Genomic DNA, 66,160 nt, shown 5'->3' with positions numbered 1-66,160 from the left:
AGGCTGTGTAGAAGACACCGCTAGAGACGCTATTATGTAATTGTGACGACCTGAGAAAATATGAAGTTCAGAAGCACTGCACCTCTGTTCTTATCGCTTTCCCTTTGTCTGTCTTTGACACTCTTTCTCGACACCTTTCTCCCCATCTTCTCTTTCTTCCTCTCTCTGTTTTTATAATCACTCATATAATCACCAGATGTGCAATGAAGTACATATTGAACTTGTATACAATTATAATATTTGCAATACATGTATGGATAACGCTTGGATAATGAACTTCTGGTCCCGCTTTAAATGACGTTCAGCTTATAAAGGCTTCACAAAGCCTTCATAATGCCTTCATAAGCACTACATAAATGTGTTACAAAGCATCTATAACCATATGTAACACTTTTTAAAGGGTTAATAAATGTGGCATAACTGTGTGACATAACCACAAATGTCAAATGTGACATTACCCACTATGTTTAATATGATATAAACATGTGCTTTATAAAGGGTGACATGCTGTGCTGAAGGATGGCATACGCTCTGAAGTGAAGTCATGTTAGTCACATTACACCTAATCTCGTTCCGAGACACTTCCACCCAAATGCACAATAGGTTTGGTGGACCAACGCATCAAACTTGGCCTTCTAGGTTAGGGATAGGTTTAAAATCAAAATTTAAGAAGATAAATTATGGAAATGGAAATTGTTTAGCTATAATTATGACTTTGTGGCAGTGTTAACTAGTAACAACCAGGGGGAAGGTTTTTGCTAGCAAAGGACATAGCCTGATGACAAATACTTTACTCAGTATGGTCAATCCCATAGACACTCCCACTAAGGCCAACTTTGAATGGTTGATACCCAGGCTTATACAGTGCCTTGCAAAAGTATTCACCCCCCTTGGCGTTTTTCCTATTTTGTTGCATTACAACCTGTCATTTAAATGGATTTTTATTTGGATTTCATGTAATGGACATACTCAAAATAGTCCAAATTGGTGAAGTGAAAAAAAAAAATTACTTGTTTCAAAATTTTCAAAAAAATAAATAACGGAAAAGTGGTGCGTGCATATGTATTCACCCCCTTTGCTATGAAGCCCCTAAATAAGATCTAGTGTAACCAATTACCTTCAGAAGTCACATAATTTGTTAAATAAAGTCCACCTGTGTGCAATCTAAGTGTCACATGATCTGTCACATGATCTCAGTATATATACACCTGTTCTGAAAGGCCCCAGAGTCTGCAACACCAGTAAGCAAGAGGCACCACCAAGCAAGCGGCACCATGAAGACCAAGGAGCTCTCCAAACAGGTCAGGGACAAAGTTGTGGATAAGTACAGATCAGGGATGTGTTATAAAAAAATATCTGAAACTTTGAACATCCCACGGAGCACCATTAAAATCCATTATAAAAAAATTGAAAGAATATGGCACCATAACAAACCTGCCAAGAGAGGGCCGCCCACCAAAACTCACAGACCAGGTAAGGAGGGCATTAATCAGAGAGGCAACAAAGAGACCAAAGATAACCCTGAAGGAGCTGCAAAGCGCCACAGTGGAGATTGGAGTATCTGTCCATAGGACCACTTTAAGTCGTACAGTCCACAGAGCTGGGCTTTACGGAAGAGTGGCCAGAAAAAAGCCATTGCTTAAAGAAAAAAATAAGCAAACACGTTTGGTGTTCGCCAAAAGGCATGTAGGAGACTCCCCAAACATATGGAAGAAGGTACTCTGGTCAGATGAGACTAAAATTGAGCTTTTTGGCCATCAAGGAAAAAGCTATGTCTGGCGCAAACCCAACACCTCTCACCACCCCGAGAACACCTTCCCGATGTTTTTCATCGGCAGGGACTGGGGAACTGATCAGAATTGAAGGAATGATGGATGGTGCTAAATACAGGGACATTTTGAGGGAAACCTGTTTCAGTCTTCCAGAGCTTTGAGACTGGGACGGAGGTTCACCTTCCAGCAGGACAATGACCCTAAGCATACTGCTAAAGCAACACTCGAGTGGTTTAAGGGGAAACATTTAAATGTCTTGGAATGGCCTAGTCAAAGCCCAGACCTCAATCCAATTGAGAATCTGTGGTATGACTTAAAGATTGCTGTACACCAGCTGAACCCGTCCAACTTGAAGGAGCTGGAGCAGTTTTGTCTTGTAGAATGGGCAAAAATCCCAGTGGCTAGATGTGCCAAGCTTATAGCGACCTACCTCAAGAGACTTGCAGCTGTAATTGCTGCAAAAGGTGGCTCTACAAAGTATTGACTTTGGGGGGGGTGAATAGTTATGCACGCTCAGTTTTTTTGTCTTATTGCTTGTTTGTTTAAGAAACATTTTTTTTTTTTGCATCTTCAAAGTGGTAGGCATGTTGTGTAAATCAAATGATACAAACCCCACAAAAATCCATTTTAATTCCAGGTTGTAAGGCAACAAAATAGAAAAAAATGCCAAGGCGGGTGAATACTTTCACAAGCCACTGTATGTGCTGGTGCATAAATAGCCTGGGGACAACGTTACACCAAGAAACAGTTACCTTGATGAAAGCCACCCAACATAAAGAAATTGAAAGTGGCTTTTTTCTGGAACCAAGTTACATGTTCCTCAGTACCAGGGGCGCAACTTTGGTTTTAGAAGTGGCGGGGGACATAATAATAATAATTATTATTATTATTTAATTATTATTATTTAATCCAGTCGGACAAACACTCCAAACAGCCTAGCCGACCGCTCGGAGGCATCTGCATAGTCCTAAAGCACACTGTTGCCTCGTTTTGTATCACATTCCAATGATAAAACTGGGGGGGACGTCCCCCCCGTCCCCAGTGAAAGTTGTGCCCCTGCTCAGTACACAAACACACACACAAATACACTGTATAACTAACCATAACGTGCGGTGCTGGGCCCAGTCTGGTCTTTGACACATTCACCCACTCCCCCGCTGAAAGATCAGCCACAAAAGGTTGGCACCATTGTAATAGGTAGTAATCAAGCCCTGGTCTCCAGCATGGGAATAGAAGAGGAATACCTGCTGCAATAGTCTCAGGTTGGACAACCTCAAATCATCTTGGTTCTGACACACACACACACACAAACGCAAGCTTTGCAGGTCCATCAACCCATTTAAATACCTCTCACACCCAACAGTAATCTGTGGATAATGAGAGAACCTTCAAAAATCAGCAGAACATTAATAACCTATTTATGGACACTTTATGTAGTGTCCTGTATTACGTAGTTTGAAGTTAGACACCTTCGATCATTCATAACACATCCATAAAAACGTTATATCGCATGATGTTGTACTTACTTTAAAGTCAGACCCCTTTGGTCATTTTAACACACACATAAATTCCTTGTATCATATGACACTGTACTTACTATAAAGTCAGACACCTTTGGTCATTCATAACATAAATAAAGGCTTAATGATGCAAACACAAATGTATTAACAATTAGGGAATTATCACTAACAGCTAAAACAAATAAACTAGAGTCGATTGACGCACTGACGCACAATCTAAGTAACATAATACAAAAATCCCCATCAAAATCTGTCAGTTTAAGCTAGAGATATCTGTTTTTGCATTGGATGAGTCTCAATCCAACACATCCACCGATGTCGCACTTCCGCATCTGTGTGAAAAGGTGGCAGAGCTAGAGCGGGGTTTGTCAGACCAAAATCAGTCTCCGTTCTTCTCTACGGCCACCCACAAGTGTCAGGGGACTCATCTGAAGTCGCTACAGTTGACTTGCCAACTTCCGTTTGGGCTACAAACTAAGGATGGTGTTCTCCGTTTTGCTCTACGACCCCCACAATTTGCTCTAGACCCCCACAAGTGTCACGAGACTCATCTGAAGGTAACCGGTACCGGTTTTAAAAAATGAATGGAAGTATGAAGGTAGTTTTGTGCCTACCCAAAAAAAAGGGTTAAAGTGGAACTGACAGCGTTTTAACTACTTTGCAGATATGAAACAAACAGACAATCAAAATATCAGTCAAAAATATAAAATTCCCAGTTTATGCTACAAAACCAACTTTATAAGAGGTTTTAAAAATAGGTATATTTGACTCAACATTCCATGACATACACTAACACATTGTTGGCAGAATAGATGGATGCAGTTTAATGCATGATTAATATATTCACCAATACATTTCTTGGTAGTCCAAAAAATATTGCTATCAGGTTGTAAATCACAGCTGGACTGGTACATTGTTTGTTGCCTCCATTCGGGATGCACTGTTTCAGTTTCAATGACTCAATATTTTTGACAAAAACAGACAAGTGCAACTATGGCTGGGAATGTTAATACAATCAAACTAGCAATGGCAATGATCAGAAGTCAGTCATAACGTGGCTAATAGGCTAGCGTATCTATTTATGTAGCAAGCTAAAAACTTGGAGCCTAACGTTAGCTAGCTAGCTGCTAGGAGGATGTCATGTCATTGGAGGAGTGGGTGACTGACTGACCTTCTCCCCTCATATCGTTTTTCGATGATTGAGTAGGCTGCATAGATTTCATGACTAGAAGCTCAAAAGACGAAAACGCATAAAAAAAATTATTTGGGGGGGAATTGACATTTGCTATCGTAAATGTTAGCAACACCCCCGCCTTTGCGGGATGCGCGGGGATATGGTCACTAGTGTAACCAGGATAAGAGGCCTCATTTAACACAGTAAATTCATCAGGCTTAAGCCATGTTTCAGTCAGGCCAATCATATCAAGATTATGATCAGTGATTAGTTCATTAACCATAACTGCCTTGTAAGTGAGGGATCTAACATTACGTAGCCCTATTTTGAGATGTGAGATATCACAATCTCTTTCAATAATGACAGGAATGGAGGAAGTCTTTATTCCAGTGAGATTGCTAAGGCAAACACCACCATGTTTAGTTTTGCTCAACCTAGATCGAGGTACAGACAAGGTCTCAATGGGGATAGCTGAGCTGACTACACTGAGCTGGCAGGCTGGCTAATAGCCTGCTTCCTGGCCTGCACCCTCTCTCATTGTGGAGCTAGAGGAGTTAGAGCCCTGTCTATGTTGGTAGATAAGATGAGAGCTCCCCTCCAGCTAGGATGGAGTCCATCACTCCTCAGCAGGCCAGGCTTGGTCCTGTTTGTGTGTGAGTCCCAGAAAGAGGGCCAATTATCTACAAATTCTTTCTTTTGGGAGGGGCAGAAAACAGTTTTCAACCAGTGATTGAGTTGTGAGACTCCGCTGAAGAGCTCATCACTCCCACTAACTGGGAGGGGGCCATAGACAATTACTTGATGCCGACACATCTTTCTAGCTAATTTACACGCTGAAGCTATGTTGCTCTTGGTGACCTCTGACTGTTTCATCCTAACATCGTAGATAACGACGTGGATAACAATATCCCTATACTCTCTACACTCGCCAGTATTTGCATTAGCCAGCACCATCTTCAGATTAGCCTTTACGTCGGTAGCCCTGCCCCCTGGTAAACACTGTATGATCGCTGGATGAATCCTTTTAAGTCTAATATTGCGTGTAATGGAGTCGCCAATGACTAGGGTTTTCAATTTGTCAGAGCTAAATGGTGGGAGGCTTCAGTGGCTCAGACCCCGTAACGAGTGGAGGAGAGACCTGAGAAGGCTCGGCCTCTAACTCCAACTTGTTGCTTAATGGGGAGAGCAGGTTGAAAGTTTCTGTCGGCTGAATGAGCGACACCGGTTGAGCATGCCGACAGCATTTCTTTCCAGAAGCCTTGAGAAAATTGTCCGGCTGCGGGGACAGTGTGAGGGGATTTATACTACCATCTGCACTTACTGGTGGCACATACAGTGAGGGAATTAAGTATTTGATCCCCTGCTGATTTTGTACGTTTGCCCATTGACAAAGACATGATCAGTCTATAATTTAATGGTAGGTTTATTTGGACATTGAGAGACAGAATAACAAACAAAAAAATCCAGAAAAACGCATGTCAAAAATGTTATAAATTGATTTGCATTTTAATGATGGAAATAAGTATTCTGAAAACAAGTGTGGCATATCAAGATTAAACAGCATGATCATTACACAGGTGCACCTTGTGCTGGGGACAATACAAGTCGACTTTAAAATGCGCAGCTTTGTCACACAACACAATGCCACATGTTTTGAGGGAGCGTGCAATTGGCATGCTGACTGCATGAATGTCCACCAGAGCTGTTGCCAGAGAATTTAATGTTAATTTCTCTACCATAAACTGCCTCCAACGTCATTTTAGAGAATTTGGCGGTACATCCAACTGGCCTCACAACCACAGACCACGTGCTGAGGAGTATTTCTGTCTGTAATAAAGCCATTTTGTGTGGAAAAAGTAATTCTGATTGGCTGGGCCTGGCTCCCCAGTGGGTGAGCCTTGCTCACAAGTGGGTGAAATCAGTAATGTGAAAATCCATAGATTAGGGCCTAATGAATTTATTATTGTTGCATGTTGCATTTATATTTTTGTTCTGTATAGTTAAATAATGTGTTCTAGTCTACCGCAGTTACAATGTGTAACCATTGATGTCCCAGGACCAGGAATCACTGTTGAAGTGTATAATTGTAATACATACAGTTGAAGTCGGAAGTTTACATACACTTAGGTTGGAGCCATTAAAACTTTTTTTAACCACTCCACAAAAGTCTTGTTAACAAACAATAGTTTTGGCAAGTCGGTTAGGACATCTACTTTGTGCATGACACAAGTAATTTTTCAAACAATTGTTTCATTTATAATTCACTGTATCTCAATTCCGGTGGGTCAGAAGTTTACATACACTAAGTTGACTGTGCCTTTAAACAGCTCTTAGAAAATGATGTCATGGCTTTAGAAGCTTCTGATAGGCTAATTGACATCATTTGAGTCAATTGGAGGTGTACCTGTGGATGTATTTCAAGGCCTAAACACCATGGGACCACGCAGCCGTCATACCGCTCAGGAAGGACAAGCGTTCTGTCTCCTAGAGATGAACGTACTTTGGTGCGAAAAGTGCAAATCAATCCCAGAACAACAGCAAAGGACCTTGTGAAGATGCTGGAGGAAACAGGTACAAAAGTATCTACATCCACAGTAAAACGAGTCCTATATCGACAATCTGAAAGGCCGCTCAGCAAGGAAGAAACCACTGTTCCAAAACCGCCATAAAAAAGCCAGACTACAGTTTGCAACTGCACATGGCGACAAAGATCGTACTTTTTGGAGAAATGTCCTCTGGACTGATGAAACAAAAATAGAACTGTTTGGCCATAATGACCATCGTTATGTTTGGAGGAAAAAGGGGGTTGCTTGCAAGCAGAAGAAAACCATCCCAACCGTGAAGCACGGGGGTGGCAGCATCATGCTGTGGGGGTGCTTTGCTGCAGGAGGGACTGGTGCACTTCACAAAATAGATGGCATCATGAGGAAGGAAAATTATGTGGATATATTGAAGCAACATCTCAAGACATCAGTCAGGAAGTTAAAGCTTGGTCGCAAATGGGTCTCCCAAATGGACAATGACCCCAAGCAGACTTCCAAAGTTGTGTTAAAATGGCATAAGGACAGCAAAGTCAAGGTATTGGAGTGGCCATCACAAAGCCCTGACCTCAATCCTATAGAACATTTGTGGGCAGAACTGAAAAAGCGTGTGCGAGCAAGTAGGCCTACAAACCTGACTCAGTTACACCAGCTCTGTCAGGAGGAATGGGCCAAAATTCACCCAACTTATTGTGGGAAGCTTGTGGAAGGCTACCCTAAACATTTGACCCAAGTTAAACAATTTAAAGGCAATGCTACCAAATACTAATTGAGTGTATGTAAACTTCTGACCCATTGGGAATGTGATGAAAGAAATAAAAGCTTAAATAAATCACAATCTCTACTATTATCCTGACATTTCACATTCTTAAAATAAAGTGGTGATCCTAACTGACCTAAGACAGGGAATTTTTACTAGGATTAAATGTCAGGAATTGTGAAAAACTGAATTTAAATGTATTTGGCTAAGGTGTATGTAAACTTCCGACTTCAACTTTATAGAACCAAATCATACACAGCCTCTGCTCAACAAACTCAAACTCGAGAATGAATCGTTTGTGGTTCTGCAGTTCGCGAACGATATTGTGCTTATCACCCTCATGGCAGTCAAGCAATGCTTTCCGCCAAGAGTCGTTCAGAATCTAGTCCAGTTGAACTAGACCTCGTTTCAAATGTATCAAGAAATAATTGTATTTGTATGCCTATCAATCACCAAATGTACATTGTTTAAAGCATACTTTTACAAGTGTCAGTCACAAATGATAGCTCCAATAAGCCCCCTATGGTGAACGAGAGGCCTGTAGACTCTTTTGAGGTTTCAGTTCCTTGTTTGCCAGTAGGGGGTCCTGAGTGCTCTGGGCATTACTGACTCAAATGAATGAAATTAGTTGAAAGATTTGTTATTTTGATTGAACGAGTCGAAAAGATCAGTCAGTAAAACGAGCCGAACTTTACATCACTAACACACACACACACACACACACGCTAAAAGCATTTGAAAGATTTGAACCTGGGTCTGGTGAGAATGTGCAGCAACTTTGGGGATAATAAACTTTGAGGCACACATGGTGTAAATTGAACTTGAAATTAATAACAATAACACTGATAGTGAGCCAAGTTAAAAAATCGCAATTTCCAACACCCAGATAGATTGCACATATTATCAATGGGGAAAAAAATAGCAAATAAAAATGTTAGAGGTTATAGCCTATTACAGTGAAATAATTATATCCATCTTTCATCCTTAATTAACATTTCCAACAGTGAGTGATCTTAACGATAGCCAAGCATTACATTCAACTAATATTGCTACTGTAACCATTTCCTTCAGCAAACATTCAAACAACTTCTGACAGTAAGTATATACAGTGGCTTCAGAAAGTATTCATACCCCTTGACTTAGTCCACATTTTGTTGTGTTGCAGCCTGAATTAAACATGGATTTTAAAAAAATCTCACCTATCTACACACAATACCCCATAATGACAAAGTGAAAACATGTTTTTAGAATTTTTTGCAAATGTATTGAAAATTAAATACAGAAATATCTCATTTACATAAGAATTCACACCCGAGTCAACACGTTAGAATCAACTTTGGCAGCGATTACAGCTGTGAGTCTTCTGGATAAGTCTTTAAGAGCTTTACACACCTGGATTTTACAATATTTGCACATTATTCCTTTTAAATTTCTTCAAGATCTGTCAAGTTGGTTGTTGATCATTGCTAGACAGCCATTTTAAAGTTGCCAAAATATTAAAGCAGATTTAAGTCAACACTAACTAGGCCACTCAGTAACATTCAATGTCGTCATCGTAAGCAACTCCAGTGTATATTTGATTTGGCCTTGTGTTTTAGGTTATTGTCCTGCTGAAACGTGAATTTGTCTCCCAGTGCCTGTTGGAAAGCAGACTGAATCAGGTTTTCACCACCATGCTTGGAAATATGAAGAGTGGTACTCAGTGATGTGTTGTGTTGGATTTGCCCCAAACATAACGCTTTGTATTCTGGACATAAAATTCATTTCTTTGCCACATTTTTTGCAGTTTTACTTTTGTGCCTTATTGCAAACAGGATACAGGTTTTGGAATAGTTTTATTCTGTACTGGTTTCCTTTTTTTCACTCTGTCATTTAGGTTAGTATTGTGGAGTAACTACAATGTTATTGATCCATCCTCAGATTTCTCCTATCACAGACATTTAACTCTGTAACTGTTTTAACGTTACCATTTGGCCTCATGGTGAATTCCCTGAGCGGTTTCCTTCCTCTCCGGCAACTGAGTTAGGAAGGATGCCTGTACCTTTGTAGTGACTGGGTGTATTGATACGCCATCCAAAGTGTAATGAATAACTTCACCATGCTCAAAGGAATATTCAATGTCTGCTTTTTAAATGTATACCTATCTACCAACAGGTGCCCTTTGCGGGGCATTGGAAAACCTCCCTGGTCTTTGTGGTTGAATCTGTGTTTGAAATTCACTGCTCGCCTGAGGGACCTTACAGATAATAGTGTGGGGTACAGAGATGAGGTAGTCTTTCAAAAATCATGTTAAACACTATTAGTACGCAGAGAGTGAGTCCATGTAACATATGACTTGTTAAGCAAATTCTTACTACTGAACTTATTTAGGCTTGCCATAACAAAGGGGTTGAATACTTGACTCAAGACATTTCAGCTTTTCATTTTTTATTAACTTGTAAACATTTCTAAAAACATCATTCCACTTTGACATTATGGGGTATTGTGTGTAGGCCAGTGACACAAAATCTCAATTGAATCAATTTTAAATTCAGGCTTTAACACAACGAAATGTGGAAAAGGTCAAGCGGTGTGAATACTTTCTGAAGGCACTTTATAGTAGGTGGCCAGACACAGACACACACACCCACACTGTTGTTCTCACAGAACAATTAACTGTAACAGCAAGGTGATATCTGAAACTCATGAATGGTATGTAACACATTGAATAGAGTAGGCTACAATATGGAGAACTCATGCTTGGTAATAATAAATGTATATACGACTTGCATACTTTGCACAAAGTTCAATTATATTCGACTCAATCCATTGGCTTCATTTCTGCCATTCAGTGTCTTGAAGTCAATACAACAGGCTATGCTAGCTGAGGTTCATAGCTAGCCTGCTAGCTAATATTGACATATTTAACATTGACATATAAAAGTGATATGTTATTTTATGAAACCAACCAGGGACACCAACGATTTCTGCCACTTTCTTCCACGCTGCATTTTTGTTTGTGTATCTATAAATAAAAAGGGTCACATCATAGAGTTCTGGGGACCCCATCACGGCAATAACCGATTTCGCATCCATTGTTCTTATTGTAGCAAGCTATGGACACATGTGGACAACAGAACTTTAATGGAACTAAAGTTTATTATTTTGACAGAACGAAGGACATTCTAGCAAGACCCCTACACCAACCCCTGTGATTGGCCATCGCCCAGCATTCACCTCTGGTGATTTGCATAGAGGGATAGTAGGCGTGTATGTGTGAGAGAGGATGGAGAGAGAGAGAGAGAGAACTCAGTGGTTGTCAGCGGTGAAGCTAGAGTAGAGTGGTTGACTAGATGGATAAGAGAGAGAGAGATCCAGTCTCGCTTTAGTCACCAGGAAGAGGACGGAGTGGAGTGGAGTTGCCAGCCCTAGTAGCAGCACAGGGAGAATTCTCAGAAATAAAATATCAACCATCCCTTCCATCTCAGCATCTGACCTTTGAAGTGTGTGTGTGACGTGTTGTCTCTGCTCTCCAAAGATATGGTGTCACACAAACAGTCGGACAACCCGAGAGATGCTCTTTTCTATTACATTGCTATGCAAGTGGGCTTGAGAAGTACAGGTACAGTGCCTTCAGAAAGTATTCACACCCCTGAATGGCACACAAGTATTTATGGTTTTGAAGTAGTAGTGGTAGTGACGGCATTAGTAGTAGTGACGCAGTAGTAATGTTAGTAGTAGGGTTTTCAAAGGCTATGTGTTAGTTATAGTGACCTATTTTGGGGTGGTGTGTAGGTGTGGAGTTATTATAGTGGGCTAGTATAGTAGGCTAAGTGAGTACTATATCATCATAAGCAATATGTGTTTTTAAGCTCAAAATGTTCATTTGAACATTCAACATTTTTTGTGGCAGTGATTTCAGTTTTGAATGTTGAAGTCTGCATTCCGCCATTGAAATGAATGGGGATACAACCAGCTTTATAGTTTATAAAGTATGAATGGTAGCAAAAACCTGTGTTGAAGCCATCTAAATTGAGCCAGTCAGCACATGTCAACGTTGGGGTGGTGTTTGTAGCTGTGGTCAGTAGTTGTGTGGTTGTGGTCTGTAGTTGTGGTCAGTAGTTGTGTGGTTGTGGTCTGTAGTTGTGGTCAGTAGTAGTGTGGTTGTGGTCAGCAGTTGTGTGGTTGTCATTAGTTCTGGTCAGTAGTTGTGTGCAGTAGTTGTGGTCAGTAGCTAAGTGGTTGTGGTCAGTAGTTATGGTCAGTAGTTGTGGTTAATAGGTGTGTGGTTGGGGTTAATAGTTGTGGTCAGTAGTTGTGGTCTGTATACAAGTACACTACTCCAGACTGGTCTGCACGTTATAAAGTTTAAACTAGTTTAAAGACTAGTTGTGACTGGAATTTTTCCCAATGAAGTCTATGGCACCTGAAATGCATTGGGATTCATGCAAATCTGGTTGTAGTAGTAGTAGTTTCAAAACGTTAATTTTTTTTACAAGCAACAGTACTGGTCTTCACATTTTTAAGTTGTTTTGCTGTTGAGTAGCTTTAACAGTTTATGAGGGGTGGCAAATCTAAATATTTCCCATTGAGGTCTATGGAGCTTTTATGAACATTTAAAACTGTTATAGATCCAAAAGTACAAATGGTTTCAAAAAGCTGTATACAAGCAACCTATTCCAGACAAACGTTTTAAAGTTTGAATGCCATTTCTAGCTTAAACGGTGGAAGACTAGTTACGACCAACATTTTTTTCATTTAAAGTCTATGGCAATTGAAATGCATTGGGATGTATGCAAATATGGTTGTAGTGTGAAAAGTATTAGTAGTATCAACCTCACCAGTGGCAGTCTGGACATTTTAAAGTTGTTTTGGTGTTGATAGCTTATACAGCTTTGGCGCTACAAGAGGCAGAATAATAATAATAAAAAAATAATCAACCGTTTCTGAAGTTGTGCTTTGCTTTCAGCAAGCACACCTTTTTAAACAATTTTCAACTGCTACTGGTAACATTTACCATCAATGTCAACTTTATAATAGTAAATTCAAACATTGCTGTTTAAAAAAAAGTTAAAGGTGATACAATATATGAACTCTGTAAACAGTATATGGATAAGGTAAGAAAACAATCTATGCTTTGGTTTCTTATGCCTGGCCATTATGCTGCATAATTACCATATCAATAACACTAGGGGCAGGTCAAAACTTTGCCATCTCAAACTTTTCTCCACCTCTCAATACTGTTTTCGCATGACTGGTATACTTTGAAAGAGTGTGATTATATACATTTGCATATATTCTGTTTCTGAACGAATACATTCAAATGATAACACCTCAACGGCCAATTAAAAAACATTAAATCATCTTCATCTCCCTGTCAATGATTTGAATTATTACTATATCAAGAGACGTCAAGAACGTCAAGATTGCAATGATCACACAAAAAACAGAATATAAAAAGATAAATGTATGGTTTATTGTATGAATTACCAGTATTCTTTTCATCAAAACGCTCCTGCATTCAGCCAGTTTTGTTTGTTTATTCAAAGTAAAAATCCACAGGTAAGCAACACACATGTTCCTGCTAGTGGGCAGGAGTAGGGGACACAGTCAGTTAGTTCAGAGGTGTTGCTGCTGCATTCATTCTGTTCTGTCAAGGATCCGAGTACCATGTCTCTGCTTTCCCCACTTTTCCCATTGTCTTCTGACTACCCGCCTGAGGCACAAATACAAACCAATCCCTCACCCCACATCCCCGGGTCCCTTTCAATTGGATTACTCTGAGCAATATTAATTCAGCCAAAAAATATATATTTTACAATACGGTATTGAGTGTGACGTTTTTTTCCAACAAAACCAGTTGGACTGAAGCTCAAATTCATGCTAAAAGCTTTGCCTTAGCCTCTTCCCCATCGCTTAGTCTATACCAATCCCATCACTTCAAATCCCCAAGAGGGGAACTCGACAAGAAACCTATAGATAAGTGCCAACGGTCTGGTTTGTAATTGGTCCCGAGGCTGGGACCAAGCAACCGGCCACTATGACGATGACATCATCAGTGACATCACGTGCTGGTGTCGGACATCGAGGTCTCGAGCATCATGTCACTCTCGTACATGTCGCATTCCAGGGGCAGCGAGCTCCGCAGGGGCGTGTCCAACGAGGCCTTGTCCTGATTGGACGGCGGCGTCTCTAGGGCCATGATGCCGCTCTCCTCGAGAAGTACCGTGGTTCGAGCGTCGCTGGGTTCCGTCGACGTGTTCAGCATCTTCATCAACGCCGGCGTGCTCAGCGTCCCGCGGACTTTGTCTTTTATGTCCGTGCCTGAAAAGACACATATTACTATTAAATACTTTATATACACACACACTACATGACCAAAAGTATGTGGACACCTGCTCTCATTCCAAAATCATGGGCTTTAATATGGAGTTGGTCCCCCGTCCCCGTCCCTGCTAGAACGGCCTCCACTCTTCTGGGAAGGCTTTCCACTAGATGTTGGAACATTGCTGCGGGGACTTGCGGAGCATTAGTGAGGTCCGGCACTGATGTTGGGCGATTAGGCCTGGCTCGCAGTAATTTATCTCAAAGGTGGTAGATGGGGTTGAGGTCAGGGCTCTGTGCAGGCCAGTCAAGTTCTTCCACACCGATCTCAACAAACCGTTTCTGTATGGACCTCACGTGCACAGGGTAATTGGCATGCTTAAACAGGAAAGGGCCTTCCCCAAACTGTTGGCACAAAGTTGGAAGCACAAAATTGTCTAGAATGTCATTGTATGCTGTAGCGTTAATATTTCCCTTCACTGGAACTAAGGGGCCTAGCCCGAACAATGAAAAACAGCCCCAGAACATTATTCCTCATCCACCAAACTTTACAGTTGGCACTATGCATTCGGGCAGGTAGCGTTCTCCTGGCATGTGCCAAATACAGATTTGTCCGTCGGACTGCCAGATGGTGAAGCGTGATTCATCACTCCAGAGAACGCGTTTCCACTGCTCCAATGGTGGCTAGCTTTACACCACTCCAGCCGAACTTGGCATTGGCATGGTGATCTTAGGATTGTGTGCGGCTGTTCGGCCATGGAAACCCATTTCACAAAGCTCCCGACGAACAGTTCTTGTGCTGACGTTGCTTCCAGAGGAAGTTTGTAACTCGTTAGTGAGTGTTGCAACCGAGGACAGACGATTTTTACGCGCTACACGCTTCAGCACTCGGTTGTCCCGTTCTGTGAGCTTGTGCAGCCTACATCTTTGCGGCTGAGCCGTTGTTGCTCCTAGATGTTTCCACTTCACAATAACATCACTTACAGTTGACCGGGGCAGCTCAAGCAGGGCAGAAATTTGACGAACTGACTTCTTGGAAAGGTGGCATCCTATTGCCACGTTGAAAGCCAATGTTTGTCTATGGAGATTGCATGGCTGGGTGGCTGAAATAGCCGAATCCACTAATTTGAAGGGGTGTCCACATACCTTTGTATATATAGTGTATCATCATAAATACCACCTTATTCTTATAGTCTGTCTGTGAAGAACTCCCTGCGCCCTCAGTCACGAGCTGGGGTGTGACGTCACGCCGGTGCGAGTCTACATGCGCAACTCTAGTGAAAGCAGACAATTACCATTTCCGCTGTCTAGTATCAAGCCGGCTTGACACCATAACAACGTCAGGACCGGTGGTCTACTAGTTTCCCGCTGTTCTTTTAGCATGTTAAGAAATCCAGCGCTAACCAGAACGTTAAGTTCTGCCTGTTCGTTGCAATCCACCCATAATGTTTAACATTGTATTAATGTATACATTCCAGACTAATTATTATGCATATTCCCATTGTACAGCTGTCATTATGGTGTTATTAACTCATTGTATGATTTATTTGATAGAAACTACACACTCATCTAACTACTATTCATCATTGGTAGGCCGACATTATAAATAATAATTTATTCTTAACTGACTTGCCTAGTTAAAAAAAGGTTAAATAAAAATAAATAATTATTCTGGTTTATTGGAATTAAACATTTGACAGTGAATCACTGACTTGCAGGGTCTTTCTAACAGACGACAGAGGGGCTCGAGTCGCACTCCCAGTGCATAACGCACATAGTATCCAACACTCTCTCAGGCAATATTATTTCTTAACACATAATTCACCAGCAAGTCACACGCTAGCAACGAGACTCGGAAAAAGCAAAACAGAAAAGCAAAATCAACAGTAGTTAAATGCCTTGTAGGTCTGATGTTTACTGGCAAAAACATAACAAATACAGTGCCTTCGGAAACTATTCAGACCCCTTGACTTTTTCCACCTTTTGTTACGTTACAGCCTTATTCTAAAATTGATTTTATAAAACATTTTCCTCAGCAATCTACACACAACACCCCAGAATACTTTTAAGGGCTCAGAACAGGAAAGCACGGCTGGCCCTTAAAAGTACACGGAGAGCTAACATTAATGACATGCATGTCAGTCTCTCCGGGCTCAGAGTGGAAGAGAGATTGACTTCATCACTGCTTGTTGTTGTAAGAGGTGTTGACAAGCAGAATGTACCGAGCTGTCTGTTTAAACTACTATCACACAGCTCGGAAAACCATGCATACCCCACAAGACATGCCCCCAGAGGTCTCTTCACAGTCCCCAAGTCCAGAACAGACTAAGGGAGGCGCACAGTACTACTTAGAGCCATGACTACATGGAACTCTATTCCACATCAGGTAACTGATGCAAGCAGTAGAATCAGATTTAAAAAAAATAAAACTGGTAAAAATACACCTTATGGAACAACAGGGACTGTGAAGAGACACACACAAGGGTATAGACACACGCATACGCACACATTGCGATATTGTTGAATGGTGGTATTAAACATTTTGTATTGTAGATACAGTGGGGGAAAAAAGTATTTAGTCAGCCACCAATTGTGCAAGTTCTCCAACTTAAAAAGATGAGAGGCCTGTAATTTACATCATAGGTACATGTCAACTATGACAGACAAAATGAAAAAAAAAACATCCAGAAAATCACATTGTAGGATTTTTTATGAATTTATTTGCAAATTATGGTGGAAAATAAGTATTTGGTCAATAACAAAAGTTTCTCAATACTTTGTTATATACCCTTCGTTGGCAATGACACAGGTCAAACGTTTTCTGTAAGTCTTCACAAGGTTTTCACACACTGTTGCTGGTATTTTGGCCCATTCCTCCATGCAGATCTCCTCTAGAGCAGTGATGTTTTTGGGCTGTCGCTGGGCAACACGGACTTTCAACTCCCTCCAAAGATTTTCTATGGGGTTGAGATCTTGAGACTGGCTAGGCCACTCCGGGACCTTGAAATGCTTCTTACGAAGCCACTCCTTCGTTGCCCGGGCAGTGTGTTTGGGATCATTGTCATGCTGAAAGACCCAGCCACGTTTCATCTTCAATGCCCTTGCTGATGGAAGGAGGTTTTCACTCAAAATCTCTCGATACATGGCCCCATTCATTCTTTCCTTTACACGGATCAGTCGTCATGGTCCCTTTGCAGAAAAACAGCCCCAAAGCATGATGTTTCCACCCCCATGCTTCACAGTAGGTATGGTGTTCTTTGGATGCAACTCAGCATTCTTTGTCCTCCAAACACGATGAGTTGAGTTTTTACCAAAAAGTTCTATTTTGGTTTCATCTGACATTCTCCCAATCCTCTTCTGGATCATTCAAATGCACTCTAGCAAACTTCAGACGGGCCTGGACATGTACTGGCTTAAGCAGGGGGACACATCTGACACTGCAGGATTTGAGTCCCTGGCGGCGTAGTGTGTTACTGATGGTAGGCTTTGTTACTTTGGTCCCAGCTCTCTGCAGGTCATTCACTAGGTCCCCCCGTGTGGTTCTGGGATTTTTGCTCACCGTTCTTGTGATCATTTTGACCCCACAGGGTGAGATCTTGCGTGGAGCCCCAGATCGAGGGAGCTTATCAGTGGTCTTGTATGTCTTCCATTTCCTAATAATTGCTCCCACAGTTGATTTCTTCAAACCAAGCTGCTTATCTATTGCAGATTCAGTCTTCCCAGCCTGGTGCAGGTCTACAATTTTGTTTCTGGTGTCCTTTGACAGCTCTTTGGTCTTGGCCATAGTGGAGTTTGGAGTGTGACTGAGGTTGGGACAGGTGTCTTTTATACTGATAACAAGTTCAAACAGGTGCCATTAATACAGGTAACGAGTGGAGGACAGAGGAGCCTCTTAAAGAAGAAGTTACAGGTCTGTGAGAGCCAGAAATCTTGCTTGTTTGTAGGTGACCAAATACTTATTTTCCACCATAATTTGCAAATAAATTCATTAAAAATCCTACAATGTGATTTTCTGGATTTTTTGTCATAGTTGACGTGTACCTATGATGAAAATTACAGGCCTCTCATCTTTTTAAGTGGGAGAACTTGCACAACTGGTGGCTGACTAAATACTTTTTTCCCCCACTGTAGGTAGTGGTGTAATAATGTCATATGATGTCCTGCTTTATATACATTTTGTTTTATATGTAATGTAAGTGCTTTAATATGTTTGGACCCCAGGAAGAGTAGCTGCTGCCTTGGCAGGAACTAATGGGGATCTCTAATAAATACAAAAATACAAATGACAAAGCGAAAACAGGTTTTCAAATGTATAAAGAATAAGAAACATAAATATCTTATTTACATAAGTATTCAGACCCTTTGCTATGAGACTCGAAATTGAGCTCAGGTGCATCCTGTTTCCATTGATCATCCTTGAGATGTTTCTACAACTTGTCCACATGTGGTAAATTAAATTGATTGGACATGATTTGGAAAGGCACACACCTGTCTATATAAGGTCCCACAGTTGACAGTGCATGTCAGAGCAAAAACCAAGCCATGAGGTGGAAGGAATTGTCCATAGAGCTCCGAGACAGGAGTGTGTCGAGGCTCAGATCCGGGGAAGGGTACCCAAAAATGTATTCAGCATTGAAGGTCCCCAAGAACACAGCGGCCTCCATCATTCTTAAATGTACGAAGTTTGGAACCACCAAGACTCTTCCTAGAGCTGGCCGCCCAGCCAAACTGAGCAATCGGGGGAGAAGGGCCTTGGTCAGGGAGGTGACCAAGAACCCAATGGTCACTCTGACAGAGCTCCAGAGTTCCTCTGTGGAGATGGGAGAACCTTCCAGAAGGACAACCATCTCTGCAGCACTACACCAATCAGGCCATTATGGTAGAGCGGACAGCTGTAAACCACTCTTCAGTAAAACACACGACAGCCTGCTTGGAGTTTGCCAAAAGGCACCTAAAGACTCTCAGACCATGAGAAACAAGATTCTATGGTCTGATGAAACCAAGATTGAAGTCTTTGCCAAGCGTCACGTCTGGAGGAAACCTGGCACCATCCCTACGGTGAAGCATGGTGGTGGCAGCATCATGCTGTGGGGATGTTTTTCAGCGGCAGGGACTGGGAGACTAGTCAGGATCGAGGCAAAGATGAACGGAGCAAAGTACAGAGAGATCCTTGATGAAACCCTGCTCCAGAGCGATCAGGACCTCAGACTGGGGCGAAGGTTCAATTTCCAACAGGACAACGACCCTAAGCACACAGCCAAGACAACACAGGAGTGGCTTTGGGACAAGTCTCTGAATGTCGTTGAGTGGCCCAGCCAGAGCCCGAACTTGAACCCGATCTAACATCTCTGGAGAGACCTGAAGATAGCTGTGCAGCAACGCTCCCCATCCAACCTGAGAGCTTGAGAGGATCTGCAGAGAATGGGAGAAACTCCCCAAATACAGGCGTGCCAAGCTTGTAGCGTCATACCCAAGAAGACTTGAGGCTGTAATCACTGCAAAAGGTGCTTCAACAAAGTACTGAGTAAAGGGTCTGATTACTTATGTAAAATGTGATATTTCAATTATTTTTTATTTTATTTTTTTTAACTGTTTTTGCTTTGAGGAAAAATAACAATTTAATCAATTTAAGAATAAGGCTGTAACATAACAAAAATGTGGAAAAAGTCAAGGGGTCTGAATACTTTCCGAATGCACTGTATATCCAAATGTTTTTCGCAAATGTGTTTTAGCATGGGTTGCAAAGGAAGTCGTTTTACCTATGTAGGAAGTTTTACCTATGTAGGCATCCGTATCTCCAATGTACATCTCAATGCAGTGGCCGAGCATCGTCACAGAAAACGTGTCATCTCGCTTAAGACCGAGTGCCTGTCAGAATCAGAAGCAAAACTCATCAATTGCTGTAAAAACATTAAAATGCAATATTTATTCAACGTGTCACACAGGATCTGTGTCTATGGATTTAAAATGTAAATAAGGGGACAATTAAAAAAAATATATATATATAAAAAAAAAAAAGAATACTGTACCGTATGAAAGTAGTCAATGGCGCTCTCGAAGTCTCCCATGAGGCTGTGCACATATCCGATGGCGGAATAGGTCGACGAGTGCTGGGGGATGAGAACCAGGGCCTGGCGGTGATACTCCAATGCCTGGTCATACTTCCTATTGGAGGATAGAACAAAACAACCAAATCGGACAGTTCCCTAATGACCATTTACATTTTAGTCATTTAGCATACGCTCTTATCCAGAGCAACTTACAATTAGTGAGTGCATACATTTTCCAGAGCCAAATCTAGAGTTCTGCCTGGGCTGGGTGTGTTCAGAGAGCCAAAAAAAAAGGATCTAACCAAACAACTCCTTCCCTATCAGACCTAGGTGAAAATAGTATTTGTTTTATTTTGTTTTTTATATTGTTCCATGGTTGCCATGGCGTCTAGTGGCAGCCTTAGTAATTTACTCTTACAAACGTATCCTTAAAGCAGCAATCAGAAGTTGAAACAATAAATATGCTGAGGGATAGGGCTGGAGAAATGTAAGAATCAGCAGGTAGGCTACATTTTATTAATTCAGAAGTCCAAAAATGGATGACGCACCTGCAGATTGCCCCTTTAATTATTTGTTTTAAGTGGTTTTTATGTGCATTGTTTTTAAAAAAAACGTTTTGCCTTTTTTGATAGCTAATCAAGTATTGAACACAGAATTCTAGATTTTTCATCAACAACGTTAAATTAGTTAACATATTTGACTACCGGTACTTTTCCAATCAACTAGCTAAAAGTTTGGATTCAAATACAAGGTCAGATCCTCCTAGGATCCTAGGTCGGCAGGTAGCCTAGCGGATAGAATGTTGGGCTAGTAACTGAAAGGCCGCTGGTTTGAATACCCAAGCCGACAAGGTAACAATTCTGTCAATGTGCCCTTGAGCAAGGCACTTAACCCCTAATTTTCTCCAGGGGCGCCGTACTACTATGGCTGACCTTGTAAAACAACACATTTCACTGCACCTATCCAGCGTGTTATTATAATAAAAAAATGGTTTAGCCTCATCTCATGTCTTTTTTACTCATCTCGTCTCCCATCTACCAAAGGCTGGACCAACTATCATTCACTACACCGAAGGATTCCTCAGAAGTTTGGAACGTATGAAAAAAGAACCTGTGCAGCAAACTGAAGAACAGCCTATACGGGATCCTCCGGAAAAAATGCAAACGGCAAGGACAATGGGGCGGCAGACTAATGAACAAACCTAAATCAATTGTGTACACTGGCCAGTTGAATACAACACTGTCCATCATGCACACCGGAGGTGGATGATAAAGGACACTGGCCAGTTCTGCATGCTGCTCCTCAGGCAACTTCCAAAGTAATTCAATTGGGGCTTTTAAATGCAAGATCCATCAACAACAAAGGCTTACTACTGAATGACATCATTGCTGATAGAGGTCTAGACTTTCTCTGCTTCACAGACTTGGCATCAGCCCAATGAGCACATACAGTGCCTTCAGAAAGTATTCACACCCCTTTGACTTTTTCCACATTTTGTTGTGTTACAGCCTGAATTTAAAAATGATTAAATTGAGATTGTGTCACTGGCCTACACACAATACCCCATCATGTAAAAGTGAAATTATGGTTTTTGACATTTTAACAAATTAATTAAAAATGAAAAACTGAAATGTCTTGAGTCACTAAGTATTCAACCCCTTTGTCATGGCAAGCCTAAATAAGTTCAGGAGTAAGAATTTGCTTAACAAGTCACATAATAAGTTGCATGTATTCACTGTGTGTGCAATAGTGTTTAACATGATTTCTGAATGACTACCTCATCTCTGTACCCCACACACACAATAATATGTAAGTTCCCCCAGTCGAGCTGTGAATTTTAAACACAGATTCAACCACAAAGACCAGGGAGGTTTTCCAATGCCTCGCAAAGAAGAGCACCTATTGGTAGATTTTTTTTTTTTTTTGGAATATCCCTTTGAGCATGGTGAAGTTATAAATTACACTTTGGATAGTGTATCCTAAACCCATTCACTACAAAGATACAGGTGTCTTTTCTAACTCAGTTGCCGGAGAGGAAGGAAACCATCCAGGGATCTCACCATGAGGCCAATGGTGACTTTAAGAGTTTAATGACTGTTAGGAGAAAACTGAGGATGGAACAACATCATTGTAGTTACTCCACAACACTAACCTAAATGACAGAGTGAAAAGAAGTAATCCAGTACAGAATACAAATATTCCAAAACATGCATCCTGTTTGCAATAAGGCACTAAAACAAAACTGCAAAAAATGTGGCAAAGAAATGAACAATGCCCTGAATACAAAGCGTTATGTTTGGGGCAAATCTAACATCACAGAGTACCACTAATTCACATTGTCAAGCATGGTTGTGGCTGCATCGTGTTATGGATATGCTTGTCATCGGCAAGGGAGTTTATTTTGGCTAAAAATAAATGGAATAGGAGGCAAAACCCTAGAGAAAAACCTGGTTCAGTCTGCTTTCCAACAGGCACTGGGAGACAAATTCACCTTTCAGCAGAACAATAACCTAAAACACAAGGCCAAATATACACTGGAGATGCTTACCAAGACGACATTTAATGTTCCTGAGTGGCCTAGCTACAGTTTATACTTAAAATTGGCTTAAAAATCTACGGCAAGACGTGAAAATGGTTGTCTAGCAATGATCAACAACCAATTTTAAAAAGCTTGAAGAATTTTGAAAATAGTAATACAAAATTAAAATTAAATATAAATTAAAAAACAGCAAATGTTGCACAATCCAGGTGTGGAAAGCTCTTAGAGACTTACCCAGAAAGACTCACAGCTGTAATCGCTGCCAAAGGTGATTCTAACATGTATTGACTCAGGGGGTTGAATACTTCTGTAATCAAGATATATTAGAGTTATATTTTACAAATGTTATTTTATATTTATCTTCCCCTTTGACAGAGTATTTTGTGTAGGGTCGTTCATAAATTACAATGAAATCCATTTAATTCCCACTTTGTAACAACAAAATGTGGAAAAGGGGTGTGAATATTTTCTGAAGGCACCGTATTCCTCAACCAATGCACTCCATCTGGCTACACCTACCTGGACTGTCCTAGAACATCTGGACGGTGTGGCAGATTGGCTGTAATCTGCAGGACTGACTGCACTGTGAAGTATACTCCAGTACCAGCTGTTTAATCTTTGAATGCATGGCTTACAAAACCACTGGCTCTGAATCAGTACTGGCTGTGCTGATTGAAAATCGGCCTCCTAAGCTCAACTGACTTTCTTGCTGAACAATCTGAGCTACTAACAGTCCTGAGCCCCTTGTGTCCAGCTATGCTAGTGCTTCGTGATTTCAACATGCATGTCAACTCCCCTGACTACAGTCTATCTACTGGTCTGGCTGATGTCCTGGACAACTTTGGACTCCAGCAGTATGTGGATATTGTCACCCACAACAAAGGCCAGACCTGGTCTGTACCACAGGCGTGGATCTGGCCAAATTGGAAGGAAATGTGTCAGGGCTGTCCCGACCATAAACTCATCACCTTCACCCAAGCTATTCCTCTACCTATTCGGCCCAAGAAACACTCCATTCAGTTTAGGAATCCATCTCCTACCTGCCAGTTACTGACTCTGTGGCTCAATACAAGTTTCTCCTTTGAAAACCTGCCTGGTGTCTTTCTCCAAATCGTCTCCCTGGTACACTGAGGACCTACGCTCACTCTAAGCAACTGGCTGTCGCCGAGAACGACAGTATAAGAAAACTGGGATAACTGTACATGCGCAGATGTATGAGCAACATCAACAAGAATACAAAACAGGCCACAAATGCAGCTCAGACATCCTACTACTCCCAACTGATCAGCAACAGCAGTGGTAACTCCCGGGTGTTGTTCTCTACTGAAAGCAAGCTCCTTCAACCTGTGAACAACTGCTACCTCAACATCCCCAGAACAGTGCAATCAATACCTGTCCTTCTTACAAAGCAAACTTGAAAATATCAATAAAACCATCCTGTCCTCTCCAGCCCCGGTAGTTGAGCTACCCAGTCCTACATTCCCTGAGTAAAGGTTCTCCATGTTCACCACTGTCATTGCAGCTGACAAATGAGGCCCACCACTTGCTTACTTGACCCTATCCCCACCTCCCTCTTCAGGACCTGCTTACTTGCTCTAGTGCTTTTCTTCACAGAAATCATCAACAACTCAGTCATCACTGGATGTGTCCCCCCTCAGTTCAAACTGGCCACAGTTATTTATTTATTTATATTTATATATATATATATATATATATATATATATATATATATATATATATATACACTCTACCAGTCAAACGTTTGGACACACCTACTCAATCAAGGGTTTTAATGTTTTTTTTTTTTTAATGATTTACATTGTAGAATAATAGTGATGACATCAAAACTATGAAATAACATATGGAATCATGTAGTAACCAAAAAAAGTGTTAAATCAAAATATATTTGAGATTCTTCAAATAGCCACCCTTTGCCTTGATGACAGCTTTGCACACTCTTGGCATTCTCTCAACCAGCTTCATGAGGTAGTTACCTGGAATGCATTTCAATTAACAGGTGTGCCTTCTTAAAAGTTAATTTGTGGAATTTCTTACCTTCTTAATGCGTTTGAGCTAACAAGCTGTGTTGTGACAAGGTGGGAAGGGGGGGGGGGGAGGGGGTATACAGAAGATAGCCCTATTTGGTAAAAGACCAAGTTCATATCATGGCAAGAACAGCTCAAATAAGCAAAGAAAACAACAGACCATCATTACTTTAAGACATGAAGGTCAGTCAATCTGGAACATTTCAAGTTTCTTCAAGTGCAGTCGCAAAAACCATCAAGCGCTAAGATGAAACTGGCTCTCATGAGGACCGCCACAGGAATGGAAGACCCAGAGTTACCTCTGCTGCAGAGGATAAGTTCATTAGAGTTACCAGATTCAGAAATTGCAGCTAAAATAAATGTTTCACAGAGTTCAAGTCACAGACACATCTCAATATCAACTGTTCAGAGGGGACTTTGTGAATCAGGCCTTCATGGTCGAATTGCTGCAAAGAAACCACTACTAAAGGACACCAATAATAAGAAGACCTACTTGGGACAAGAAACACGAGCAATGGACATTAGACCGGAGGAAATGTGTCCTTTGGTCTGGATTCCAAATTTGAGTTTTTTAGCTGTGTCTTTGTGAGACGCGGTGTGGGTGAAAGGATGATCTCTGCATGTATATATTTCCCACCGTAAAGCATGGAGGAGGAGGTGTTATGGTGTGGGGGTGATTTGCTTGTGACACCGTTTGTGATTTATTTAGTATTCATGGGACACTTAACCAGCATGGCTACCAAAGCATTCTGCAGCGATACGCCATCCCATCTGGTTTGGGCTTAGTGGGACTGTCATCTGTTTTTCAACAGGACAATGACCCAACTCACCTCCAGGCTGTGTAAGGGCTATTTTATCAAGAAGGAGAGTGATGGAGTGCTGCATCCGATGACCTGGCCTCCACAATCCCCCAACCTCAACCCAATTGAGACGGTTTGGGATGAGTCAGACGGCAGAGAGAAGGAAAAGCAGCCAACAAGTGCTCAGCATATGTGGGAACTCCTTCAAGACTGTTGGAAAAGCATTCCAGGTGAAGCTGGTTGAGAAAATGCCAAGTGTGCAAAGCTGTCAATCAAGGCAAAGGGTGGCTATTTGAAGCATCTCAAATATAAAATATATTTTGATTTGTTTAAAACTTTTTTGGTTACTACATGATTCCATGTGTTATTTCATAGTTTTGATGTTTTCACTATTATTCTACATTGTAAAAAATAGTAAAAATAAAGAAAAACCCTTGAATGAGTAGGCGTGTCCAAACTTTTGACTGGTACTGTGTGTGTGTGTGCATGCATACATACATACTACCAGTCAAAAGTTTGGACACACCTACTCATTCAAGGGTTTTTCTTCATCTTTACAATTTTTTACATTGTAGAATAATAGTGAAGACCTCAAAACTATGAAATAACACATATGGAATCATGTAGTAACCAAAAAAAGTGTTAAACAAATCAAAATATATTTTATATTTGAAATTCTTCAAATAGCCACCCTTTGCCTTGATGACAGCTTTGCCCAATACTTTTCTATGAAGAAAAAGCCCTGCACTCCACTCCTGGTCTGCTGCCTGCAGGACATCAAATGCATGGATGCAGTTGAGTTTCTTACAGTTAAACTGCAAAAAGACAGATTGGCACTCGCACCATCATAAACAACATCAGCAGCTACAGCCTCAATATTGATGGTGTCAAGGTCCTCTCCTCCAGTGTGGTTCGCAACCTGGGTGTGATATTTGACAGTAAGCTCTTGTTTGAGGCCCACATCAAGAGTTTGACCAAAGTCTCATTTTCCATCTATGGAACATTGCCAGGTTATGACCTATGCTATCACAACCTGCAGCTGAGTGACTCATCCTTTATTTCATCCCGTCTGGACTATTGTAACACCCTGTTTGTTGGTGCATCATCCAAGTGCCTACAATACAGTGCATTCGGAAAGTATTCAGACCCCTTCCCTTTTTCCACTTACGTTACAGCCTTATTCTAAAATGGATATTTTTTTTTATCCTCAATCTACACACAATACCCCATATAATGACAAAGCGAAAAAACAGAAATACCTTAATTACATAAGTATTCAGAACCTTTGCTATGAAACTCAAAATTGAGCTCAGGTGCATTCTGTTTCCATTGATCTCCCTTGAGATGTTTCTACAACTTGATTGGAGTCCACCTGTGGTAAATTCAATTGATTGGACATGATTTGGAAAGGCACACACCTGTCTATATAAGGTCCCACAGTCGACAGTGCATGTCAGAGCAAAAACCAAGCCATGAGCTGGAAGGAATTGTCCGTAGAGCTCCGAGACAGGATTGTGTCGCGGCACAGATCTGGGGAAGGGTACCAAAACATTTCTGCAGCATTGAAAGTCCCCAAGAACACAGTGGCCTCCATCATTCTTAATTGGAAGAAGTTTGGAACCACCAAGACTTCCTAGAGCTGGCCGCCCGGCCAAACTGAGCAATCGGGGGAGAAGGGCCTTGGTCAGGGAGGTGACCAAGAACACGGCGGTCACTCTGACAGCGCTCCTCTGTGGAGATGGGAGAACCTTCCAGAAGGACAACTATCTCTGCAGCACTCCACCAAGCAGGCATTTACGGTAGTGGCCAGATGGAAGCCACTCTTCAGTAAAAGGCACATGACAGCCCGCTTGGAGTTTGCCAAAAGGCACCTAAAGACTCTCAGACCATGAGAAACAAGATTGAACTCTTTGGCCTGAAGGCCAAGCATCACATCTGGAGGAAACCTGGCACCAGCTCTACGGTGAAGCATGGTGGTAGCAGCATCATGCTGTGGGGATGTTTTTCAGAGGCAGGGACTGGGAGACTAGTCAGGATCGAGGGAATGATGAACAGAGAAAGTACAGAGAGATCCTTGATGAAAACCTGCTCCAGAGCGATCAGGAACTCAGACTGGGGTGAAGTTTCACTTTCCAACGACCCTAAGCACACAGCCAAGACAACGCAGGAGTGGCTTCGGGACAAGTCTCTGAATGTCCTTGAGTGGCCCAGCCAGAGCCGGACTTGAACACTATTGATCATCTCTGGAGAGACCTGAAAATAGCTGTGTAGCGACGCTCCCCATCCAACCTGACAGAGCTTGAGACGATCTGCAGAGAAGAATGGGTGAAACTCCCCAAATACAGGTGTGCCAAGCTTGTAGCGTCATACCCAAGCAGAAGCGAGGCTGTAATTGGTGCTTCAACAAAGTACAGAGTAGAGGGTCTGAATACTTATGTAAATGTGATATTTCAGTTTTTCTTTTGTTGCATACATTTCTAAAAACCTGTTTTTGCTGTCATTATGGGGTATTGTATGTAGATTGATGAGGATTCTTTTTCATTTTTTGCACGTGTCCTCACCCACACCTCCCTCCACGAGCACATCACTCCAGTGCTGTTCAACCTCTACTGACTCCCCATATGCTCACGCATCGACTACAAAATCCTGGTTCACGCCTACCAAGTTCTGCATATCTCCGGACCCAATGACCTGTCTGACCTCATTCTACCCTCCTGCCCAACACGCACCCTTCGCTACTCCAGGTCGGTCTCCCTTTTTAGCAGACTAAAAACTATGGGTGACAGGGCTTTCAGTTGCGTGGCTCCGCGGCTGTGGAACACACGTCCAGACACTACTAGGGCTGCAGAGTCTCTGTCCTCGTTAAAGGCACAGCTCAAGACTGTGCTGTTCAGAAAAGCTTTCAAGGCCCTCCGCTAATTCTGTTCTCATGAAACCACCCGCGGGCCAAATCGCAGGCCTTCAGTTGGGGAACCCTGCAGTAAGTCCTCTCATCACCTCAGACTCTCCACCTGAAATACCACTCAGGAAAATGTTTGGATCCCTGTCCTTTAACGATGCTTTATAAAGGTACCTGGGAGATAACAGAGGAACGCCTGCCTGCCTACCTACCTAACCCTGAACCCATAAATGAGATGAGAACAAGGATAACACAGATGATGTCATAGGAGAGAGATCCAGAGACACTGCACATGCCAGTCAGAACTTCCATTCTGTTCAGTTCCATCCCCTCAAAGGGGTACGTCACAAGCCGACTAGAAATATTCTGGATTAGTTTAGGCTAGCTAGCTTCAGTTAGCTCCACATTCCAGCTCAGGCTTCATCCAGGTCACAAAAGGTGGATATTTATCCATCACCTTCCACATATCAAACCAGGCTTGTAACTGCGTGTGCACGTGGCACGTGGAAAGCCCAGCAAGTCCAACAGTTGCCATAGTTATTTACCTGGCTAAAAAGGTGATGCCACCTTTGTGACAACAGTTATCCCAAGTTGAATTCAGAATAAACCAAAGTGAGCTCGCAACTCCTTCATCCTGCTTCGTGACATACCCCTCTGGTGTCCTGATGAGTAAACACTTGCCGGGAGGATCTTTATACTCACTTCAGTTTCCGACAAACGTGACCCAGGTTGTTCAGGAGTGGTTCCCACTTGTCCACTGTTACCTGAAAGAAAACACAACTTTTACAAAAAGAGGAATGTTTGCATTGAAAATAAACACACAGCAACTAAACTGGCTGCCAGATCTTAAGTTCAAACACATTTAAGATTGAGTATGATACAGTACACGTGGGGCTAGATTTCCTCGATTCAAATGAGCAGCTACCTCATTCCCAATTGCTTTGATCTTGTCAATTGCGTCCAGGAACAACTTCTCGGCTGTTTTCCAGCTGAAAAGAGCAGAATTTAACACATTTCAGCAAAATCAAATCCCACACATGAACAAATAAGAAAATAAGGCACAAGTACCCTTTCCCACACACTATCATGCCAACCCCAACCATACTGTGACAGCACAGATTTTTCCTTTAGAAATGGTCCTTTCCGGCACAGTTCCAGCAACTATGATGAACGCGTGGCAATGTACAGCTAAACCTCAATAAAGAGACAGAATCCACAAATTATAGTCACGACCCAAACCGAATCATTCATGGCCCACCTGTGGGTTTTAAACCCATCGTAAGGAAAATGCTCTTCTTACCAATTTGCTGATGGCTATGATAAGAGCCCTCAAGCGTGTATGTATGCATGTGGGGGTATTGCAGAGTGTGTTATACACTGAGTGTACAAAACACTCACTGTATTTCCATGACAGTCTGACCAGTTGAATCCAGGTGAGAGCTATGATCCTTTTTATGTCACTTGTTAAATCCACTTAAAAATCAGTGTAGATGAAGGGGAGGAGACAGGTTAAAAAATGATTTTTAAGCCATGAAACAATTTAGACATGGATTGTGTGTGTGTGCCATTCAGAGGGTGAATGGGCAAGACAAAATATTGAAGGTGTCTTTGAACAGGATATGGTAGTAGGTGCCATGGGCACCGGTTTGAGTGTGTCAAGAACTGCAACACAGCTGGGTTTTTCACGCTCAACAGATTCCCGTGTGTATCAAGAATGGTCCAAAGGACATCCAGCCAACTTGACACAGCTGTGGAAAGCATTGGAGTCAACATGGGCCAGCATCCCTGTGGCGTGCTTTCGACACCTTGTAGAGTCCATGCCCAACAATTGAGGCTGTTCTGAAGGTAAAAAGGGGTGCAACTCAATACTAGGAAGGTGTTCCTAATGCTTTGTACACTCAGTGTAGCATGTGTGCACATGCGTGCTATATATCCTCTTGGGTGCACGTGTGTGAGTATGCACGTGTACGTTTTCCCACCGTGTGGGTGTTTTCCCCCAGTGTGTGCATGTGTATGCATACACATTATCTCAGTATGTGTGTGTGTGTGACTCACTCTCCGTTCTGAAAGGCCACAACGGCCACCTCGTGCATGACAAAGGGGTCTTCTGGTGCTATGCTCAGGGCCTGGCTGAAGAAGCGCTCGGCCAGTTTAGAGTTGTTTGTAAGGCCGTACTCCAGCCCTATGTACAACATAGGGAGATGGCATCTGGACAGGAGAGATGAGAGCAAGGGTTAGGTTTCAAGTCTAATGGGCAAGGTTGTGAAGGTACATGCTATTATATGCTTATAAGATATTATATATGCATCAGTTTGTTATGATACTGTACATTTCTCACTGTTTTTCAATGACTAAGGCACTCCTGCGTTTAGCCATTTTAGCAAGATGCATCTTTGAACACACTCCAACAAATGTGTTCGTGTTCAACATTACATTTGAGCACACGACAGCGCTGTTCTGTGGACGTGTGGGGTGCTGTGTCTGTGGAAGGGATGTCTGGGTACAATAACAGTACATACCCCTTCATCAGTTGAGCAGCAGTGAAGTAGGCAGCCATTGCCTGGTCGTGTTCACTCTCCACTGCAAACGAGTGACCGTAGGCGATCCATGCCGGACCGTACGTCCGCTCCAGTGTGGTCGCCTTGCTGCGGGAGACAGCATAAGGAACTTAGTGTAAATAAGAGAGATATTCTAGTCTGTCACTGAGTGAATGATCATCAATTATGTTTTTTTTAAATAATACTTTGAAATTTGTAGATTTTATTCAGCAGGAAGTGAATCAATCAAAATATTTTAATTTACAATATATAGAATATCAATGTCTGACTGCTGAATATAAAATATGCTTGGTGTTAAGAAAACCATGGTATCTGGTACCTGAGATATCTACGCGCGTGTTCGTTTTTGTGACCAACCATTAGATAGTAGCATCCCACAGCAAACCAAGAGACCTGGATGAAAACAATGTTTACCATTTGTCTAGTGGTCAAAGAATAAATCATGCACACAAAAGAAAACATACCGTACTAATCAGAGCTTGGATATGTGGAATGGCAAGGTGCTAGTATTGGGGGGTGTACTCATAGCAGAACAGGCAACACTTTACACTATATAGAGCAGGGGCTATACTTACTGGGTTATTGGGATACAAGTCCACAAGCCTGTGCGAAAGGTAAAACAGTTCTGTGGTGGTAAAAAGAGGAGAATCATGGTACACATTCAGATGTTAAATATATCTTTCATGCGCATCAATAACCAAATTTAAAGAAAAGCTTCAACGGTCTTACCATTTGCTTTGCTGAGCTCCACCAGTGTTCCTATATGAACAGGTAAACAGTTGGCATGGAATGGGTCTTTCACCATCACCCTTGAAGAAACACAAAACATTCAGGTTTTACAGACAGGCCCAAATGATGTGTGAAACGTATATCCTTTTTACACAACTGAGCTGAGAGAGAATAATATTCCACTAACATAAACCATAAGAATAACATCACAACAGTTATTATAATTAAAGAAATTTTAGTTTGGCCGGTTAACGCTTGCAGACTGCCAATACATCTCAAGTTTAAAGGTTAAGGTGGGCCAGCAGTTATCAAACTTACATGGAAGTGAGCTTGTAGCACATTTTGAAGTCACAGTTGTAATAATGCCTCTCAGCAAGGGAGACCACCACATCCAAGTTGTCCTGGAGACCGTTGACCATCTCTGGCACCACCATATCACTGGGTTTGTTATACTGAGGGAAGGAAAGAGGAAAGGATGGATGGAGAAAAAAGTGGAGAAAGGGAGGGAGAACCAAATGTGCAATTGGAACAAAAGCACCATCATCATTAGCAATCGAATCAACACTAATTTGAGACAAATGACCACTCTTAACTTTAGTAAAATCAGAGAGAACATTTCTGGGTTTTTGTAGCCATGATTATTGGTTGATTGATGGGGCAACTGTAGACAACCAATATCGACCAAATATGAGTGATTGTAATATTTAGAAATAATCGTATGCTTCATTCTGAACTATAGGGTAAAGTCCATAGTGACATATGATGACCTGTGTATTCCAATAAAGAAACACAACATGATGATCAACATTGCCCATGACAATGTAAAATACTGAAACTTAACATAGGAATCTGAACGCAACTGATGTCCTGACATGGAGGATAACAGTGGACATACCTTCTTCAATTTATTCTCAAACAGGAAGTGAAGTAATTCGTCTTCCTCCTCTGTGCACTGTTGGCTCAAAGGAAGCAAGTCCAGGAAGTCCTTTTCTACAAACACAAAAATGACAAAAGGTCTTCAAATAAGGGGTTTGGGAAAAAATTCAAAATTAAATAAATTTACCCTACAGAAACATCTATAAACCGTTATTGGCATAAAACAAAGCAACATACAAATCAATATTTCAGGGATGCAAACTGGTGAGGCCAAAAAAGGAGCACAGAAACACACAAAAAAGCTGTGTAAACTGCACATAACATTTTGTGGGGTTGTCACAACACCAACGATGTGATACCAGGCCGAGGCCCATGGGGGGCCCAAGAGGCAGCAAAAAATGTTATACAACATTTTTTAAACTAATAAAAAGGAAATATATACAGTATATATATATATATTAAACAGTGCATTTGGAAAGTATTCAGACCCCTTGACTTTTTCCACATTGTTACGTTACAGCCTTATTCTAAAAATGGATTGTTTTTTTCTCCTCATCAATCTACACACACAATACCCCACAATGACAAAGCAAAAACAGGAGTCACTTGGCTCTTTCTTTTCTCTCCAAAACTCTTGAGCGTGCAGTCTCTAGCCAACTCTCCTGCTATCTCTCTCAGAATTACCTTCTTGATCCAAACCAGTCAGGTTTCAAGACTGGTCATTCAACTGAGACTGCTCTTCTCTGTGTCACGGAGGCTCTCCGCACTGCTAAAGCTAACTCTCTCTCCTCTGCTCTTATCCTTCTAGACCCATCTGCTGCCTTTGATACTGTGAACCATCAGATCCTCCTCTCCACCCTCTCCGAGTTGGGCATCTCCGGCGCTGCTCACTCTTGGATTGCGTCCTACCTGACAGGTCGCTCCTACCAGGTGGCGTGGCGAGAATCTGTCTCAGCACCACGTGCTCTCACCACTGGTGTCCCCCAGGGCTCAGTTCTAGGCCCTCTCCTATTCTCTCTATACACCAAGTCACTTGGCTTTGTCATATCCTCACATGGTCTCTCCTATCATTGCTACGCAGACGACACACAATTCATTTTCTCCTTTCCCCCTTCTGATAACCAGGTGGCGAATCGCATCTCTGCATGTCTGGCAGACATATCAGTGTAGATGTCGGATCACCACCTCAAGCTGAACCTCGGCAAGACGGAGCTGCTCTTCCTCCCGGGGAAGGACTGCCCGCTCCATGATCTCGCCATCACGGTTGACAACTCCATTGTGTCCTCCTCCCAGAGTGCAAAGAACCTTGGCGTGACCCTGGCAACACCCTGGACAACACCCTGTCGTTCTCTGCTAACATCAAAGCAGTGACCCGACCTTGCAGGTTCATGCTCTACAACATTCGCAGAGTACGACCCTACCTCACACAGAAAGCGGCACAGGTCCTAATCCAGGCACTTGTCATCTCCCGTCTGGATTACTGCAACTCGCTGTTGGCTGGGCTCCCTGCCTGTGCCATTAAACCCCTACAACTTATCCAGAACGCTGCAGCCCGTCTGGTGTTCAACCTTCCCAAGTTCTCTCATGTCACCCCGCTCCTCTGCACACTCCACTGGCTTCCAGTTGAGGCTCGCATCTACTACAAGACCATGGTGCTTGCCTAAGGAGATGTGAGGGGAACGGCACCTCCTTACCTTCAGGCTCTGATCAGACCCTACACCCAAACGAGGGCACTACGTTCATCCAACTCTGGCCTGCTAGCCCCCCTACCTCTACGGAAGCACAGTTCCCGCTCAGCCCAGTCAAAGCTATTCGCTGCTCTGGCACCCCAATGGTGGAACAAGCTCCCCCACGACGAGTCACTGACCACCTTCCGGAGACACTTGAAACCCTACCTCTTTAAGGAATACCTGGAATAGTATAAAAGTAATCATTCTACCCCTCCCTCCCCCACCCCCCCATAAAAAAAAAAAAAAAAAAAAAGTGGTTGTCCCACTGGCTATCATAAATTGAATGCACCAATTTGTAAGTCGCTCTGGATAAGAGCGTCTGCTAAATGATGTAAATGTGATTCTTGGCATTCAGGCCAAAGATTTCAATCTTGGTTTCATCAGACCAGAGAATCTTGTTTCTCATGGTCTGAGAGTCCTTTAGGTGCCTTTTGGCTAACTCCAACCGGGCTGTCATGTGCTGTTTACTGAGGAGTGGCTTCTGTCTGGCCATTCTACTATAAAGGCCTGCTTGGTGGAGTGCTACAGAGATGGTTGTCCTTCTGGAAGGTTCTCCCATCTCCACAGAGGAACTCTGGAGCTCTGTAAGAGTGACCATCGGGTTCTTGGTCACCTCCCTGACCAAGGCTCTTCTCCCCCGATTGCTCAGTTTGAGCTCTAGGACGAGTCTTGGTGGTTCCAAACTTTTCCATTTAAGAATGATGGGGCCACTGTGTTCTTGGGGACCTTCAATCCTCCAGACATTTTTTGGTACCCTTCCCCAGATCTGTTCCTCGACACAATCCTGTCTCTGAGCTCTACGGACAATTCCTTCCACCTCATGGCTTGGTTTTTGCTCTGACATGCACGGCTGTCAACTGTGGGACCTTATAATAATAAATAATAATATAATATGCCATTTAGCAGACGCTTTTATCCAAAGCGACTTACAGTCATGCGTGCATACATTTTTGTGTATGGGTGGTCCCGGGGATCGAACCCACTACCTTGGCGTTACAAGCGCCGTGCTCTACCAGCTGAGCTACAGAGAAAGGTGTGTGCCTTTCCAAATCATGTCCAATCAATTGAATTTATTTATCACAGGTGGACTCCAATCAAGTTGTAGAAACATCTCAAGGATGATCAATGGAAACAGGATGCACCTGAGCTCAATTTCGAGTCTCATAGCAAATGGTCTGAATACTTATGTAAATAAGGCATTTCTGTTTTCTAAAAACCTGTTTTCGCTTCGTCATTATGGGGTGTGTGTCGATTGATGAGGGAAAACAATTATTTTATCCATTTTAGAATAAGGCTGTAATGTAACATTTGGAAAAAGTCAAGGAGTCTGAATACTTTCCAAATGCAATGTATTTCTGTATTTCATTTTCAATAAATTTGCTAAAATTTCTAAAAACATGTTTTCACTGAAATGATGGGGTATTGTGTGTAGATGGGTGAGATGTATTTATTTAATCCATTTTGAATTCAGACTAACAAAACAACATTTGGAATAAGTCAAGGGGTATGAATACTTTCTGAAGGCACTGTATGTTGCCCTACAAGACTAAAATAAACCCTTGCTCACCAGAAGAATGTTATAAATTGATAGAATGAATGCTTCAATATAGTTGATATCGGTAAAGTTATCGGTCATCTCCGCTTCTTTCGCAGAGTAAAGACGTTTAGGGACCGGGGAGAAAACGTATTAACAAAAAACAGTTAGGCCCACGCACTAATGCCAGATAGCCTAAAAATTATGGGAAAAAACGTCAATGTAGTGAAGGAAAAGCAGGCAACAAGTGCTCAGCATATGTGGGAACTCCTTCAAGACTGTTGGAAAAGAATTCCAGGTGAAGCTGGTTGAGAGAATGCCAAGAGTGTGCAAAGCTGTCATCAATGCAAAGGGTGGCTACTTTGAAGAATATCAAATATATTTTGATTTGTTTAACACTTTTTTGGTAAGTACATGATTCCATATGTGTTATTTCATAGGTTTGATGTCTTCACTATTATTCTACAATGTAGAAAAAAGTAAAAATAAAGAAAAACCCTTGAATGAGTAGGTGTGTCCAAACTTTTGACTGGTACTGTATTTAACAAAAATGTAGCCTATAAATTGCACAAGAATGATACATTGATGTATTTTTTATGTATTGTTTTCTCTTTATTCAACCAGTCCGCCACCCATCAACCAGTCCGCCGCCCATCTGCCCTTCATCTATACAATATTTTATGACCCTAAACCCGACCGCGGATATAACTGCAGGTTATGAGTCAACCCGTGCATCACTAGCATGTGTGCTAGTGATGCATTGTATTACTCCTGTGCAGCAGGATGCAAACTCGTCACTTCTCAGCAATATTCAGTTTTTTTCTAACGGATCTACACGATTCACGTGAATGACCTATATTTTGAGATCAAAACTGCGAATATCGCCAAAAAGTCACGAGTTTGCTTCTCTGTATATTACTTCTGCTGCACACGTGCAAAAACCATTAGTCTTATTTTTTGATTCCACATTCCCCTTAGGTCTGCTTTTGTTCCCAGTCTCGCTCTGGCCTCACCTTCCTGAGCGGTCAGCATGTGGTGGGACGTTAGAAGGTCGAAGGCTTCAAAGCAGTACACGTCCAGTTTCAAGGCCTCTTTGTAGCTGGATGTGGCCAGAGGCCGGTTGTCCATGGCATCATATATCTTCCCCCGCAACAGGCAGATGGAACTGCTGATCTGAAGAAAAAAAAAGGGGGGGGGGGGGGGGGGACGTTGAAGTTTAAGGGACCACAAGGGGTCAGGAACACTGAAGCAGCATGAATCGGGGAAGCCTCCAGGGGCTTCTGACATTAAAAAAAAAGACTCACACATGAATTTTGTATGAATATGGCAGGTGATGTGGCTACCGGGTGAATGACAGGACCCCTTTAGTAATATGATGGTGATAACTACAAAAGGAAATATTTATAGCTTAGAAAGGAACCAATCATAAAAATGCAGCCAAAGGGTCTTTGACATGGCAACATGGCATTCAATCTCTGCCTCAGTCACCTACAGTACAGTATGCAAATAGTTAACCTGTAGTCACAACACCATAAATGTGAACAGACTGGAATATCCCATTGTAAGAGACTTGAACACAAACGTGGTATTACAGGGCCACATAAACACATGGGACCCTATTGTGTCAGAGCTGAGACTTACAGAGGCAGGGGTCATCTCCCAGTCTGACTCTTGTATCCTTTTGTCCTCTTTGACACTCCGCTCCAGCAGCTTCTTGCTGGTTGGCTCCTCCATGTCCAGGATGTCCAAGGCCTGCTGGAACTCTTTGGCAGCATACTGCACAAAACACAAACACTAGGTTAGTGCTTCCAATGGCTCAGCTCAGTTAAGAGTATAGTGCTGGTAAATTCAGGGTTGTGGGTTTGATTCCTGCATGAGCCACATATTATGAATATACAGTATCTCACAAAAGTGAGTACACCCCTCACATTTTTGTAAATATCTGAGTATATCTTTTCATGTGACAACACTGAAGAAATGACACTTTGCTACAATGTAAAGTAGTGAGTGTAAAGCTTGTATAACAGTGTACATTTGCTGTCCCCTCAAACTAACACAACACACAGCCATTAATGTCTAAACAGCTGGCAACAAAAGTGAGTACACCCCTAAGTGAAAATGTCCAAATTGGGGCCAAAGTGTCAATATTTTGTGTGGCCACCATCATTTTCCAGCACTACCTTAGCCCTCTTGGGCATGGAGTTCACCAGAGCTTCACAGGTTGCCACTGGAGTCCTCTTCCACTCCTCCATGACGACATCACGGAGCTGGTGGATGTTAGAGACCTTGCACTCCTCCACCTTCTGTTTGAGGATGCCCCACAGATGCTCAATAGGGTTTAGGTCTGGAGACATGCTTGGCCAGTACATCACCTTTACCCTCAGCTTCTTTAGCAAGGCAGTGGTCGTCTTGGAGGTGTGTTTGGGGTCGTTATCATGTTGGAATACTGCCCTGCGGCCAAGTCTCCGAAGGGAGGGGATCATGCTCTGCTTCAGTATGTCACAGTACATGTTGGCATTCATGGTTCCCTCAACGAACTGTAGCTCCCCAGTGCCGGCAGCACTCATGCAGCCCCAGACCATGACACTCCCACCACCATGCTTGACTGTAGGCAAGACACAGTTGTCTTTGTACTCCTCACCTGGTTGCCACCACACACTCTTGACACCATCTGAACCAAATACGTTTATATTGGTCTTATCAGACCACAGGACATGGTTCCAGTAATCCATGTCCTTAGTCTGCTTGTCTTCAGCAAACTGTTTGCAGGCTTTCTTGTGCATCATCTTTAGAAGAGGCTTCCTTCTGGGACGGCAGCCATGCAGACCAATTTGATGCAGTGTGCGGCGTATGGTCTGAGCACTGACAGGCTGACCCCCAACCCCTTCAACCTCTGCAGCACTCATACGTCTATTTCCCAAAGACAACCTCTGGATATGACGCTGAGCACGTGCACTCAACTTCTTTGGTCGACCATGGCGAGGCCTGTTGAGTGGAACCTGTCCTGTTAAACCGCTGTATGGTCTTGGCCACCGTGCTGCAGCTCAGTTTCAGGGTCTTGGCAATCTTCTTATAGCCCAGGCCATCTTTATATAGAGCATCAATTCTATTTTTCAGATCCTCAGAGAGTTCTTTGCCATGAGGTGCCATGTTGAACTTCCAGTGACCAGTATGAGGGAGTGTGAGAGCGATGACACATGACACCGGGGATGTTGCGAAATTGCTAATTGGGCCCAATTTGGACATTTTCACTTAGGGGTGTACTCACTTTTGTTGCCAGCGGTTTAGACATTAATGGTTGTGTGTTGAGTTAATTTGGAGGGGACAGAAAATGTACACTGTTATACAAGCTGTACACTCACTACTTTACATTGTAGCAAAGTGTCATTTCTTCAGTGTTGTCACATGAAAAGATATACTCAAATATTTACAAAAATGTGAGGGGTGTACTCACTTTTGTGAGACACTGTATGTGTCACTGTCAATGCTGACAGTTCTGTAAGTCACTTTGGATAGGAAGCATCTGCTAAATGACCATATTGGGAAATAAGTCCAGTACACAAATAGAATTTAAAGTCTGCAAGGATGAGAATAACGAAATGTATGGAAAGTAAACAAATAGAGGAAATCAGAAAGAAAAAAAGATAAAAGGTATAGCCTAGGTAAAAAATACGTGGGGAAACGAGGTAGAGCTGACAGCTTTTGTACTACAAAAAAAGGCACGGAAAGCTTCTGTTGTAGACACATAGGAGTAACTCCATTTGAATTAAATCACGTTTTGACAGCACCCCCCCTTTGATTAGAAACATTCCATACGTGTCCATTGTAGAAGTACTCCGAAAGTTACTTTTTGTACCTGAACGCAAAAACATTCAAGAGATAAAGGTGCTTTAAAGTTGACCCATATTGCAAATCATGAGACATCCATGTCTTCATCACTGTAAAAAAAAATATTATGGTTGAGATTGATATCATTTAAAAGCTTACAAACAGGGTTGTGAAACTATTTTGTAATTTCTTTATATATATATATATATTTGGGATTATCCAAAAAACAATTATTTTCATTTTGCATATGTTGTAGTTTAGTCTAATTACATCTGAGGTTTTTGTGTTGTTCCCGCCATCGGTTGAGACATAACATGCTCTTGAATACAGGGTGGGTGTCACGTTTTGCCTGATAAATGTACAACCATTTTTATTTCAACTTTCAAACGGTACCACAAAGATGGTTGGAGGTCCACACATCAGAGAATGTTGACTTGAATAGGAATATCTGTTGTTTTAAATTACACTGTCAATTCTCCATAGGAAACCTATTGAAATCATAGAAATCTAGATAATAGAACAAACAACCATTTAAGTTGACATTCGAAGTTAAGTGGACCGGCGGCCATCTTTGTGGTAGTAATTATACGTTTAAATTTCAATAAAATGTCAATGTTCAATAAGAGACACGGAAAGGAGCGCTTATTTGGTTGATAGTTAAATCTGAGGTGCTCTTTGATCATGGGATGAAATGCTACAGAACAAAAAGAAGTTGACGCTGCATAGTATTTTTATTCTTGCTATGCATAAGCCGTAACAAAGGCTTTTTCATTTATCCACTACAGGAGAGTGCATTGATTACTTCTGGAAGTTTGTTTGCACAAAGGCTTTTCCGGCATTATTTACTATCCAGCATTAACTTATTTTTGTTTGATTCAATTTCAGTAAAATTGCAGTGATCTGAAGGGATAGGTCCATTCTATGAATTATATTTCTACGAATGAAATAACACCCACACTGTATTCATGAGCATGTCATGTCTCAACCGATGGCGGGCACAACACAAAAACCTCAGATGATGTAAAATAGGGTCTAAGCTATAACATATGAGAATATGAAAAAAATCGTAGTTTACGCGATTTTAGATAATTTACGCTAAAATAAACGTTTTTTTCAAGAAATTATAAAATAGTTTGACAACTCTGTGTGTAAGGTTTTAAATAATATCAAAGTCAACTGTTTATCTTTTTCAGCAATGAAGACATGGATGTCTCACATTATGATGAGGTATGTAAAACAGGTCAACTTTGAGCACCTTTATCTCCTGAATGTTTTAGCATTCAGGTCCAAGAAGTCACTTTCTTACCACTTATTTCATGGGCAAACATGTATGAAACGATATGTTTAAATCAAAAGGGATGCTGTAGAAAGGTTATTGAATTTAAGTGCATTGACCCATAGGCCACAGGATCATGGAGAGTTTGAACAGGTATATTTCATCACAAGAAGTAGCCTAACATGAATACTCACGTGGCACCTAGCAGCGAGATATTGACAAGCGCCATACAACTGAAATGAAAGATAAATATTAGGAACAAGCTGACCGACAAGCTGACCGACAACAACTTTTCAGATCAACAAGGACATCCAGCACACCCAGTAAAAATACTTATTCTTCAAAAATATAAACTCTGGATAGCACAAAGTTTTGAAAGCTACATAGAAGAGTAATGTATAGACTGGACAGACTCATAATGACAAGTCAGAATATGCCTAGTATCCAACATGTCATTAGTCCTTCTGCATGCTAGTGAACTGCATGCTAGTGCATGAGTGCCCCTCAGTGAGACATGTAGAAACAGGGAGGCACCCAGGCTACCTGCATGTCCCCATGCAACAAATTGGGGGAAGCCAACCAGGTAGTCTTACCTTATCTAGTTTACGTGAGCGGAGGGCATGGGAGGCTCTGTGGTACTGAGAGGTGAGGTAAAGGCACTGTGCTAGCCAGTAGATATCCTGGGGGTCTTCTGCAAGGACAGGAAAAAGGCATCACTTCAGTTAGATACCCTGCTAACCAACATGTTATACTAACTAGCCAGATGATCACAAAACATTTGTTACATCTCATCAAATCAGGAAGATCACTCACCATGTGACAGGGATGCAATCTTATCTGCCCAAAATAGAGCACTTTGATACTGTTGCTGCAAACAAAGCAGACAGGGAAGGCAGCATGAAACCAAACATTCTGAATGTGTTGACTACAAGTATGAAACTGTCAGGGGCTGTCAAGACTCACTGATACAAGTTAGCAGTTAGCAAGCCCTGATATATGTGGCTAGCCTCCAAGTACATAGTAGCTAGCTAGCTGAGGCCACTGATTTAGTAGCAAGCACAAGCAGGGTAGCTAACTAGTTACTAGCTAGCTAGCCATCTTGGATATAGAGAGCAATAGTAACGCCATCTTTTTGTAGGCACTAACTCCGCCATGGCTTAATTGTTGGTCAAAGCCTAAAGGGAAATTCATGTTTTTTTTGTTTTTTTTTTATATAAATGCCGAAAATAGGTCTTAATTTTTTATGAATTTTGAAGCATTTATGTAATCAAAACAAGCACAAAGGCTTCATAATTCATAAAAGTGAATGTTAACCGACTGATATTATCTCAGAACAAAACATATAAGATCTCCTAAGCCTGTGTTAACCTCAGACCTTATTTTCAGCATTTATCCCAAAACCCTATTCTTTCCCAAAACCCCATTCTTTCCTCATTGATTTCCCCCATAGGAAATCCGAACGAACCAGAGGTAACTAATTTCCGTTTTTTAGGACTACAACACAGATCGAACAATGATCCGTATATATCTGAAGCATCCGGTTGGCGTTTCTACTCACCACCAAATATGGTGATGGCAGGAAGCCCAGTGGCTGGCAGGGGGGGAAAAAATAGAGCGAGATGGATTTTGTCCAACATTCTGCTAATTTTCTCATTGATGAAACATTTGATCTCAGTACAGTTTCCTGTTCCCAAAACTAGAATATGTTACGAAGGGTGTGGTCTACCCTTTGCCAAAGTTTTTTATATATTTTAAATTGTGTTGTTTAGAAGGAGTACTATATCGAATTGAGTTATTGCACACACGCACTTAACGGAAATAGGCAAATAAATGCTCGAACGCGCCAATAGGACCTCGCAATGCCCACTATGATTAATTTACCCCCATTGGAAACGACAGGCTGTGGTCTATCTTGGGTTATTTTCTTTAATTTTTTTATCTTCGACAACAAGCTGGCAAGCTCTATTGACATTATGTTATCGCAAATATAACCTTACACAGCTGGATAACGTTCCTGTAGACTTGTCATTCTGAACAGTACCTAGCCCATTTACTTAGCTAGCGGGTGCAATAAATTATGGCAATCTGACAGCGGCAACCTAACTTAGCTAGCTATCTAACGTTAGCTACCTCGCTTCTTATCCCGACCTAGTCTAGCTAGCTACGTTTCTTACCTGATCAATGTAGTGTCGTACACGTTTTCGTAGTTTGTCGAGATTCATTGTAATTGTCCTAATGCTTTTTACAAATCAAAGCGTATCATTATCATGTAAAAATTAGCTCCCTAGTAGTAGCGGGTGGGTAGCTAGCTACGCGGCTTCTTCTGCAGCAGTAGCGTCACTTAAACTCCGCAAGGAAACTCGAGCCTTTGGTTAAGGGTTCCGGTCAGTTAAGAGAAAATAAAATGCTAGGAATATTTTATCTAATTACGGCGGAGAACATTTTGGACAATACAGTTGATTACATGATAGCCAATGAAAATTTGTATTTATATTTTTGTAGAAAATATAAGAGGGGAAAACCATTTTATCTGTGTTATAAGCACAGGTGAAAGTAAAGGAAAGGTTAACCCATTTGTAATATTACATTGTTTTTGTGCATCTCTGAGTGATATTCTATCGATTCCCTAGGTCATTTCATGTTTTCATATGTATCTGAGTTATTGGCATTCAAGCAGACATAAATCCGTCCGGTATGAGGTAGCACTGTGTAAAGTCGCTCTCACTACACTGGAAGTTAATAGTGGAAGAAGAAAGGGGTGGTTGTAGCAAAGATGGAGGGAAAAAAGATGGCGGAAGGGGATGATGAAGTGGATTCTGAATCTAATGGCGGTAGAATCAAGGAGAATTTGAATATTGTCCAAAAGAATGGAAAACGGAGCAAAGTAGAGTACAGTGATGAGAATGTCACTTCGTATCTAGTAGGAGTACGGTTTGTAAATGAAGAGCAGCTGATCTTTACCAATCTTGAGATATTCAAACTGGTGAAGAGAGTGCTGGGTAGAGTGAAGGCTGTGAGGATCACGAGAGGCGGGCTGGTTTAGATTTTTTGTGCTTCTGAGGATCAGAAGAAACGTGTGTTGCGTCTCACCCGATTTGATACGTTTGAAGTGTCATGTGTGTCTCTTAGGAACAGGGCACCCCTCAAGGGGGTTATATCTGGAGTCTTGTGGGAAGTAGATGTTGAAGAGATGAAAAATATTCCTGGAGTGATTGATGACGTCGGATGAATTGTGTGGTGAATAAAGAAAAAGTGAAGTCTATCTTGTTTTTTGTTTTTTGATATGGAGTCTCTCCCTACTCAAATGCAGTTAGGGTATATTAACTACAGAGTCTGAGCATTTATCCCAACACCAATGCAGTGTGATCACTGTAAAGCTTTTGGTCACGTTTCAAGTGTTTGCAGAAGGGAAAAGCTGAGATGTCCAAGTTGTGGAAAATATAATATTATGTGTTATAAAAGTGATGAATATGTTACAATTGTGGTGGGAACCATGAAGCCACATCTTTTGAATGCCCAACAAGGGTGAAAGAGAATGAGGTGGCCAAAATCAGGGCTATCCAGAGCATATCATATGCAGCAGCTGTTAAAATGGTTGAGGGTTTGAATGGTGCACTTATAGAGTCCATGGTGGTGGATAGGCCTTCACTGCAGGCTGCAGGTATTGCCTTTCACCAGCAGGATCCTGACATTTTAGAGGTTAAGAAGGTGGACTTTGTGGCCTTTTTAACTATGGTGATAAATGGCACTGCCAAGGTGGAGAGAAGGTCCAGGAAGATAGAAATCAATGTGGAAGCGGCGGAGTGGTTGCTGGGGCTGAAAGATTTCTCGGCGAAGGAGTTACATGGAATATTGTCACAAGCTGTACCACCCTCTCAGGCCCTAGAGCCTGTGAAGGGAGATATGGAGAATTGAAAGAAAGAAGAAGTGGGAGTTTTGTTTTGTCAATGTACTATTTTTATTTGGGTGGATTAAGTTAGTTTCCCTATCACTTATGGATTTTCTTTTTACCTTGTTTTTGTTTCAACCCGTCCAGTTGGTGGTGACAATACAAATTTTTGGGTTGTAGTCTGCCATAAAACCCACAGAAGAAGAAGAAGAAGAAGAAGATGAAGAAGGAAGTTAATAGGAATACTGCTTTTAGATTGTGAAAACGTCTATCATACATGTCAGATTTCAGTACTGGCCGATGTCATAACTCAGGAGGATGTCTTCTCTCGAATGACCCATTAATCCTATTTTTGTGTAATTCCTACTCAAGAAATTTGGAATTGAATGGAAGGTCTAGCACATTTTTCCTATTTGTCTGCCTCTTTAGTCCAGGGTGCATTGCATGGTGAATTTGTCAGAGATATTATAGAAAGGAGATAGGAATCAAATTAATGAAGGAACGTATAACGCCCCACCCAGCAGACTGTCGACCAATCACGTTAACATTGTCAAGAGTCACGCGGTTGCTAAGCTAATGTCATGCAATCCCTTCTCAAAGTCAGTTCAAAACAACTGGGAACTCTGAAAAATACGAGGTAAAATTATGACGTCAGTGTTCTTCAGGTCGGAAAGTCGGAGTTCAAGAAAGTGGCCCGAATTCCGTGTTCAAATCGATTTTTCCTGTTGGAGCTCGTTTTTTTCAGAGTTCCCAGTTGTTTTGAACGCACTGAAGTCAGAGATTTCCCATTTCCCTGTTGTTTTGAAACCGATATATGTAGAGAAACGTGCCTATTTTCCTCGAAAGTACGTAATGTCACGATTCCAAAGATATACGATATTACAGATTGCAAGTTAATTATCTCACATCTCTGAAAATATTTGTAATGTACTTCTTGTTGATAAAATTTGTGCTAATGTTGGGTTTTTGAGCTAGCGCCCAATAGACTCCCATTCACTCCTTGAATGAGAGCACTCCTTGTCCTAGAATTGCTCAGAATGCACCGCGCGGCCCATTGAAGTAACATGGGCAACGTTTCCCATCTCCTCAAAAGTATATTTGCCATTGCGAATGCCAGACTCAACTCTGTGAGACACATTGATCTGCAGGTTGAACATGGTGAGATTGTGGACTCCTAAATTGATAGTGCAGTTTGTTTAGGCGATTTTACAGCGAACTAGCTACTTTACATACTGATATTGTCTTTGGCATTATTGTGTGTAGCTACGTTTGCCAGCCTGCCCATAGAGAGAGCATTGCATTGTGGACTTTGTGGTCGACTTGAGCTGCAGCCATGTTGGGAATCATAAGTAACTTTTTTCAGCTAGTTAGGTATGCTTGCAAAGCAAAGCACAACTGTAGATTTCTTACATAGTCTTATTAGGTGTGCTTGCTGAAGGCAAAGGACAACTCTAGATTTCTTACATACTCATATTATTATTATTATTGGATTTCTTCCGCTCGCTCTAGCGCTTAAATGACTTAAGCTATCAACACGAAACCAACTTCCAAATGTGCAGACTGCCCCAACTTAGATTGCTTGAGAAAATAATTTGTATATTGTTTATACTTTTCGTACTACAACAATATTTAAGTGGCAATAAAAGTGCCATAAACTTACAATGCATTCGGAAAGTATTCAGACCCCTTGATTCTTTCCACATTTTGTTACGTTACAGCCTTATTCTAAAATGGATTAACAAAAAAAATTCCTCATCAATACCCAATAATGCCTGCTTTCCTCCAGACGTGATGCTTGGCATTCAGGCCAAATAGTTCAATCTTGGTTTCATCAGACCAGAGAATCTTGTTTCTCATGGTCTGAGAGTCCTTTAGGTGCCTTTTGGTAAACTCCAAGCGGGCTGTCATGTGCCATTTTACTTAGGAGTGACTTCCATCTGGCCACTCTACCGTAAAGGCCTGATTGGTGGAGTGCTGCAGAGATGGTTGTCCTTCTGGAAGGTTCTCCCATCTCCACAGAGGAACTCTGGAGCTCTGTCAGAGTGGCCATTGGGTTCTTGGTCAGCTCCCTGACCAAGGCCCTTCTCCCCCGATTGCTCGGTTTGGCCGGGCCAGCCAGCTCTAGTAAGAGACTTGGTGATTCCAAACTTCTTCCATTTAAGAATGATGGAGGCCACTGTGTTCTTGGGTACCTTCAATTCTGCAGAAATGTTTTGGTACCCTTCCCCAGATCTGTGCCTTGACACAATCCTGTGTCGGAGCTCTACCGACAATTCCTTCAACGTAATGGCTTGGTTTTTGCTCTGACATGCACTGTTAACTGTGAGACCTTATATAGACCAGTGTGTGCCTTTCCAAATCATGTCCAGTCAATTGAATTTACCACAGGTGGACTCAAATAAAGTTGTAGAAACATCTCAAGGATGATCAATGGAAACAGGATGCACCTGAGCTCAATTTCGAGTCTCATAGCAAAGGTTCTGATTTTGTTTTGTTTTTTGTATAGATTTGCAAAAAAATCTAAAAGATGTGTCGTTATGGGGTATTGTGTGTAATAAAACTGTAATGTAACAAAATGTGGAAAAAGTCAAGGGGTGGGTTGCACCAATCATGGATTAACTCTTAAACTCGGTTAAATCAAGGTTTATCTATTAATGTTGTTGCACCAAATTTTAAACCTAGGTTTTAAAATAATCCTGGTTAAATTAAATCCTTCCTCTAATCTAAATTTAGTTTTCACTTGAAACCTAGATTAATTTTAAGCCTGTTGCTCAATAAAAAAAAAAGAACATAAATTTAGATTGGAGATTAATTCTAAACTGCCACTTGAGGTGGTTTAACTGATACAGTGAGGGAAAAAAGTATTTGATCCCCTGCTGATTTTGTACGTTTGCCCACTGACAAAGAAATGATCAGTCTATAATTTTAATGGTAGGTTTATTTGAACAGTGAGAGACAGAATAACAACAAAAAAATCCAGAAAAACGCATGTCAAAAATGTTATAAATTGATTTGCATTTTAATGAGGGAAATAAGTATTTGACCCCTTCTCAATCAGAAAGATTTCTGGCTCCTAGGTGTTTTTTATACAGGTAACGAGCTGAGATTAGGAGCACACTCTTAAAGGGAGTGCTCCTAATCTCAGCTTGTTACCTGTATAAAAGACACCTGTCCACAGAAGCAATCAATCAATCAGATTCCAAACTCTCCACCAGGCCAAGACCAAAGAGCTCTCCAAGGATGTCAGGGACAAGATTGTAGACCCCTTTGCCAAGCAGCTTGGTGAGAAGGTGACAACAGTTGGTGCGATTATTCGCAAATGGTAGAAACACAAAATAACTGTCAATCTCCCTCGGCCTGGGGCTCCATGCAAAATCTCACCTCGTGGAGTTGCAATGATCATGAGAACGGTGAGGAATCAGCCCAGAACTACACGGGAAGATCTTGTCAATGATCTCAAGGCAGCTGGGACCATAGTCACCAAGAAAACAATTGGTAACACACTACGCTGTGAAGGACTGAAATCCTGCAGCGCCCGCAAGGTCCCCCTGCTCAAGAAAGCACATATACGGGCCTGTCTGAAGTTTGCCAATGAACGGCGGCAGGTAGCTTAGTGGGTAAGAGCGTTGTGCCAGTAACCGAAAGGTCACTGGTTCTAATCCCAGAGCCGACTAGGTGAAAAATCTGTCGATGTGCCCTTGAGCAAGGCACTTAACCCTAATTGCTCCTGTAAGTCGCTCTGGATAAGAGCGTCTGCTAAATGTAAAAAAAAAAAAAAAAAAAAAACAACTGGGTGAAAGTGTTGTGGTCAGATGAGACCAAAATCGAGCTCTTTGGCATCAACTCAACTCACCGTGTTTGGAGGAGGAGGAATGCTGCCTATGACCCCAAGATCATTATGCTTTGGGGGTGTTTTTCTGCTAAGGGGACAGGACAACTTCACCGCATCAAAGGGACGATGGATGGGGCCATGTACCGTCAAATCTTGGGTGAAAACCTCCTTCCCTCAGCCAGGGCATTGAAAATGGGTCGTGGATGGGTATTCCAGCAAGACAATGACCCAAAACACACGGCCAAGGCAACAAAGGAGTGGCTCAAGAAGAAGCACATTAAGGTCCTGGATTGGCCTAGCCAGTCTCCAGACCTTAATCCCATAGAAAATCTGTGGAGGGAGCTGAAGGTTCGAGTTGCCAAACGTCAGCCTCGAAACCTTAATGACTTGGAGAAGATCTGCAAAGAGGAGTGGGACAAAATCCCTACTGAGATGTGTGCAAACCTGGTGGCCAACAACAAGAAACGTCTGACCTCTGTGATTGCCAACAAGGGTTTTGCCTTGTTTTGCAGAGGGGTCAAATAGTTATTTCCCTAATTAAAATGCAAATCAATTTATAACATTTTTGACACACGTTTTTCTGGATTTTTTTGTTGTTATTCTGTCTCTCACTATTCAAATAAACATACCATTAAAATGATAGACTGATCATGTCTTTGTCAGTGGGAAAACGTACAAAATCAGCAGGGGATCAAATACTTTTTTCCCTCACTGTACAATGGCAGAATGTCTACTGTGGAGAGACCAAAACGACAGAGTTCCTCAGGGAATAATTAGAGACAGGTTAAATCCTGTTGAATTTTAAGATAATGATGAGTTTTCTGTAATGCAACTGGAAAGAAAGGTTGGAACAACCATTAAGCATGGGAGTGATAGGAACGCGGCTGTACCCACACTACTTCAGCTCTTGATGACCCTACGGTTCTACGCAACTGGATGTTTCCTGATGGTGGATGGGGACCTTTTTGGACTCCACAAGTCAAGGTGAGAATGGAGCACTATTCCGTAATCAGAAGGGTTACTGCTCCATCAATGTGCAAGCTGTCTGTGATGACAAAGGTCAGCTCACCAACATCGTAGCTCGATGGCCAGGATCCACCCATGACAGCAGAATCTTTGACAATAGTCGTCTGTGTGCAATGCTGGAAAGGGGGGCATATGAAGGCCACCTACTAGGTGACAATGGATATACCTGTCGTGGGTATCTTATGACTCCTCTTTTAAACCCCCAGACACCTAAAGAGAGAGATTACAACACCTCTCATATCCTGGCAAGAGGTCTCACAGAGAGAGTTTTTGGAGTGTGGAAAAGAAGATTCCCATGCCTAGAGGGGCTCTGCACGAAGATGGACACTACACTGACAATCATTATTGCAGTGGCAGTTCTGTATAACTTTGGCAAGAGACAAGGAGACGAGCTACCTAAGGAGGCTGAGGAGGACCTACCTGGGGAGAATGCAGAAGATGGCCAGGTGCAACATGCTGCCAATGCAAATGGGATGCTGTGAGGAGAACCTTGATTGAGAACCATTTTGCAGCCTAAGGTGTATATAATGTAACATTGGTAACATGTAAAAAGCATGGAGCTGACCCTGCAGATAGCACTACTGGGTGATCTGAAAAGTCATAGTCAATCGATCAATAATATAATAATACTCTTAACAAAAATGTTTATTTTAGATGGGAGGTGTTGAATGGAGCTGAAGGATGGGACTAATAACAACAACTAATAACAACAAGATTACTAGTGTAAGACATGCTGTGTCCATAATAAGTATATAGGTTATGTATTGTGAGCTTTTGTGAAAGAGCACAGTTAGAAAGATATGGCATATAGAAGCATACCAGATGGACATCATGAAAATGATCGGAGGAAGTTCAGGAGTAAAAACAAACAAAATATATTTATTGACTGTGTCCATAAAATGTATATAGTATGTATAAGCATGAAGTAGAGGCCTAAGCATTGTTGTTCACTCGTTTACTCAAATTAGGGAGGGTATGGTGGGGTTGGAAATATATATATATATATATATATATATATGTATATGCGTATATGTATGGATAGTGCTATGAAAAAGTATTTGCCCCCTTTCTAATTTTCTCTACTTTTGCATATTTGTGATACTGAATGTTATCAGATCTTCAACCAAAACCTAATATTAGATAAAGGGAACATAAGTGAACAAATAACACAACAATTACATATTTATTTCATTTATTTGATAAACAAAGTTATGCAACACCCAATTCCCCTGTGTGAAAAAGTAATTGCCCCCTTACACTCAATAACTGGTTGTGCCACCTTTAGCTGCAATGACTCCAACCAAATGCTTCCTGTAGTTGTTGATTAGTCTCTCACGTCGCTGTGGAGGAATTTTGGCCCACTCTTCCATGCAGAACTGCTTTAACTCAGTGACATGTGGGTTTTCAAGCATGAACTGCTCGTTTCAAGTCCTGCCACAACATCTCAATTGGGATTAGGTCTGGACTTTGACTAGGCCATTCCAAAACTTCCAATTTGTTGCTTTTTAGCAATTTTCATGTAGACTTGATTGTGTGTTTTGGATCATTGTCTTGCTGCATGACCCAGCTGCGCTTCAGCTTCAGCTCACAGACGGATGGTCTGACATTCTCCTTTAGAATTCTCTGATACAGAGCAGAATTCATGGTTCCTTCTATTAAGGCAAGTTGTCCAGGTCCTGAGGCAGCAAAGCATCCCCAAACCATCACACCACCACCACCACCATGCTTGACCTTTGGTATGATGTTCTTACTGTGGAATGCAGTGTTTGGTTTTCGCCAGGCATAATGGGACCCATGTAAAAAGAAATATTATACACTGCTCAAAAAAATAAAGGGAACACTTAAACAACACAATGTAACTCCAAGTCAATCACACTTCTGTGAAATCAAACTGTCCACTTAGGAAGTAACACTGATTGACAATAAATGTCACATGCTGTTGTGCAAATGGAATAGACAACAGGTGGAAATGATAGGCAATTAGCAAGACACCCCCAAAAAAGGACTGGTTTTGCAGGTGGTGACCACATACCACTTCTCAGTTCCTATGCTTCCTGGCTGATGTTTTGGTCACTTTTGAATGCTGGCGGTGCTTTCACTCTAGTGGTAGCATGAGACGGATTCTAAAACCCACACAAGTGGCTCAGGTAGTGCAGCTCATCCAGGATGGCACATCAATGCGAGCTGTGGCAAGAAGGTTTGCTGTGTCTGTCAGCGTAGTGTCCAGAGCATGGAGGCGCTACCAGGAGACAGGCCAGTACATCAGGAGACGTGGAGGAGGCCGTAGGAGGGCAACAACCCAGCAGCAGGACTGCTACCTCCGCCTTTGTGCAAGGAGGAGCAGGAGGAGCACTGCCAGAGCCCTGCAAAATGACCTCCAGCAGGCCACAAATGTGCATGTGTCTGCTCAAACGGTCAGAAACAGACTCCATGAGGGTGGTATGAGGGCCCGACGTCCACAGGTGGGGGTTGTGCTTACAGCCCAACACCGTGCAGGACGTTTGGCATTTGCCAGAGAACACCAAGATTGGCAAATTCGCCACTGGCGCCCTGTGCTCTTCACAGATGAAAGCAGGTTCACACTGAGCACATGTGACAGACGTGACAGAGTCTGGAGACGCCGTGGAGAACGTTCTGCTGCCTGCAACATCCTCCAGCATGACCGGTTTGGCGGTGGGTCAGTCATGGTGTGGGGTGGCATTTCTTTGGGGGGCCGCACAGCCCTCCATGTGCTCGCCAGAGGTAGCCTGAATGCCATTAGGTACCGAGATGAGATCCTCAGACCCCTTGTGAGACCATATGCTGGTGCGGTTGGCCCTGGGTTCCTCCTAATGCAAGACAATGCTAGACCTCATGTGGCTGGAGTGTGTCAGCAGTTCCTGCAAGAGGAAGGCATTGATGCTATGGACTGGCCCGCCCGTTCCCCAGACCTGAATCCAATTGAGCACATCTGGAACATCATGTCTCGCTCCATCCACCAACGCCACGTTGCACCACAGACTGTCCAGGAGTTGGCGGATGCTTTAGTCCAGGTCTGGGAGGAGATCCCTCAGGAGACCATCCGCCACCTCATCAGGAGCATGCCCAGGCATTGTAGGGAGGTCATACAGGCACGTGGAGGCCACACACACTACTGAGCCTCATTTTGACTTGTTTTAAGGACATTACATCAAAGTTGGATCAGCCTGTAGTGTGGTTTTCCACTTTAATTTTGAGGGTGACTCCAAATCCAGACCTCCATGGGTTGAGAAATTTGATTTCCATTGATAATTTTTGTGTGATTTTGTTGTCAGCACATTCAACTATGTAAAAAAAAAAATATTTAATAAGATTATTTCATTCATTCAGATCTAGGATGTGTTATTTTAGTGTTCCCTTTATTTTTTGAGCAGTGTATTTTGATCGACACATACAATTCCTAATTAGGCTATCTGTATTCAAATTATTTAGACTTTGTTATTCTCAATACCATACAGGGTGGATCTGGAAGCACCAGAACACAAGAGTGGGGACAAGACTGGAGGACACCAAATTGCTTGGGAAAGCATTGTTATAATAAATAATTGTTTTAATAAATAATTGCTTAAATAAATAAAAAGATCAGCATTCTTTACACATTGGGCATTTGTTTCCCTGAACGAGTTTCTGTTTATGAATTTGCAGTAGCTCTTTTTGTAAATTCAGGATCTCAATCTGCAGTAGATTTTTCTCTCTCTCCAGCTCCAAAACATCAATATGAGCTTGGTTCATGTCAGTTCTGGGGCGTTTGCTTGGCCTGACTGGTGTTTTTGCTGCTGGTGCAAGATCCAGGCACTGCTGTTTCTCCACGGCACAGGGTGTCAGCTCAACTAAAGGAAAGGAAATAAAATTAACTAAATATTGGTGGGTCGAGTTGTCCGTTGTCATCATAGGGGTTAAGGAGAGGGGCAGACTGCTGGGGAATCATCTTGCATATCTTCTGGGAGAGAGGATCAATTCCCTTGGACGGAGGCCCCCCTCCGGTCTGAAATAGCCTCTCCTCTGCTGCATCCTTTTTTACTTTGACTTTTAAGTTTTTCCAGCACGCCTTCATCTGATTTGGGTCACTCTTCTCTTTAATCCGTGTCGATCCATTAAATCTGTCGCGTAAAATGGCCCAGGTGTCTTCCTTCTTTTTGACAGTCGTGTTGTCTGTCTTTTTATCCTCCAGTACCTTACTAAATTCCTCCATCAGCTCCGACAATAGGTTTTTTTCATAAGCTGAGAAATTTGAACTTCTTTGACGTGCCATGATCAGGTGGCTAGCGGACAAATAATAAATGGCTAAATAACGTTAAGTAACGACAATAATAATTTATATTTTATGCTAGCTAGCTTGGTTTAGAAACTAGCTAGCTCCAGTAGCTAACGTTAGCTAACGAATGAGTTTTCTGTCTAGTACTGGTAAACAATGGATTTTATTTCAAATCAGCCAACCCATGAGAACCTTTCACGATGGAGTTGCAGTAGTTCTAACGTTACATTGTTATTATTTTATCAAGGAACAGCAACTTTGTGGCCTCTTTTGTCAAGTAGGCTAGCTACTTCGTTTCAACTCACGAAATACCTCATATATTGGTGTAACATGTCACTAATCATAGTTTAAAACCGTTAATCATAGATTTACTGATCCAGATTTAAAATTAAGTGGTGCAACACATCTCTGACTAATTATAAACCTAGATTTACAAAACCTAGATTAGCTCTAATCCTAGATTAATTTAAACCATGTTGGTGCAACCCACCCAAGGGGTCTGAATACTTTCTGAATGCACATGTGGAAAATTGGAACATTTGGGCGTGTATCTCCTCATACACCATTTACTGTAAGCTATCAACGCCAAACCAACGTTGGGATGTTCAGACTAACCCAATTTAGATTGCTTGTGTTCATAATTTTTATAACATTTATACTTTTTGAACTATAACCATTTAAGAAGTTAATAAAAGTTCAATAGGCTTGAATTGGAAGTATTTGGATTCGCCACTGCTCTTACACCATTTAAGCGATCAATGCCAAACTAACGTTGAGATGTTCAGACTGACCCAATTTAGATAGCTTACATTCAGAGTTTTTATAATATTTATACTTTTTAATTATAAACATTTTTTCATTTGCATAAATTAAACTTAGTAATACAGTGGTAGCTATTTAAAATGGTCCTACTCCTTGGCCAATTAAGCTATAATACCAATATAATTCAGATCTTTATCAAATATAACTATATACATTTGCATACAATCACTCACCAACAGTAACTATTGAACCATTCTAGCTAGAGACACCAAACCAACTTTCACATGTTCAGGCTATCCTAAGGAAATGTACTTTTCTTGTTATTAGTATTATTATTACTAATATCATTATTATTTGATTTCTTTAGCCCGCTCTAGAGCTTAAACGATTTAAGCTATTAAATGTCCAGACTGCCCCAACTCGGTTTGCTTGAGAAAATATTTTTGATAGCATTTATAATTTTTGAACTATAGCAATATATGACTCGTTTCAGGACACTAGGCATATTTCGCACGTCACTACTTCACAGGAGCAGCATTTGAACGTAAACATTTATTTTTTATCAAAATGTTTTTTTGTTTGTTGCAGAAATGCCTTCTGCAACATGTGCACTTTCATGTGCCTTAATAACAAACTTGTATTCCATCCATAAATACGAATACAATTGTTAAATTACGAGCCTAGTTGGTTTAGCCACAGAAAAAGTCAGGAACCTTCCCGCTAAACATGATTGGCTGAGTTAATGGCTGGGCTGGACATGTCGGGAGATGAGTTTGGATTGGTGTGCCATGTAGCATGCTTCTGTCTATAATGTGTTGACAGTCCTTTTTGCACCGCGCTGTTGAAAGATAGAACGTTAGCCATCGAGATCTACAAAAGTTTTGCTACTTTTCTCAACAACATCGATGCCCTGAATTTAGCAGACGCTATTGACAGATCAGTTGGAAAAAGTGATGGGCTAATGCCATGGTTAGTGAGAACCGGAGTGACTTGACACAACGCTGGCCAAACAAGATGTAGCTACAAACAAAACAGAGTTAAATGGTTCCAAACTGCCGTGAAGCGTTCATCCATGTACAGTGAGGGAAAAAAGTATTTGATCCCCTGCTAATTTTGTACGTTTGCCCACTGACAAAGACATGATCAGTATATAATTTTAATGGTATGTTTATTTGAACAGTGAGAGACAGAATAACAACAAAGACATCCAGAAAAACGCATGTCAAAAATGTTATAAATTGATTTGCATTTTAATGAGGGAAATAAGTATTTGACCCCTCTGCAAAACATGACTTAGTACTTGGTGGCAAAACCCTTGTTGGCAATCACAGAGGACAGACGTTTCTTGTAGTTGGCCACCAGGTTTGCACACATCTCAGGAGGGATTTTGTCCCACTCCTCTTTGCAGATCTTCTCCAAGTCATTAAGGTTTCGAGGCTGACGTTTGGCAACTCGAACCTTCAGCTCCCTCCACATATTTTCTATGGGATTAAGGTCTGGAGACTGGCTAGGCCAATCCAGGACCTTAATATGCTTCTTCTTGAGCAACTCCTTTGTTGCCTTGGCCGTGTGTTTTGGGTCATTGTCATGCTGGAATACCCATCCAGGACCCATTTGCAATGCCCTGGCTGAGGGAAGGAGGTTTTCACCCAAGATTTGACGGTACATGGCCCCGTCCATCGTCCCTTTGATGCGGTGAAGTTGTCCTGTCCCCTTAGCAGAAAAACACCCCCAAAGCATAATGTTTCCACCTCCATGTTTGACGGTGGGGATGGTGTTCTTGGGGTCATAGGCAGCATTCCTCCTCCTCCAAACACGGCGAGTTGAGTTGATGCCAAAGAGCTCAATTTTGGTCTCATCTGACCACAACACTTTCACCCAGTTCTCCTCTGAATCATTCAGATGTTCATTGGCAAACTTCAGACGGGCCTGTATATGTGCTTTCTTGAGCAGGGGGACCTTGCGGGCGCTGCAGGATTTCAGTCCTTCACGGCGTAATGTGTTACCAATTGTTTTCTTGGTGACTATGGTCCCAGCTGCCTTGAGATCATTGACAAGATCCTCCCGTATAGTTCTGGGCTGATTCCTCACCGTTCTCATGATCATTGCAACTCCACGAGGTGAGATCTTGCATGGATCCCCAGGCCGAGGGAGATTGACAGTTATTTTGTGTTTCTTCCATTTGCGAATAATCGCACCAACTGTTGTCACCTTCTCACCAAGCTGCTTGGCGATGGTCTTGTAGCCCATTCCAGCCTTGTGTAGGTCTACAATCTTGTCCCTGACATCCTTGGAGAGCTCTTTGGTCTTGGCCATGGTGGAGAGTTTGGAATCTGATTGATTGATTGCTTCTGTGGACAGATGTCTTTTATAAAGGTAACAAACTGAGATTAGGAGCGCTCCCTTTAAGAGTGTGCTCCTAATCTCAGCTCGTTACCTGTATAAAAGACACCTGGGAGCCAGACATCTTTCTGATTGAGAGGGGGTCAAATACTTATTTCCCTCATTAAAATGCTAATTAATTTATAACATTTTTGACATGCGTTTTTCTGGATTTTTTTGTTGTTATTCTGTCTCTCACTGTTCAAATAAACCTACCATTAAAAGTATAGACTTATAATTTCTTTGTCAGTGGGCAAACGTACAAAATCAGCAGGGGATCAAATACTTTTTTTCCCTCACTGTATACGGGTAAGAGTCTAGCTATATTTTCAGATAAACATTTATAATTTTGTAAGTTAAAGCATGCTGTTCGTTAGCTTGAAAACATTAGCTTGCTGGCTCGCTAGCTAACTTTACGTGTATGATCTGTGTAGTAATATTATTCTAATCAGAAATCCATTTGCATTGCTATTTATAGCCTGATGTTAGCTAGCTAACATTGAACCTAGTTTGTTAGCTTTAGCTACCTGCATATTTATACTACAGCTATGACAATGTTTGTATTGGTAGTAGTATGAGTTGGGATTATTCCGGTTCATTGTTTAGCTAGCTACCTACATGTCTAAACAAAAGACTCCACTTCGGACAGATTATTACATGACCCACCAAATTAGCCAGGTGTGTCTGGGGGTTATTACGGCCATCTATTGTATTTCATGAACATGTGTACATGTCTAGACAATAGTGACCCATCCACTTAGCTAGATGTATCTGGGTGGGGGGGGTTATAGCATTTCCTTCAAATGTCCCATCAATTTAGACAAGTGTGTCGGGTAAGCGTAATCTAATAATGATCAAATATTTACAATCTTGTCCCTGACATCCTTGGAGAGCTCTTTGGTCTTGGCCATGGTGGAGAGCGTAATCTAATAATGATCAAATATACAATATTTTTATCTGGACACTTTGTTTTTTATATTGCTACTATGCAAGTAACTTCTTCACTGAACCGTTTACACCTCCTGTATCCTGTGCATGTGACAAATAAACTTAGATTTTATTATATATAGCGTGTGTTTACCACATGGCCTCACATGTGAATCCTTAAAGAGATGGGTGGGGCTAAGGCTTAAGAGGATGTGACAATGCTGAATGGGTGTAGACAAAGAAGAGCTTTCCAGTAGGTGTACCAAAATATTCAAGGACTATATTCTCAAAAGTGGTGTTACATGTTTATCAACTTTTAAAGCAGAATTACTTTCTCATTGTTCCTCAACTGCAGTGTATGATATACCATTTTCTAGCTCTGAGTCTCTACTTTTATCCAATGTAAAAAACACAATTTCAAATGTTGCTACATAAGACCGAATCGAGGCAGTCGTCACATATTTAAATGATCTCCAAATGCATTTCAATGGGAAAAAAGGGGTCATTGACTTGAATGGTAAAAAAAGAAACAATTCTAGACCTATCTCCTCTTTCAGTGTTTAAGTTATCAACTCCAAAGCAACGTTAAGATGTTCAGACTGGCCCAACTTAGATTGCTTGTCAAAGGATATATTTATGTATACTATGTATACTATAACTATACATAAATTAATATGGGTTTAAATGAGAACCATAGGAATATGGGAGTAGCTTTTCAAAATGGACCTGTTCATTGGCCAATTAAGTTACAAGATCAACTTGAAAACATTCAGGCTATCCCAACTTCAAATTCTTAAAAAGTTTGATAAACTATACCTACAGTGGGGAGAACAAGTATTTGATACACTGCCGATTTTGCAGGTTTTCCTACTTACAAAGCATGTAGAGGTCTGTAATTTTTTATCATAGGTACACTTCAACTGTGAGAGACGGAATCTAAAACAAAAATCCAGATAATCACATTGTATGATTTTTAACTAATTAATTTGCATTTTATTGCATGACATAAGTATTTGATCACCTACCAACCAGTAAGAATTCCGGCTCTCACAGACCTGTTAGTTTTTCTTTAAGAAGCCATCCTGTTCTCCACTCATTACCTGTATTAACTGCACCTGTTTGAACTCGTTACCTGTATAAAAGACACCTGTCCACACACTCAATCAAACAGACTCCAACCTCTCCACAATGGCCAAGACCAGAGAGCTGTGTAAGGACATCAGGGATAAAATTGTAGACCTGCACAAGGCTGGGATGGGCTACAGGACAATAGGCAAGCAGCTTAGTGAGAAGGCAACAACTGTTGGAGCAATTATTAGAAAATTGAAGAAGTTCAAGATGACAATCAATCACCCTCGGTCTGGGGCTCCATGCAAGATCTCACCTCGTGGGGCATCAATGATCATGAGGAAGGTGAGGGAGCAGCCCAGAACTACACGGCAGGACCTGGTCAATGACCTGAAGAGAGCTGGGACCACAGTCTCAAAGAAAACCATTAGTAACACACTACGCCGTCATGGATTAAAATCCTGCAGCGCACGCAAAGTCCCCCTGCTCAAGCCAGCGCATGTCCAGGCCCGTCTGAAGTTTGCCAATGACCATCTGGATGATCCAGAGGAGGAATGGGAGAAGGTCATGTGGTCTGATGAGAGAGAGATATATATATATATATATATATATATATATATATATATATATATATATATATATATATATATATATATATATATATATATAATAGAGCTTTTTGGTCTAAACTCCACTCGCCGTGTTAGCCATATAATTCCATGTAGTGGAGCAGCTATGTTTTTGGATTGTAACTTGGGTGATAGAAGCACCACATTTCACAAACAAAGCTAGAACAGGGTTTTTAAAAGAGTTGTAGAAACAGGGCCTTCACAGGATTCATGTATTAACCCCATAGAAGCCTTTTTCCAATATGGCCGCCAATCAACTCAATGGCATCTTATTGGATCCATTTCACATGACCATACCTGAATGAAATATAATTGTAGTATGCCCAATAATATCTTCAAATGTTCATAGTGATGTAGAATACACAACCAAATGAGCCAGGTGTGCCAGATATATAAAGATGATGAATTATTCATAGAATTGTGGTAAGAATGTGCTCAAAAAGCTGTCAGAATCATCAGAGGGCTGCATAACCTCGTGACACTGAGAGAGTTTCTTACTGTGACAGACAGGTTTAGGTACTTGGACAAATTTCTAAAATGTTCCATTGTTCCGCTTTAACAATGTCGTAACCAATTTCAGGTTGTTATACATTGGTGTTGATATTAAAACAGTAGTTAGTTGGACATAGCAATATCGTAAACAATTAAAGTTGTTATACAGCTGGTGTTGATAAAACATATGTTTTTTATTCTACCTGGTGATAATAGGCTGCATTTGACTTGACCATAAAACCTCAACCAAAAGATGAACAGTTACTGTAGTTTTAATTGTGCAAATGTGTTAGCCTTGTAGCCTAATTTAATCTTCTTGTGAAGTTATGGTAGGCTGCTAATGTCTTTAAAAAAGGGTCAATTTTGTTCTAGCCCACCCCTTTCAAAGGCAACTTACCGTCTTCTTATGATATAATCACTGACGCTTTTTATTGTGTAGCTAACATGCATTATGCATTGATTTCGCATAAAGGTGGCAAAGGCATCTGATCCCAATACGAGAAGTTATACATTCCTTTAATACAAGCCAGTATTACATTTTCAAATGCAAATAATCTACCAAATAGCCAGAAAATTACTTCAACCCTCTATAATGTCCTTGTGCTTAAACCTATTCTCAGTCTTTGCCTGGTGAGTCAGGTCTGCTAGATGTGCTTAGTGTGTCAGGTGTGTGAGGGGGGTCAGGTTTTGACTTTCAGATGTAGGACCTTTGTTTGGTGTGTCAGGTGACTCAGGTGTTTCCTACATGCCCGCCTCCTCTTCCTGTTGATCAGGTTCTTCCTCCCCCTCCTCACACTCAGTTGGTCTTTTCAAACAGCTGTTACACTGAAAGGGCATTATCATAATTTTCACAATTTCACAGTATTATTCCAATCTCATAGTGTGGAAATACATTTTTGACTGCATTGGGCCATTAATATACATTTCAATAATATTTTATGTTTTTAGTTAGATCTCCCAATCACCTGTACGTGATGCACAGAACTCACCTTTTTGTCACTAACTCTTCGTGGATATCGTGCAATGCTCTCCATGATCTTGATTGTCTTGAGCCAGTCCTCATGCCAGTCCTTAATGCTGTAGTGAGGCTGGCACTGGGTCAGACGAAGAAGGATTAACTGGTTCTCTTTGGTGATACGGAGCCACTCTTGCTGTTGCATCTCTCTGCAGAGACTACCATTACAAGGGAAAAACAGGTTTTCTATTGTGTGTTGGCCATTGAGTTGTGGTGTACAGTAGGATGCTAAGTCTATGAACATGGACATTTTAGGACCTGGTGAAGCCTCCCTGAATGTAAGCATACTACTGCCTCTGCCAAAAGGTCTAGACAATTATGGCACATGTAATGTGTTTGCCTTGTGCAAGTTGAGTGGGTCCACACCTGCTTTAGCTGCAGTGGTGTACAGTACTTAAGTAGTTTTTTGGGGTATCTGTACTTTACTATTTATATATGACAACTTTTACTTCACTACATTCCCCCCCCCAAAAAATGTACTTTTTACTCCATACACCCAAAAGTACTCGTTACATTTTGAATGCTTATTAGCAGGACAGAAGAAAGCACTTATCACCAATTCACGCACTTATCAAGAGAACATTCCTGGTCATCCCTACTGCCTCTGATCTGGTGGACTCACTAAACACACATCCTTCGTTTATAAATGATGTCTGGGTGTTGGAAGGTACCCCTAGCTATCCGTAAATTTAAAAAACAAGAAAATGGTGCCATCGGGTTTGCTTAAAGGACAATTCCACCCAAAAACTATATTTTGGTATTTGTTTCATTAGTCCATTGTTGACATATTTCCAAAATGTTTGCTTGTCAGCAATCAAGTTTTCAAGATTTGTAACTTTCAAAATATAGAAATCATCCCCGTATGATGCATTTTGACAAGCAAAACATTTTGGGACTATGTCAACAATGAACTAATGAAACAAATACCAATATATCATTTTTGAGTGGAGTTTTCCTTTAACATAAGGAATTTGAAATTATTTATACTTCTACTTTTGATACTTAAGTATATTTTAGCAATTATATTTACTGTCGATACCTAAGTATATTTAAAACCAAATACTTTTAGATTTTTACTCAAGTAGTATTTTACTGGGTGTCTTTCACTTTTACTTCTATTAAGGTATCTTTACTTTTACTCAAGTATGACAATTGGTTACTTTTTCCACCAGTGTTTAGCTGTTACAAATTAATATTTGTGTCAGCAGTGGGATTTAAAGCCACACCCCTGAAGAGACTGGAGGTAAACACTATACCTTTTGTTTTCATAGTCGTTCCTGTTGTCGATGTGACCAGTAGTCTTCATGATGCGAGATATTTTCTCAAGCAGCATGTTGTTTTCCCTCTGAATTTTGGACATGCTTTGCTCCTCAAGCTTGATGGCGAAACATTAAGAAATAGAGAAAAACAAGTAAAGCCAACCAAAACAGCAACAACAAAATACAAGGTAACAACTGCTAAGGTTGCAATATGCAACATGGAATGTTCAAGGAAGCCTGGGACAGACTTATTGGTGAGCTTTCTCAAAATGAACATTTCCAGCTCAATAGTTCAGAAAAAGGACTCTTTGCTGGATACATGGTGAAATGACACGACTTAGAGATCCTTTATCACCTTCTGTTTCTTCATTTTGAGGGCAAGATGACCATAGGTTTTAGGTGCAGTTGTGTCGATGGTGGGTTTCGCTGATTTGACCTTGACAAAAAAAAGAACAATGTTAAATGAATATTGTCACTACGTTAAGGATAGCGCCAACATTGTTGTTAGCCTTTGATTTTAGCATCAAAGCAGCTTTCTCTTACCTTTCTCAGATGTATTTCATAGGAGGCCTTGTCCCACTTCTGTTGCAGGTATTTGTTTCCAGTGAGAAGCAGTGGCTGGTACGACTGGTGTTGCATGGCTGCAGTACCTGCACTATTGGTCCCAGTCTAACCTCCAGTCAACCTAAGAATTGTCCTACACTGTTATCCCTGACCTGTTGCCTTCTCTATCTACTGCATATGGAGCTCGCTCGGAGAGGTGCTGTTGTTTTTAGTCTGTTTCCTACCACTTCTGATAGCTAGTAGAACCACTGTCAACTGTCAACTTACTGTAACCTACCTCCAGCAAAGCACCGCCGGATGCCCCACACACAGCCTTCTCTGCCTTGCTCAAGTCTAGCCACTGCATACAAAGCTCAGACAGACTGCAGTCTGTTTTCAGCCTGTCATACCCAGGTTGCCATGACAGCAACGGCATAGAGTAGAGATGAATGAACGTCTTCAAACATTCTGCTTGCTTAACAAGTTCCACAAAGGGAGGGAGAGGCATTAGAGGACCTGTTGAAAGAGTGAGAATATAAACGTCTTCATGAGCCTTGTGAAGTGATTCTCCACAAAAAAGTATCCTTTTTTTTTCTACATTGGAAGTCTTCTATTAAATGGTTATGATATAATACAGAAGGTATAAAAATCCCCCTCTGTCTGTGGGCAGAAAGGCATTGTAGTCTATTTTAATTTCTACCTAATATAGAGACCGTCCTTTTTAGTGTTATGACCTTGGATTCAGACCCAAATAGCCAACATATTTATCATGTTTGAAACACTTGAAGTGCGCTTGATTTAGCTTGTCAGGTACAATGGAACCAATGGAATAGTGCGAAAACTGCATTAATACTCAAGTATTTCAAATATTGGAGATATATATTCAACCAATTTCTGCTTGGCTTTTATGTGTCATGCAAGTATGCAGCTAGTGGACTGCCAGCAAGGCCAAGATATTACCCGTTTAAGGTCATAACATCTTTGAAGTTATTGTTACTGACCCATTTTTACACTCACTCTTATAAATCAAAACAGGCTACATCATTTTCATGTAGTTTTCTAGTTACTGAAGAGCAACAAGTAATAACCTTATAATAATAATAATAATAATAATAATAATATGCCATTTAGCAGACGCTTTTATCCAAAGCGACTTACAGTCATGTGTGCATACATTTTTACGTATGGCATATTATTATATATACCTTAGTAACAGTTACCTGGAAGGTAACTGTTATACCTTAGTATACCTTAGTAACAGTTACCTGGAAACTAACATTGCACCAACACTCCCCAGTAAACAAAGCCTATTAACAAAAGCCTCCCAGGGAGGCATTGATGTCATAAATCACAGATCAAATCTTGATTTTAAACTGAACTCTAATACTTTACCGCTGTAGGCTACTAATAAAGGGGCAATATTTGGGCAAAACACATGGCATTATTTTAAAATAAAAGAATTGTGGTGAAGTGGTACATTTATGGAAACACATTCTATGAAGCCATATGCGTAATGCCAGCAATTATGAAGCACTATGTTGCTGTATATTATGAGTGATTATGATTATATTCATAATGCATTATGTGTATTGGTATACAGAATTATAAGTCTTTATGTGCGTCTATAACTATGCTTTTACTGCATTATTACTCTATCATAGTGCATTATGAGTACATGTATAATGCATTATGCATATAGGCTTCATAGAAAGTGTTACCAAAATGGTAAATGGGCTGATGCTCTGATTTCTGAATTGAGACATTGATAAAACTTCTCATTGAGGCACAAAATCTCCACCTGCTGGTTAAAAGTGGAACTCGCGTTTGTACTCTTCAGTAGATGAAAATCTGTCAAACCATAGCCAAATATGAATACATTTATTTATTTAACTAATTTAAAATAGATAGAGTTGCCTCAGCCGAATACAACAATACACACATTAAAAATAATTGAGGTTTCAAAACATAAAAGTCAACAGACTTATTTCCATTGGCGCTGTTTAAAACCACTTCAGTTCACTGGCATGGCATAACAGTTACTTTAAAATATCACAAAAGTGAAACTATGCTTGAGCATTAGAAATCTAAACATCAACCACAAGTGTGTATCAGATCTATAATTTAAATAGTGGATGTATTACATAACATACTAGTAATATGACAGTGTCATGTCAGAAGTTTCACCAGGTCACTTTGCAGACGCTCAGTGAACATATCAAAAAGATTAGGGAAATCCCTTGAGATTCTCCTCTGCAGCTAAACCTTTGATTCACAAGGCCATGTTCAATGTTTGACACCTCCCCATGGACACCAACCAGGGCCAATTAATTATCCCCCCACCGCAGCCCATCTCCCTACACTGCTGAAGGAGCACTCATTAATGAATTTTGCGCATTCAAATGTTTCCCGTCTAATTTGTTGCTTAGTTGTGTAAGGGGAGACATGCATTTCTGCACACAACAGAGTGGGTTCTGTCTCTTTCTTCCCAACCTGGGACACAAACTCCAGTAACCTCTGCACAATAAGACAACATATTCCAGAGGCGCTGTCAATACCACTGACCATGAAAAGCCAATTTACAACCTACTTCAGGTCTGAGGAAGACCATAGGGATGCTAACTTAGCCATCCGCTAAGTTGGCTAAAATGGCAGCTATAAGGGTAATGTATAATAAAGTATAATAAAAGTAGGCAGTTATCTGTTTGTGGGTCTCTCTCTCTATCTCTCTCTGTCCTCCCCTCTCCTTATTTCTTTAAAGACCTATTATCCACAGTAGAGTTCTATGTGCTCTTTGATAAAGATATTTCCATCAGCAGCACAAATCACACAGCAGTTGTTTGTTTTCTTGGCCCTGACACATAGATTCTTCTGCATAGCAACTTAACAACGCAGCAGTTAAATATGATTACACCCAGAGAGACAGCCAACTACAGTATATCAGGTATACAGGTCCTTAAGACAAGCAGCTAGAATCTGATTGTCATTTCAGCCTGGTTACTTATTGAAACCTTATGTTTTTCATTCACAAATTGGGTCTTTGTATAACAGGTTAGATAAAGCAATTGGTTTGATTGTTTTGCATGTTGTCATGTCCATGTGTGTAGGGAGAGAGAGAGATGGGGATGTTATG

The 66,160-nt window shown here is 41.4% G+C and overlaps 2 protein-coding genes across 3 annotated transcripts; both read right to left on the bottom strand.

Moving 5' to 3' along the window:
- Positions 1-13,199: 13,199 nt before the first annotated feature.
- cdc16 (cell division cycle 16 homolog) lies at positions 13,200-43,276 on the bottom strand. 2 transcript variants are annotated; one of them, XM_084179896.1, is made up of 18 exons: positions 43,108-43,276; positions 41,747-41,801; positions 41,527-41,624; positions 41,128-41,166; positions 37,471-37,605; positions 36,843-37,002; positions 32,585-32,679; positions 32,008-32,141; positions 31,690-31,769; positions 31,536-31,585; positions 31,280-31,353; positions 30,922-31,047; positions 30,458-30,610; positions 29,328-29,391; positions 29,105-29,166; positions 20,099-20,234; positions 19,829-19,937; positions 13,200-14,069 (listed from the first exon to the last, which is right to left on the bottom strand). In XM_084179896.1, the coding sequence occupies exons 1-18, from the start codon at positions 43,153-43,155 to the stop codon at positions 13,810-13,812; spliced, it is 1,878 nt and encodes a 625-aa protein (XP_084036022.1). In that variant the 5' UTR covers positions 43,156-43,276; the 3' UTR covers positions 13,200-13,809. The 2 variants fall into 2 exon arrangements, with proteins under 2 accessions (XP_084036022.1, XP_084036023.1); XM_084179897.1 differs by having other exon boundaries at positions 19,847-19,937.
- Positions 43,277-60,954: 17,678 nt separating this feature from the next.
- On the bottom strand, positions 60,955-63,126 carry cfap97d2 (CFAP97 domain containing 2; the record flags this gene model as incomplete). The annotated part of the gene is made up of 5 exons (XM_084179221.1): positions 60,955-61,038; positions 61,203-61,386; positions 62,485-62,603; positions 62,843-62,923; positions 63,031-63,126. The coding sequence occupies 5 exons, from the start codon at positions 63,124-63,126 to the stop codon at positions 60,955-60,957; spliced, it is 564 nt and encodes a 187-aa protein (XP_084035347.1).
- Positions 63,127-66,160: the final 3,034 nt, after the last annotated feature.

This window comes from Coregonus lavaretus, assembly GCF_964263955.1.
Source record: "Coregonus lavaretus genome assembly, chromosome: 16".
Taxonomy (NCBI): domain Eukaryota; kingdom Metazoa; phylum Chordata; class Actinopteri; order Salmoniformes; family Salmonidae; genus Coregonus; species Coregonus lavaretus.
This window is presented reverse-complemented; position numbering and strand designations above follow the sequence as displayed.

Excerpts from the sequence above, each read along its gene's own strand:
- cdc16 (XM_084179896.1), bottom strand. The coding sequence starts at position 43,155 with ATGAATCTCGACAAACTACGAAAACGTGTACGACACTACATTGATCAG. Across the intron at positions 37,606-41,127 it reads ATCTCGCTGCTAGGTGCCAC|TATGCTGCCAAAGAGTTCCA; the intron begins GTGAGTATTCAT and ends TGTTTTGTGCAG. Across the intron at positions 31,770-32,007 it reads TGCTACAAGCTCACTTCCAT|GGTGATGGTGAAAGACCCAT; the intron begins GTAAGTTTGATA and ends TGTTTCTTCAAG.